At 42.2% G+C, this 61,658-nt stretch overlaps 1 protein-coding gene across 4 annotated transcripts; it reads right to left on the bottom strand.

Moving 5' to 3' along the window:
- Nucleotides 1-16,969: 16,969 nt before the first annotated feature.
- Nucleotides 16,970-54,144, bottom strand: LOC115658031 (phospholipid scramblase family member 5-like). 4 transcript variants are annotated; one of them, XM_030576490.1, is made up of 9 exons: nt 54,067-54,144; nt 43,391-43,547; nt 39,253-39,404; nt 35,855-35,897; nt 34,638-34,858; nt 32,826-32,987; nt 29,836-29,997; nt 28,571-28,653; nt 16,970-17,285 (listed from the first exon to the last, which is right to left on the bottom strand). In XM_030576490.1, exons 2-8 carry the CDS (start codon nt 43,401-43,403, stop codon nt 28,615-28,617), a joined length of 792 nt encoding a protein of 263 aa, XP_030432350.1. In that variant the 5' UTR covers nt 43,404-43,547; nt 54,067-54,144; the 3' UTR covers nt 16,970-17,285; nt 28,571-28,614. The 4 variants fall into 4 exon arrangements, with proteins under 4 accessions (XP_030432350.1, XP_030432349.1, XP_030432351.1 ...); XM_030576489.1 differs by lacking the exon at nt 16,970-17,285 and adding an exon at nt 25,814-25,919; XM_030576491.1 differs by lacking the exons at nt 16,970-17,285; nt 29,836-29,997 and adding an exon at nt 25,814-25,919.
- Between the last annotated feature and the right edge of the window lie 7,514 nt (nt 54,145-61,658).

Here is a 61,658-nt window from a genome sequence, read left to right as displayed (position 1 = left end):
CTGAGCTTCAGTTTATCACTTTGCCCCATTTTCTTTCTATGATGTTTAAAATTAATGCAACAGCAGGTAGCTTGAATAATTTGTTAATTGTGCTTATAAATAAACCTTTGATCTTCCACTTTGAGTAGAGAAAGAAGTATGGCCCTTTTTAAACAGACAACTACAATTTCACTGGCACATGATGGATGAGAAGGGCAACAAGTGCTGTATATTCAGAAAATATATTTACCTATTGACCTGGCATTTAGATTAGAAAACTATATAGTGCAGATGGAGAGGAGAGGGCTAGAAGGAGAAGCAGGATGGTCATTACTGCTCATGGTAGCTCTTGGAAAAAAACCCACAACACTAAAATACTTGAAGTAGTTTGTGAATTTCATTAGTGTACCTGATGAATGGAGGAAGGAACAGGCAAAGAAATCTCACTATCAGCAAAACAAAGACAGTATCAGGAAAGTGAACCTGATAATGCTGGCTTCCAGGAATGCTTTCTGGGTATCCACAACCTCTTTTAATTTTATGAGAATCATTTATTGCAAAAATTTAGGCATATAGGCATATTCCCCTTTTATGCTGCAATGCCCCTCAGTAAAAAAAAAAAAAAAAAAAAAAAAAAAAAAAAAAAGGAACACAAACATTTCTGTTTGAAACAAAAAATATTCTGGACGTTAGAAACTCATGACATTTGCAATTAAGAAACCCAACTTTAACTTTGCCCCTTTCCACTCTCTACATATAAGCTGAAGACCACATCAACTACATATAAATAAAATTAAATAATGAAATAAAATCAAAATCAAATGAACTTGTTAGTTTTGAGTTCAAGGGACTGTACTGCAACTCAGAAGACCTGGATTCTATTCTGGCCTTTGCCACAGACTTCCTCTAGTCATTGGGGAAGTCATTCCAAGTCTTATTCAAACTGGTCAGAAGGCAGTGAATTACTCTGTACTGTTTGTACAACATGCAGGACCAAATTGAGTAGGCAGAGAAATGGAAGATTCTCAGGTGTGATTGGAGTCCCTTAGTTTATGTCATAAGACATGGCATGGGAGTGCACTGAGGAGGCTGCCAAGCAGATCTCAATAGGTGACAGATCTCAATAGGTGACAGAATTTGTAACATCTAAAGTTTTAGTTCTTGGGGGACTGGGTGTTACCCGTGTGAACAGAGTCTTATCTGAGGCCTCAAGAAAGCTCCAGGATTTGCCAGTAAAAACCATTGGAATCACTATGAAACTCACTTTTCAAATTTCACTGGTGTTATGAACACCAGCATATTCCATGGGGCTCTTGACAGTTACAGGACCCACCAATGTGCTGCTGCCAATACATAGAACTTTCTGGAAGAGTTCAGGTTTTAAGAGACTCAAAAAGACTTCATATAATTCAGAATTTAGAAACCTTTATTGGAATCACTTGGATATACCCTATTCTCACTCTGCACTGCCCACTACATCCTGAACATTTGATTCTAAGGGCAGAGGGAGGCTTTGAATGCAGCTAGACAAATGGTAGAATATAATTTTTGTTGAAAAGTATTCTGTGCAAGATTGAGGACCTGCCATTTTGCTAATCATTGTACATATGTACATTGTACATATCCAAAGAATTCAAATCCAAATCAAAATTGTCTAAATTAAGATAATCTAAATAGACAAAACAAAGGATGAAGGAAAGGAATTATTTATTCCTTTTATTATTATTTGAGACACTGAGGAACAGAGACATGATCACACTGGAAATCTGCAGGAGAGTGGGAATTGAACCAAGATCTCCTGAGTCGCAGTCCAGCGCACAAGACTAACTTCCAATATTCAGTAAAAGTATCTGGTCTCTGTCACTATAATAATCGAAACACTTATTCATGGTATTTAATTAGTTCTATAATTTATAAAACATTTTTCTCTGGTAACAAGGAATAACTTGATTTGTTTCATTTTATAAAGTTAAGTCACTCACCTAGCCTGCAGACAACAAGTCAATTACCTGGTATAAGTACTTTTTAAAATGCTCTTTTGGGGAAAAATAGCTAGGTGAAGCAGAGGTTTAGTTTTGTTGATTTTACAACGTGACCTACAACTGGATAATAGAAATGTATAGCTTTGAATTCCAAACAAAACACAGAAGGTCTTAGTTTTAAATATACACTGATCTTTAATGCTCCCTTCTCAAACTGCTACTAACCAACCAACAGGAAAAAGGGGGTTGAAAGTAATCACTTAAATTGGAGAAGTAATCACAACTGCGAACCTTACCCATCTTCAATCTTTTTACAAGATATGGAATCATTAAATAACTGCAAGGAACAGGGCCAGCTCCAACTTTTTTGCCACCCCAAGCGGCAAGGAAAAGGAGAGAAAACAATTGAGCTACCACCAAAGTGCCACTGAGGAAGACAGGGAGCAAAGGACCTGCCATCAAATTACTGCAGAAAGTGGACTGACTGAGCTGCTGCTGCTGACCCAGATGTGCCACTCCTTTTGATTGGCCACCCCAGGCACCTGCTTCCTTTGCTGGTGCCTGGAACCAGCCCTGGCAAGGAAAAACAACTAAACAAAAACATCTTTGAATGTTTTCCAGCAACACAGTTTTTGCACAAAGTTAGTTTCAAGTTTTGACTTGAAGAGGAGGAGAGAAGAATTTTACTGTTGCCAATTAGAATCTATTTAAAAAAATGACAGCACTGCAAATAAGTCAGAATAAGCTGCTTACTGGAGAGGAGGGGAGGGGAGGGGAGGAAAAGAAAGGGGAACAATCCAACATAAATAAGGGACATTACAGTTTACAGCATTTAGGATTAACACATATTTGGCACTGTAACATAGTCCTCTGCTTGTCCCTCTTCCTGGGGCCCTCTACTGCCCCAATAAAGCACAGAGAGGCTTCTCTTTCTGCAGCACCCATGGCTTTATTTACACAAGTTCTCCCACCACCACTGATACTATTTACAGAGCTTGCAGGCCTGACAATCTCCTCTCTTACACAGAGTCTGCCTAGAGACTGATCTTCTGCTGGCTGCCTGCCAGCCAGCCTTTATAGCCCTTCAACCCTCAGGACTGCAGGTGCAGCCAGTTCTAAAGGCCAGGCACCAGATTTCTCCCCAGCCCCAATCTGTTTCACCTGATTGGGGCTGGCTGCGCAGGGGCTAAATAGGTACCTTTGCACCAGCACCCTGCTACACACTTCCCCCTCCAGCTGGTGCCAGGCCTGGTCTTCCTCGGCCTTGCTTTCCTTGGCCAGGGGTTTTACTCTGGAGCTGGGCCCCCTGCCCAGCCAAGGGATCTCCAGGTATAATCCCATGGGGCTTTGACACACCCCACCCACAAAAGGTGCATTGGGTAGGGCACCCCACAGGTCCACACTCACCTAGAGGTCCTCACACCAGTCACATGGTTGGGCCGGCCGCTCCAGAGGCTCCCATTCCTTTTCTAGTGGAGGTGATGACTCAGAGCCTGCTGCCTCAAGCTGGCCCCCTGTCTCTGGTCCAGGCCCTCTGTCCCTTTGCTGTTGGGCCTCCCCCTGCTGGGTTTCTTCCACGCTCCCCAGGGTTCCCTCCCCCAGGTGGTCCTGCCTGGGAAGCTCCCTTTGCTTCTCAGTTACTCTCTCAGGCTCCCTATTTTGGCTTGGTTGTCTAGGCTGCTCAGGTTCTCCCCCTGGAGGTTGTGAGGCCTCCCGTTGCACTAGGCCCACCTCCACCAGAGTCTTGCCTCCTCTTCCCAGGGTTCTCTTCCCCCCTTTTTTTGACAGTCCCTTCTCCGTGGTCTCTCCCCCTTTTGGGGAGGGCACCAATCCCACCCCAGGACCACAGGGTAAGCCAACCCCTCTATTACCCCCACCCGCTTACAGGTAAACCGCCCTTGCACTTCAAGGGGTACCTGGGCCACCGGACAATATTCCCTATCCCCATGGATGCGTTCCACCAACATCCTTTCCCCAGGGATAAGCCAATGCAGCTTCACTAAGTGCCACTGTATAAGGGAGCGAGCGGAGGCTGTGTCCATTAGACCCCTCTGGGGTCTTTTCCCAACCCGCACCAGGATAGTGGCCAACTCATGCTTCTTTTTCCGCTCCCTAATCTTAGTCTATCCACAAAATTCAGCTGCCCCACACTCCATCACTGGGCAGTCCCGACTTTTATGTCCACACCACCAGCATATGAGCTGTCCTGGGCCGTTAAGGGTCCCCTTGGGCTCCTCCCATCACCTGTCTACAGGCTTCACCCCAGCATGCTCACGGGGTTTCCTGCCCCCCTCTGTATCTCGTGAGGTTCAGTGCTCCCTCAGTGGGAAGTCAGCCTCTGCATACTCCTCCGTTCTTTGCATGGAGCTTCTATGGTGGCCGGCTGATGTTGCCACACCCAAACCCACACGCTATCCAGGAAGCACTGGATAAACTGTTCCAGGATCACTCGATCCTGTCCCACGGTGTGGGCATCGGGCCTTAACCACCGTGTTGCCCAGTCTGTTAATTTTTGAGCAAAGGCCCAGAGTCACACACCCCCTCCCCACCAGGCTGCCCGAAACTTCTGCTGATATTTCTCACCAAAAGCCCGAGGCAGTCCAAAAGCGCTGCTTTCACGGCATCATAATCCCTGGCTTGGGTGTACCTCAGGGCTATATACATGCAGGGCCAGCGCTACCATTTAGGTGACCTAGGCAATGGCCTAGGGCACTAGAATTTTGGGGGGGGGCGCTATTTTGCTGAGGGGGGCGGGGCACCACACTGGTCCGGTGGACCTACCACAGTCATGCCAGCGGACGGTCCACTGCTGGAAAGGCTCCACTGGAGCTGCCGCAGTCATTTTGGTGGACGGTGCGCTAGTCTAAAGGCTCTGGCGAACCTACCGCAGTCATGCCTGCGGCAGGTCCACCGGAGCCTTTAGATCAGCGGACCGCCCGCCGGCATCATGGAGGCAGCTCCATCGGAGCCTTTCCAGCAGCAGACCATCCGCTGGCATGACTGCGGTAGGTCCACCAGACCCGCGGGGGGCGGCAAAATGGCCGTCCACCTAGAGCATCAGAAACCCTGGTGCCGCTCCTGTATACACGGCCTGTGCCTCCCCAGCAAGATAGGGGGCCAGCCGCAGGGCCCAGGTTGTCTGGTCCCATCCCATGCCTAGGGCTGTCCTCTCAAAGGTACTCAAAAAGGCATAAGGGTCATTGGCTGGGGCCATCTTACAGAGGCTGAGGCCTGGAGCCCAGGTGCCATCTCCCCCACCAGGACTCACCAGCTTTTGCTGGAGCTGCTGCTGCTGCATGGCTGACTGCTCCTTGATGAAGTCCTGTAGGGCCTTCTGCTGCTCTGCCTGCCAAGCGAGTAGAGCCTGCCTCTCCCACCTGGTGGGACTGCTGGAAGGACTGCAGTGCTTTCTGCATTTCAGTCTGTTGCTCGGTGAGCCACTGCAGGGTGCTCTCCATTGCCGGGTCACCAAACTGTGTCTTTGGCATGAGGATCCTGGACAAGCCCCCACTTATAACATGGCCCTCTGCCCGCCCCTCTTCCTGGAGCCCTCTGCTGCCCCAATAAAGCACAGAGAGGCTTCTCTTTCTGCAGCACCCATGACTTTATTTACTCAAGTTCTCCCACCACCAGTGATACTATTTACAGAGCTTGCAGGTCTGGCAATCTCCTCTCCTACACAGAGTCTGCCCTAAGCCTGGAGAATGACCTTCCCCTGGCTGCTGGCCAGCCTTTATAGCCCTTCAACCCTCCGGCCTCAAGTACAACCAGTTCTAAAGGCCAGGCACCAGACTTCTCCCCAGCCCCAATCTATTTCCCCTGACTGGGACAGGCTGAGCAGGGGCTAATTAGGTGCCTTTGCACCAGCACCCTGCTACAGGCCCCAAGACTTGAAAATGTAGCTTGTACAAATCTGGTTTTCTGCTAACTGGCTACTGATGTTACAAATAAATATTCAAAGGGTAACCTATTGTACAGGAGTATTTGAATAAAGTATTTCCTTTCCCTCTTTTGCTTTTTGTGTCTTTTATCTAATATGTACACAACTTATCAGAAACAGGAGAAGTGAGGGGATGAAGAAATAAGCCCCCTAACAGTGTGCAGTTTATGTCAGTATGCAGCAACTCTGGTAGCCAGGCTGACAAAAAATTAAAAATAAACAAATATAGAAATACCAGTCTAAGGTCCATTTAATTAGCACCGCTGGTGTTGCAGATAATCCCTTTGGGTGTGTCAGCTATAACTGGAAGTGTTTAGTATGGTATTGAAAAAAAAATTGTAAAAAAAGACAGATTAGAATGTTCCATGAGTATCAGTATGATTCCATGCAGGCATGAGATATGCTGGTGCAACCCTTTCCCGTCTCCATGGTGCAAATATGTTTTTTCTGTGTACAAAATGACATAAATATACATGGAAAAATTACTAGCAAAGCCACAGTGTCCATCCAATTTCCAAAGGGAAATTGCCCCTCATACATTTTTCTACCATATCAGATATAAAAAATGGTGACAGCCCAAATACATGTACTTATCTGTTGATACTAGTAACCATCTATCCCATGTTTGTCAGGAGTCTACTGAAAAGGTGAACATGCATCCTTAGAGGGGAAAGAGTTACATTCATGTCCTGATACCTCACTGCATCCTTCTCACCCAGAACCTCCTCCCCACATGCACACAGAGAGAGAGAGGGAAAAATACCCTATCAGACTACTCAGGTCTCTATATCCTGATCCAACAGGCCCATTTACCAATCAGTGAGCTATTTAGGGGGCAAATGTCCAAGGTATGTCCATGGTTCCTTCATGCCATCTGCCTCCAAAAAGCCTTTTTGAGCATCTACAAGAAGCTAGTGATGTGGTTCCACAAGGACAATTATCCAGCAAAGATCATCTTCACATGTAGATCCCTTGTATCTAATAGTTCCTCTACAGAGGGCACTGAATGTCTAGATTCTAGTCTGCCTTGCCCCCATCTCCACCTTTCTTTGTCTATAGTGGACAATAGAAGTAGAGAAAGATTTTCAACAGCCCAATAGAAAAGATGAAGTGATAATATTATTTCTTTTCTGCTACACCTAGCATGGGGGGATGGGAATGATATAGAAGGGTCTGCCCTAGGAGACAGGCCCATTTCTTAGTCCCCTTTGCAGATGTTGAAAGACCTGGTAGCTAATATGCAGCACAACCATTCTGCCTGATGCATGCACAGTTTGAGCCAGGTAGACGCCTGGATATAGCTAGGAGCATTTTGGTATAATATATACACTCTAAAGGCTGTTTGTAAGCCTATAGATCTCAATGTCCCATGACCTGATCTCCCTTACTTCTATCATAATATCATTGGGGGTATTTGCATTATTTCAGTGCTGTTAATTACATTAATTATACAGTATACAGGTATTTTGGGGAAAAAACAGCCTTTAACTCTCTACTCTCAGACTTAGAGGCTTGTGAGGTTGGAAGAGGGGGTGTAAATAAGGGATGGATCTACAGTTGCACAAGGGATGGTATATGAAATATTGGCTTTATATATTTGATAACATGCATCAACAGTCATTTACCTTATCATGACTAACAACGTCATATTGTATAAGTCATCAAGGGTCACGTAGAGAACAGGATGTTAAACTTCAAAAAGTTAAAGTTCATGCATTTCACAACAGGTTCAGCAGATAAAAATGTGCTGGGTATATTGAGGACTTCATAAAAAAGAAAACATTATAAAGGCAGAAGAACCACCACCACAGACCTGCAAGAGTTCAGGATTTGAACTCAAAGACTAATACACACAATGATAATAAGGAAAATATGGTACCCATTAGGGGCTTTTCACAGTGAGGGCTGTGAGCATATAGGAGATGTGGAAGCAAGGAAGGGGAAAATATTAGGCATGCATAAGCTTTAGCTGAGAAATGAATGTACATTTGCTTCCTTCTCTTTCCACCCATTGTCATTATGTATTTCCGTGCATGTGGAGGATGAAAGCAATACATGTCATGCTTAAAGGACTCCTCCCTATATACCTTTTCGACTAGGAATCACAGACATGCTTCCTTCACCATCTCTTCTTCCAGAGTGAAAGCTGTTTCACCTTTTGAGTTAGTCTCTGTGAAATTCCCAAACATTACAATAAAACCACAACGGTTGCACTAAAACAAGGTTTATTAAGAATGGAGAGACAGAAACCAAATAAACAATAGGCATAATGGGTCAGTTCCTCAGTACCTCAGTGTGTACTTGGGTGTTTGGAAATTGATCTAGTTATTGTCTAGATCAGGGGTCGGCAATCTTTCAGAAGTGGTGCGCTGAGTCTTCATTTATTCACTCTAAGGCCACGTCCACACTACAGAGTAAAATCAAAATTAATAAAATTGATTTTATAAAACAGGTTTTATAAAATCGATTTTACGCGTCCACACTAGGGCACATTACTTTGGTGGTGTGCGTCCATGGTCCCAGGCTACCATCGATTTCCAGAGCGGTGCACTCTGGGTAGCTCAGTAAAAGAATGGGACCAATAACTTCGATTTCCCTCCACACAAACCGTAAATCGATATAGTAATATCGATTTTAGGGTTACTCCTCTCGTTGAGCAAGAGTACAGAAATCGATTTTAAGACCCTTTAAAATCGATTTTAAGTGCCTTGTAGTGTGGACGGGTACAGCGTTAAATCGATTTAACGCTGTAGTGTGGACCAGGCCTAATTTAAGATTTTGTGTGCTGGTAATACATTTTAATGTTTTTAGAAGGTCTCTTTCTATAAGTCTATAATATATAACTAAACTATTGTTGTATGCAGGGGCGGCTCTAGGCATCAGCAAAACAAGCAACTGCTTGGGGCAGCCCACTTGCAGGGGCGGCAGCTAGCAGGGATCCAGCCTGGGAGCTGAGAACCAACAGGGGGTCCTGGGAGCCGTAGTTCCTTGATTAGCTCCCTGCCTATAGAACTAGCCCTGGGGCAGGGAAAGAACTACATTTCCCAGCATTCCCTTGGCCACTACCAACAGGAAAATGGGGGGAGAGAGTATGGCAGCGGAAACCTCATGCTGCAGCTTGTGCTCACTGCTAGAGCGGGATGGCACTGTGAATGGGGAACAAGTGTGCCCAAGGAGTAGAAGGCTTTGGCCCAGATGTCCCCTTCAGAAGACATCCCCAGACTGGCTTAGGGATACTAGTGTGACCTCATCTTGCAGCCCCCAAAGAAGGAATTGGGTGGACTAAATGGACAGTGCCCCTCTCTAGCTGAAGCCTAGCAAGGGAGGTATGTGGATCATACTAGAATTTAAAACGAAAAGTATGGAAGGGGAGGCTCTATTGGACCTGGGCAGCTTTAGATACAGTACCAGGCACTTAAGAGGATTTCCACTTCTGAGCCATGGAAGCAGAAATTGACTTTTCCTTTCCAGATTTAGCTAATATTCAGAAAGGGAATCTAGCACCTGCCTTCCAGATTTGAACACCTCAAAATTCAGAAGTGCTCAAGCTCAGTTTGGGCAGCTGTTACTTCATGTCTCCAAAATCAAATATACTGATCCACTCTAATTTGCTGTAGAAAAAGTAGATAAAATTGAGCAAGAAATGCTTCCCAGTGGTTTTTAGGGCTGGAATTGCTATTTTCAACAGCCATTGCTTTTTTTTAATTTTTTTTTTAGTTGTTTAAAAGGAAGACAGCGATATTGCATTGGCAAATTCTCCATAGAAACAAAGAGTGGAACAAAAGAATAATAAAGGCACCTTGACTTTTTCTCATTTATGGAGGAGAGTCTTATAATATTCATCCAAGTATCCTCCAATCACACAAGCTGAAAATTGTTGCACTTTACTGCAGTTCTGTAACCATATGGGAACCAATCCTGTCTGTGTTCTATGCACATCCAAAATTTCTGCTGAATGACCCGCCCTGGGAGCAAGTCACCAGTGACCCAGGGCTGGGGCAGAAGGAGGGTGCAGGTGAGGGTGGAGGGGGCAGAGCCCAGGGCTGGAGTGGCGGGGGGGAGGAGGCACTGGTGGAGGGAAAGAGGGATACCCAGAGCTGGTGCAGCACGGGGTGTGTGTGAGCCCATGCCTGGGGTGCCAGAGGGTGCAGGTGCGGGGGGGAGCCCAGGGCTGGGGTGGGGGCAGCCAAATTTTATTTTGCTTGGAGTGGCAAAAAACCTAGAGCTGACCCTGGTTGTATGTAAAGTAAATAAGATTTTAAAAATGTTTAAGAAGCTTCATTTAAAATTAAATTAAAATGCAGAGCCCCCCGGACCAGTGGCCAGGGCCCGGGCAATGTGAGTGCCGCTGAAAATCAACATGCATGCCGCCTTCGGCACATGTGCCATAGGTGCCTACCCCTGGTCTAGATCGATGTAATCAATTTACCTCCATAACATAGATGGAAGTTGCCTGAACTACTTCACCCATGAAACTGGTTCCTTCATACACTTAGCCATAGCCTGAGTTTGTCAGATTTCAGGCCAAAATGAAGATGCAATTACTGTGCCCTTAACTACAAATTTTATTTATTACAGAAGAGAAGGAATGATAGGTCAAAACAGCTATTCCCTATAGGATATTTTTTCGGCCTGCCTAATAGGCAGCTTTATTGTTTATGCATTTGTTTATGTTTGAATTACTATTTAATTGTTGTAATGCCTCAGGGCCTTAGTTATGAACCAGGACCACATTGTGCTTGGCACTGTACAAGTACAGAACAAAAAGATGGTCTCTGCCCTAAGAAGCTTACACTCTAGGGCTACGCTAGAAAGTTTTATCAGTAGCGTTTCTGCTGACATTTAACAGTCAACAATGCAATTTTGTTAGCGCACATGCACATTTGAATACATTTGGCTGGTGCAGCACATCCTCACAGCAAGAGATTGTATCAGCAATGGACACCCTGCATTATGGGTGGGCATAGCAGGGTATCCCACATCACCATCCAGTGCACTATCTTCTAGGATATATTGAAAGTGCATTGTGGGATACTAGCACTCCTTTTGGGGAATTTAGAGAGCCTAGGGTCAGTTTTCCACAATTCTTTCTCTTCCATCCAATGATCATCCCCTTTCACACATTTTTTGTTTTAATTCCCACAGTTCCTGATGCTGGTTTTCAATCTCTCTGTCATCTCACTGACAGAAGCATGGATGTGAAGCAGATCAACAGAGTTCTTGTGTCTGTGTTAGAGACCGGCAGAATTTCTGTATTTGCTGTACTTCACCAACTACCACAGCACCTGGTCCTGCCGCAGTGAAGAAACAGAGGAGGAGAATATGATGCAGACAGTGAATGATGGTTGCCAGCCGGTGCAGGAATTCATTGACTAGCTCCCACAGCGTTTCTGGGCCTGTGAAATGAGCACCAAGTGATGGGGGATCTGTGCATGGAGCTTGCCCCACCCTCTAGCACTGAAACATCAAAATGAGAGGTGCTTTGACAGTGGAGAAACAAGTGACAATTGTACTGTAGAAGCCTACAATTCCAGATTTCTATTATTCAGTGGGCAATTAGTTTGGTGTTGGATAATCTATAGTTCAGATGGTCATCATCCAGGAGTGCAAGGCCATTAAGCCTATCCTGCTGCACTAGATTGTGACTCTGGGGCACTGGCAGGAACTAGTTGATGGATTCAATGAAATGGGTTTTTGTCACTGTGGTGGGGTGACAGGTGGGATGAATATCCCGATCCTGTCCCCTCCCCGTCTTGCTTCTGGTACATAAAATGAACAGGGGTCTTTTCTATGGTTATGCAAACACTGGTGGATCACTGAGGACATTTCACTGATATTAACATAGGTTGAGTGAAGGAAAGTGTAGGATGCTTGCATTTTTAGGAACACAGGACTGCTTGAAAAGCCTCATGCTGGGACATTTTTCCTGACTGATACATTCATATTAGTGAGAATGCAATGCCGATTATGATTCTTCGGGACTCAGCCTATCATTTGCTTCTCTGGCTCATGAAGCCATACACCAGGTATGCAGCAAGGGGAGATTTAACTATCACCTACGCAGGTGCAGGATGACTGTTGAAGGTGCGTTTGGTAGATTGAAATGATGTTGGAGATATGACTAGGTTGGATCTCAGTAAGCCAAACATTTCTACTGTTCTTTCTGCATGTTGTTTTCCCCTTTGCTTTGCGAATATGCAAAACACATTACTGCCAGGGGGGAAGTGGAAAGACTGGCTTCTGTTTATGAACAAACAAACACAAGAACAATAATAAAAGGAAGCTAAGGCACAGTACAGCTGTGGGAGGCCTTGAGAGCCCATCATGACAGTATACAGTAGTCAGTGTACTGCTCTGTGTTAATTTGTGTCACTTCATGATTAAACTGCAGGTGGCATGTTATGAATATATTTTTAATGTATTTTATTAATCTAGTGATGTATCCAGCCTCCCACCCACCCCACCTTAGGGTGAGACATGTATAACTCTGTACTCATGGAAGGTCAGCAGTATAGGTCAAAGCATGGATGTCTCAAGAGTTTACTCCTTCTGAGGTTATTAAAGGTCCTCCAGAAAGGAGGGGGAAAACAAAACAAAACAGCAGTCTCTTCAAGGAGGATCCAGCAGGTTGTAGTCTCATTCAATGCCCTTTGTCCAATCAGTACACAAAACAAATCTTTACTGAGCAGTAATAGCAATAAAAATATTTCTACAGAACATTTAAAGTCAATTAAGAAGGTACAAGGTGTTGACTGTTTATGCATGACTCACAGCTCAGTGTAAGTATCATCAGAACTATTCTCCATATTTTCCATGGGATTGGCAGGGATAGAATGACATGTTCTTCTGGTGATTTGGTGGGGTGAGGGCTGGAGTGTGTATGGGCCAAGCCACAGAAACACAAAATTATCCATGTAGTGCAATGGCTGCCGAGGTGCAATGTTTTGCATCTGTGTTTGCCAGCTCAGGAGCTGTATCATGTTTTGGTGGATTTCCCTATGCATCTTCTGGTCCTTCCATCTCTCCTTCAGCCCTTACTCTCTTGTTTCGTGGGCCCTGGACTCTGAGCTCCTGAGGAGAGCTGAGAAAATATTCTTATCTGTTTCTTCTTTCTCTTGATCAAGGTCAGTCTTTCAGCAGGTGCATATGGGGGGCCTTTCAAGGATACCCAAACTGAGGCCACTGATAAACAATAAGATGGACAGGCATTGTTAGATTTAAAGGGTTAGTGAACAGGAAAAGATAAGTGAAAAAAGTCCCTAAAAATATACCATAAGGATATTCATAAAAGTATGAACTGGGTTAGACTTGCTTCAGGACTTCTTCCTTTTGGACAGTTCAACTGCTCTTAGCATGGTCAATAGATATGGGCAATTTTTCAAAATCTGTAGCCATGAGGAATGGGTAGTGGTTTGCCCTGTGTCCCAGTTAAGTGGAGTGATTAGCAATGTTTCCTGCACTAACTTATTACATCAGTGATGATTCATAAGGGTGGCAAAGGTCCAGAGAACGTAACTGTTCCATGAGGCTGGAGGCCGCCTTTCTCAATATGTGGCAACTTCTTTCATAGTGATAGTACTGCTGGACCTCGTTGGGGAGTGGTGTGGGAAAGTTTCCTATCATGGCGGAAGAAACAAAGCAGCCCTCCTGAGAAATGTTCAGGCAAAAATTAAAGAACATATGCTGACAGACTTTATCAAGATTGTGGCAGATGACAAACGGGAGCATTGTGCCAAAATCAACTCTGAAAGAGAATGAGGCTGCTCACTACTGCCAAGCCTTGCAAGCTAATTCAAAGCGAAGCCCCCTGAGCCAGCAACAGACCATCTCTATCTCTTTCTACCCCTGACTCCAAGCATAGCATGCGAGCTATTTGCTTTGGACTTGGGTTTTCGGACTGAAAAATCAAAGCACTGCATTTTTTTGGTGTTTATATAATACATGTTGATTACATTACAATTTGAGCCATAAAATAATAACGAAGATTGAATGACCACTTACTGGATTGCTTGGAATGATTATTTTAAATTTTCTATATATTTTATCTGAATGCTCACTTTTGTTTTCACTGTGTTTCTTTTTCTGCTTCTAGTGCATCTCTTTATGTTTGCTAGAAATTCACACACAACATTTTTTTCAAAATGGCCAACGGCACCAAACTTTGATGCCAGCGTCATTTTCTCTCTCTCTCTTTTTGATTCCACCATGTGCTGTCTATCTTTGCCCTTTGCAAAGGGGGCTCTCTTTTTTTTTTTAAACCTACACTGGTATTGAATAGTTTCAATGCATTTGTACTCACTTTTTTACCATGTGCTTACCAAACAGGCTCTGCCTTAGTAAATTCCCTTTATACACAATTTTTCTGCCTCCTTCTTGTAACAACAATCCTAACAGGTCATGTTTTCTAGACCTTTAATTGTTTTTGTTGCTCTTATCTGGACTTTCTTCAGTTCGTCCACATCTTTCCTGAAATGTGCCACCCAGAACTGGACACGATACTCTAGTTCAGGTCTAATCAGCGCAAAGGAAAGCGTAAGAATTACTTCTTGTGTCTTGCTTACAACAGTCCTGCTAATACACCCCAGAATAAGGTTGGTTTGTTTTTGCAATACTGTTACACTGTTGACTCATATTTACCTTGTGATCCACTAAAACCCCCAGATCACTTTTTGCACTTCTCCTTTCTAGGCAGTCATTTCCCATTTTGTATATGTGCAACTGATTGTTCCTTCTTAAGTGGAGTACTTTTCATTTAGAGTACTTTGCATCTGAGATGCAGTCTCAAATCATGGTACAAGTACAAACAAATACTTATAATTCTAAATAGCTGCAGTGCTGCTTTTTCTCTTTCTGAAGAAGAGCACCCCAACAATGCTTATGGCCTATGGCATATCTCAGTGCAATACACATCAGATACTCCTGCCCCTTTACATTACTCTGGTGGCATAAAGAAACTGGAAAATCTACTGAAATATCCCCTGGGAAATACCCCTGGTGTAAAGCTGCTAGAATAGCTTCACAGTATCTCCTCCTTCACATCCTTGAGATAGGGGACTAAGGAAGTATGACCAGGATGCTGCTGGGAATGGCTTCTTTGGGGCCACTGCTGGTTAGTGTAAGTGAGAGCACCACCAAGGTATCTTAAACCAGGAGTCATGCAGTTCAATGGCAGAGCTGTAAATATGTGAGGCTTAAACAGGAGCAGCGCCAGGGTTATTGGCGCCCTAGGCGGTGGTCCTTCCGCACTCCCGGTCGTTGGCAGAAATTCTGCGGCAGGGGGGGTCTTTCCACACTCCTGGTCTTTGGGGCACTTCAGCGGCAGGTCCCGGAGCGAGTGAAGGACCCGCTGCACAATTGCCACCAAAGACCCAGAGCGCAGAAGGACCCCTCCGCCGCCGAATTGCTGCCGAGGGCCACAAAATGCCACCCTCCCAAATCCTAAATGGAAGCGTCAGCCTGGCTTAAAGCCACCTCTATCCGTTCCTGTGGCAATCGTAGCTCTGGAGGAATGGAGACTCTGGCCCAACTTCCTTGGGATGTTCCAAATACATGCTACTCTGTACATATGATATGTTCTGTTGCTCTGATTCTGTCATGTGGCCCTTGGGTTTTTGGTATGCCATGTCTATTATTTATTTATTTGTTTCACCCAGCAGCCCAAACTAAGAGTGAGATCCCATTGTGTTGGAAACGGTACAAATTGCCTGTAAAAGATTGTTCATTCTTACTGTCTAATCCATGACGTGATGTGACACATAACAGAGGAAGGGGGGAGGTTCTCTTGCTGAAGACACGCTCTCTGACTGCAGTGATAGAGTTCACATGGGAGCTACGTAACCTCATTTAAATATGGCACATAGAATGTGGTACTTGTAGGTATGCAGCTGACATTGTGACTTTGTTTTTCTGCTTATTGCACCATTATATTTCCAAGGAGTCTGCCTGTCTGCAGGGTCAGCTGCCATTATGTGAGGCAGAGCTGATGCAGCATGTTACAAAGGAGAGACATGCTGTGCTTTCCAATGGAGACTTCACTTTTGTTCTTTCTTGCTTCATTGCTCACTCTTGCAGGTATCTTTTTCTTCACTCAGAAACAGCAACACTTCAAGCCCCCAGAACAATTTTTTTCTCTCTTTTTGACACTATATTTCACGCTGTCTCTATTACATGTTTACCCTCATAATAACTAGTCACTCTTGCAACAAGTCTATCCATGCATTGTATCTTTGAGTTTCAAATGCCTCCATCACTATATTACCTAATCCATGCCTCTGGTTGTCTTCTGTTGCTTAAAGCAGACCTCTAGTAGCATAGCCACTTCAGCATTTTACAATACCGGTCCCAAATGTTATAACATGCACTACAGTTTTGGGAATGTAGAATACTTTTGAGATTTTTTTTTTAAATGCAAGACCCATACCAGCTACTACCAACAGTAATTCCAGTGCTGGTCAAATTGTTTTGCACTAACAGTTTTGTTTTTTTTAAAAAAAGAACTTTTTCACAATTCTTGACCTTTGAATTTTTTTCAGTTTCTCTGTGAAATTGAAGCAAACAATTTAGCTTAGCTGTTGTTTTCAACTTTTCAGTTTTTCTCTCTTTCTGTTTCCCTTAAGCTTTTTTCTTTCAGAATTCTGCTTTTCTTTACTGGTATTTTGTCTAAAATCATATTTTTTTATTTTGAAAATATAAGGAATTTTTTTGAAAAAATTTCAAGAAACTTTTCTGGGGAAAAAATACATAGGGGTCTGTTTTGAACCTCATAAAATGTAGACGATGTACCAATTTTGAAATTTTTCACAAAACTTTTTTTTTTAACGGGATCTAACTATTTCCACGTGTATTCGTGAATAGTCATCTTTGTTTTAGAGCAATACCAGATTTTATGGGTGCCTCTAAAACATGATCTTTGTGCTCTCGAAAGACAAGTGTACTAGTGCAGGGTTCTGTGTATTCATTGGTATGATAATTATTAACTTTTATACTTGTGTAATATAATAATCTATTATGGAAAGCTGATTACAACATCTGACCCTTGTGGGTTAGTTTTTATTTTTCTATACAGCTATGTCTGTTTCACCTCTTGAGTGCCGCTCGTTTTATATGTAGAGCATGAACAGCATTGCACAACACTTGAAAGACATGGGCATTCTATTCCAGAGAGCTATATTGCTGACATTATTTTAGATACTTGTCTATCCAACTAACACAAATGGCCTAATTTAAAGTTAAAGGAAAGACTTCTGTTGACTTCAATGGGCTTTGAATCAGGCTGTAAGGCTTCAATCTTGCATTATATTGCTGGACCACTTTGTGTGGGTCAGCTTGCAGGATCAGAGCCTGGTGGCACTCAGATGTCATGGTGATGGATGCAATAGAAGACCCTGAAAAGAACAAACACATAGTCAAGGAAATGCATGGCTGCATGATACTGTACAGTACTGTGTATAGCAGGATCATTTGAAGGTCTTTGGGACAAATCTAAGTCTTTGCTACATATTATTTCAGAGTAGCACTAACTCACAGAACCGAGATGATAAGATGGCCTATGTATTCTGCACTGCTGCTTAAAATAATCATTAAAAGCCAACCATTAAGAGTCCAAGTACACAACAAAACACAAGTAGTACCTTTTGAGTTGCCATTGAACCCAGAAACCTAGTATTTGAGACAGGGGAACCCCAAAAGCTCTGATTAATTTTGATAGAGAGTCACACTAAAAAAGGTTTTGATTAAATAATTATTTAAATTTAACACCTATGACTCATATGTGGTGTATTTTGCACATGAGTTAAATTTGTGGGTGAAAGCTGTGACTAATAGGCCTGTAATACAAAAAAAACCTCACAAGTTTTATCCCTTTCATGCAAGGAATTACTTGATTTCACCTTCCTATACTTCCCATTCCTCCCCCGTGCCCTGACCTCCACATCTTTTTCATGCAATGGAGTTCAAAAACATTTTTTTTACTGTTGAATGGTCTGCAATACTAAGTGCATCACAAAAATAATCAAATATAGATTCATAGACTCTAGGAGTGGAAGGGACCTCGAGACGTCATCCAGTCCAATCCCCTGCCCTCATGGCAGGACCAAATACTGTCTAGACCATCCCTGATAGACCTGTTCTTAAATAGCCCCAGAGATGGAGATTCCACAACCTCCCTAGGCAGTTTATTCCAGTGTTTAACCACCCTGACAGTTAGGAACTTTTTCCTAATGTCCAACCTAAACCTCCCTTGCTGCAGTTTAAGCCCATTGCTTCTTGTTCTATCCTTAGAGGCAAAGGTGAACAAGTTTTCTCCCACCTCCTTATGACACCCTTTTAGATACCTGAAAACTGCTATCATGTCCCCTCTCAGTCTTCTCTTTTCCAAACTAAACAAACCCAATTCTTTCAGTCTTCCTTCATAGATCATGTTCTCTATGCAATAATTAAATACATAGTGTCAAGTATGTCAGTGCTGTTCACATGCCTTTAGTTTACCTTCATTTTCCATTAAAACTACTTCTTTTAAAAAAATGTAATGGTCCCATAAAGCAAATAAAAACTAATGGAGCAGTATAGCTTAAATGTACTGCCAGTGTTTACATGACATTGTGGCATCCATAAGTAAATTTGTACTGTATATAGGTTCATAATATTCTTCATTCCACTGAGCACATATTTGTGCATGAGCCCTGCAAACTTTAGTTACTAGAAACTGTTGTGCCTCACAGCCACATTTATAGTCAGCTCTCTTAGGATATGTCTACACTATGGGATTATTCTGATTTTTCATAAACCAGTTTTGTAAAACAGATTGTATAAAGTCGAGTGCAGGGGACTGGACTCAATGACCTCTCGAGGTCCCTTCCAGTCCTAGAGTCTATGAGTCTATGAGTGCATGCGGCCACACTAAGCACATTAATTCGGTGGTGTGCGTCCATGTACCGAGGCTAGCGTTGATTTCTGGAGCGTTGCACTGTGGGTAGCTATCCCATAGTTCCCGCAGTCTGCCCCACCCATTGGAATTGTGGGTTGAGATCCCAATGCATGATGGTGCAAAAACAGTGTCGTGGGTGATTCTGGGTATATGTCGTCATTCAATCCTTCCTCTGTGAAAGCAACGGCAGACAATCATTTCGCACCCTTTTTCCCCTGGATTGCCCTGGCAGACGCCATAGCATGGTAACCATGGAGCCTGTTTTGCCTTTTGTCACTGTCACCGTATGTGTACTGGATGCTGCTGACAGAGGCGGTACTGCAGTGCTACACAGCAGCATTAATTTGCCTTTGCAAGGTAGCAGAGACGGTTACCATCCCTATTGCACCGTCTGCCACTGTAAATTGGCAATGAGATAATGGTTATCAATCATCTTATACTGTTTGCAATTGGAAATTGACGATGATGGTTATCAATCATTTTGTACCATCTGCTGCTGTCATGGGTGCTCCTGGCTGGCCTTGCTGAGGTCGGCTGGGGGCGCATGGACAAAAATGGGAATGACTCCGTGGGTCATTCCCTTCTTTATGTTTTGTCTAAAAATAGAGTCAGTCCTGCCCAGAATATTGAGCAAGTCTACTAGAGAGCCAGAGATCATGGCCTCTCCAGGTCAGAGCCCTAGACATCCCGCAGAAATGATGAGCTGCATGCCATTCTAGGGGGTGCCCCTGCAACAACCCCACCAGTTGCTTTCCTCCTCCCCCTACCCTCCTGGGCTACCATTGCAATGTCCCCCCATTTGTGTGATGAAGTAATAAAGAATGCAGGAATAAGAAACTTTTAGCGAGATAAAATGAGGGGGAGGCAGCCTTCAGGTGCTATGATAGTCCAGGCAGGACATTAAAGGGTGGGGGAGAGAGGAGCGCAGCCTCTTGCTGCTTTGATAGTCCAGGGAGTACAGAATCTTTTCTTTAGATACGAAGGGGGAGGGAGGGCTAATGGAGCTCAGGCTCCAGCTGCTATGATGAGGACGGTTACCCAGCATTTTGTACTGTCTGCCAGGAATGACAGGGAGTCATTCTCATTTTTACCCAGGTGCCCCCCGGCCGACCTCACCGAGGCCAGCCAGGAGCACTCACGGGATGATGATGGTTTTCCACCATTTTGTACCATCTGCCATCAGGGAAGGAAGGGGAGGGGATGCTGCTGTTCAGCGCCGCAGCATCGCGTCCACCAGCAGCATGCAGTAGACATACAGTGACGTTGAAAAATGGCAAGAAACGATTTTTTTCCCTTTTCTTTCATGGGGGGGAGGAGGGGTAAATTGACGAGATATACCCTGAACCACCCCGGACAATGTGTTTGACCCTACAGGCATTGGGAGCTCAGCCAAGAATGCAAATGCTTTTCGGAGACTGCGGGGACTGTGGGATAGCTCGAGTCCTCAGTCCCCCCCTCCCTCCCTCCATGAGCGTCCATTTGATTCTTTGGCTTTCCGTTATGCTTGTCACACAGCACTGTGTTGAGTCCGTGCTGTGGCCTCTGTCTATCATAGCCTGGAGATGTTTTCAAATGCTTTGTCATTTCGTCTTCTGTAACGGAGCTCTGATAGAACAGATTTGTCTCCTCATACAGCGATCAGATCCAGTATCTCTTGTATGGTCCATGCTGGAGCTCTTTTTGGATTTGCGACTGCATGACCACCCATGCTGATCAGAGCTCCACACTGGGCAAACAGGAAATGAAATTCAAAAGTTTGTGGGACTTTTCCTGTCTACCTGGCCAGTGCATCTGAGTGCAGATTGCTTTCCAGAGCGGTCACAATGGTGCACTGTGGGATACCGCCCGGAGGCCAATACCATTGATTTGCGGCCACACTAACCCTAATCCGACATGACAATACTGATTTCAGCGCTACTCCTCTCCTCGGGGAGAAGTACAGAAATCGGTTTTAAAAGCCCCTTATATCGATATAAAGGGCCTCGTTGTGTGGATGGGTGCAGGGTTAAATCGGTTTAACGCTGCTAAATTTGGTTTAAACACATAGTGTAGACCAGGCCTTAGTGCTGAGCAGATTTTACTTTCCTTTGAGCAGTCCAGGCAATATCCTGCATGGTACGGATAGAGCCCCTGAAGTGGAGTTTTGAAATATGCTCTCCCTGTATCTGTAACAATGCATTCATGGGCAACCAAGTGCAACTTCAAACTGGACCCTCACCACTACTTTTAAGCACCCCTATTTCCATGCCCTGTCTCTTTTCTTATCAGCACAGTCACCCTGTGGCTCTGCAGTCAATCTCCATCATTAATCTCCACTCTTCCCCTTTCCTTTGAGCCCAAAGAAACACAAAACCCCTCTCCTCTCCTCTCCTCAATAAACACCTCTTCCAATGATCACAATGTAACTCTTCTTGATCACGAGTAAAACGGTCCATGTTGCAATTAAAATATAAGGCTTCACTTTGACTTCAACAGGAGTTAGTCATATCCAGTGGGAGAGAATTGGGCCTCAGGACTTTACTAGGAAAGAAATTATGCTTATGCTGTTTCCTTAAATTATATAATCTAAAGTCAGGTCACATATATACTTTTTGGTTATTTTTATCATGAAATTCGAAATCATTTCTAGATCACAACTACTAATCTCAAAGGCCTTGTCTATACTAACCTTATTTCCAAAAAGCTCCCTACAATTCCTAACACTGGTGGAGCTCTGCTAGGCATAGCAATGACAGGATTGACAGCCAGGGCCGGCTGGGTTTTCGCTGCCCCAAGCGGTGGGGGGAAAAAAAAAACATCGATTGCGATCAGCGGCAGCTCCACCGCACTGCTTTCTTCTTCAGCGGCACTTCGCTGGCAAGTCCTTCCCTCCGAGAGGGACTGAGGGACCCGCCTCCGAATTGCTGCCGAAAAGCCCGACCTGCCACCCCTTCCCCTTGGCCACCCCAAGCACCTGCTTGCTGCACTGGTGCCTCGTGCCAGCCCTGTTGCCAGCATAGATAAGCTCTGACTGGCCCGTGGTGTATTAATCAAGTTCTGAGACCTGATTTGAGCAGGCTTAGATGACACCATAGATAAAATATCAGCAGCTTCTGCACTAGTGGAAATCTTTCAGAAAAAATAATTTAGTGTAGAAAGAGGGAAAAGTTTCAAAGAACCGATTAACTTTGGAGAAGTATCCAGTAACCTCAATGTTTATGCACAGATACACTGGCAATGTAAAACAAATGGCCTTTCATGTAGCATCTTGGCACATTTGGTTCTGGATCAGTGGTTTTCAATCTTTGTTCATTTGTGGACCCTTACAAAATTTTAAATGGAGGTGTGGACCCCTTTGTAAATCTTAGACATAGTCTGTGGACCCCACCAGGGTCCATGAACTACAGGTTGAAAACCACTGTTCTAGATGAAACCCAGGGGGAAAGAAACTTTTCCAGATGTTTCAAAAGGTTCAGTTTGAGTTCTGTCTATAAATGCATGAAGGCTTTATGTCATATGTGCTGGGACGTCAGATATTTTTTCCCATGCTGACTTCTTCATTCTTGTGTACAGCTGACATTTAGAAAGACAGTTATCAAGGCTGCTCGGTACTAAATTTGACCTGATGTTTTTCTTATATCTGTTTGCAAAGTCAGTGTAATTCTTCATATCTGAGGCCTGGTCTACACTACGCTGTTAAACTGATTTTAACAGCATTAAATCGATTTAACGCTGCACTTGTCCACACTACACTGCTCTTTATATCGATTTAAAGGGCTCTTTAAATCGATTTCTGTACTTCTACAAAATGAGAGGAGTAACGCTAAAATTGATATTACTATATCGGATTAGGGTTAGTGTGGATGCAAATCGATGTTATTGGCCTCATTATTTTACAGTAGCTACCCACAGTGCACTGCTCCAGAAATCGACGCTAGCCTCAGACCATGGACGCACACCACCGAATTAATGTGCCTAGTGTGGACGCGCACAATCAACTTTATAATATCTGTTTTATAAAATCGGTTTAAGCTAATTCGAATTTATCTTGTAGTGTAGACGTAGCCTGAGATAGGCATCAAATGACAGTAACAAAATAATAATCATTGTAATCATTCACTTTGGTTTTTTTTCTTTCTTTATATAGAGCTGTGCCATAGAATGACTAGACAGCAAGTGTGAAAAAACAGGACAAGGTGAGGGGGGTAATAGGTGCCTATATAAGAAAAAGCCCCAAAAATCGGGACTGTCCCTATACAATCAGGACATCTGGTCACCCTACTGTGCCAGTGGCTCATGAGCAAATCCTATGATGAAAGAAAGAAATTCAGGAATCAATACTGCAGATGGACTTTCCATTATATTTGCTAATTTAAAAATACAGTGAAACACAGTTTCCAAGTATCATTTGTCAGTACAAGCAAGGAGCAGCAGTCACCTGCAGAATCCATTTGGGAATGTGAGAATAATTGAATGCAACTACAAGTTACATAGCCAGTGTATCTTGTGCAAAACTAAACAGGAACTAAAATAACTCTAGAGTAATTTTAATTTTAAACAAATAAAGATATGGAAGCCAGATACTACTATCAGGAAGAACCTTCCATAATTCTGTCTTGAAAACATAAGCATTCAGTGCATTTACCATTGTTTAAGTCCTGGAAACTAATACATACTGTAAATGAGAGACAAAAAGTTCAGATACATTGATGGATGCACTCTGTTATACATAAAGTGTGTGTGTGAGGGAGAGAAAGAGAGAGAGGGAGAGTATTTATAACTGTTTAACAGTTTAACCAGCTATTATTAGGGCCCTACCAAATTCAGAGTCCATTTTGGTCAATTTCACAGTCATAGGATTTTAAAAATAATAAATTTCATGGTTTCAGATATTTAAATCTGAAACTTCATGGTGTTGGAACCACAGGTCCTGACCCAAAGAGGGGTCATGGGGAAAATCTGCAAGGCTATCATGGGAGGGGGCATGGTATTTTCCCCTTACTTCTGTGCTGCAGCAGGCGGCAGTGCTGCCTTCAGCACTGGGGCAGCCGTAGAGCAGTGGCTGCTGGCCGGGCACCCAGCTATAAAGGCAGTGCCGCTGCCAGCAACAGTGCTGAAGTGAGGGTGGCACAGTATGGTATTGCCATGCTCACATGTGCACTGCTACTCGTGGGTACACACAAGTGAGGGTGGCAATACCATACCATGCCTCCCTCACTTCTCTGCTGCTGCTGGTAGCAGTGCTACTTTCAGAGCAGGGCTCTCAGCCAGCAGCCAAATAGCTTTCTGCAGCTGGGGAAGGTTCCTGGAGGTCAGGGCTGGCTCCAGGCACCAGCGCAGCAAGCTGGTGCATGGGGCAGCCCTTGGAAGGGGGCAGCACATCTGGGTCTTCAGAGGCAATTTGAAGATGAGTCCCTCAGTCCCTCTGGGAGGGAAGGAGCAGCTTCTGAATTGCTGTTGAAGAATGAAGCGGCACGGTAGAGCAGCCACTGAAGTGCCACCGATTGTGGCTTTTTTTTTTCCTCTTCGCCGCTTGGGGTGGCAAAAAAGCTGGAGCCAGCCCTGCTGGAGGTGGGTCTGAATCAGCCCCAGGAGTGGCCCCTGCAGAGGAAGAGGAAGTCCCATTGCTTCCCAACCTGGCCGGGACTAGCAGCTGGCACCCGGCATATGGTAGGAGCCCCCAGCCCTGCCCCTCCACTACACTAGCCAGATTTCATGAGATCCGGTTTTCCAGGGGAGATCAGATTTCATGGGTCCATGATGTGTTTTCATAGCTGTGAATTTATTAGGCCCTAGCTATGATAGCATAATCTACTGTTTGAACTGTTTAAAAAAACAGTTATATTCTCACAGTATGCCACCCTGTGGTATGCTAAGGTTATTTCTCATTACCCATTTTTCCATGACACTCCCCCTGCCCTCAGATTGAGCCTGATCTTCAAACCTTTAATCACGTGAGGAATCTCACATAAGCAGTGTTCATGAAGGCAACAGGACCACTCAATGAGCCAGGACAGTCCACTTGATTAAGATTTTGCAGGATCAGTTGATGAGTTCCTGTTGGTGTAGCTCCCCTTCTCAATCACTTGGTTGCTCAGGGTTCAATTCTGCATGTTGCTGAGCTCTCTGGCCTCGATACACATACGTACACCCCAAACTTTAAGCATGTGAATAACCTCAATTCTGGCATGCTTAAAATTAATCAGATGTTTACGAGCTAAACCTTAGGGCCAGAGTGCTAAGCAGAACTGTGCAATTATGAACAGATTTCTGCAGGAGTGGGAGATGTGGGAGCCAGCACATGAAGCTGGCACTTTTTCTCTTCCCTGCCAGTCAGACCCTCAGGCTAGATCTGAACTGGATACCCTCCACTTATGGAATCAGTACGGATAGTCAGGGGCCATCCTAGGTACTTCCAGGCTTGATCAGAAAAGCTCACCGTATGGCAGCGGTGGCCAACCTGAGCCTGAGAAGGAGCCATAATTTACCAATGAACATTGCCAAAGAGCCACAGTAATACACCAGCAGCCCACCATCAGCTCCCCCACCCCACTCCCAGTGCCTCCCACCTACCAGCAGCCCTGCTGATCAGCATCTCTCACGCCCTCCCTGCACTCCCAATCAGCTGTTTCGTGGTGTGCACGAAACAGCTGATCTGTGGGGGGGACGAATGAAGGCATGGCAGGCTCTGGGGAGGGGGCGGGAAGGGGTGGAGTAGGGGCAGGGCTTGTGGCAGAGCCAGGGGTTAAATAGTGAGCACCGCCTGGCACATTGGAAAGTTGGCGCCTGTAGCTCCAGCCCCGGAGTCGGTGCCTATACAAGGAGCTGCGTATTAACTTCTGAAGAGCCGTGTGTGGCTCCAGAGCCATAGGTTGGCCACCCCTGCCCTATGGTATGCCAAATTTTCCCCAATGGATGTGAGATCAAAGAGCTACAAGTTTCAGTTAGAACTTCCCCAGTTACTGAGAGTTCAGCGGCAACTTGCAAACAGTAAAACAATTCCAACATCTTGTGTCAAAGGTTTAATATCAAACAGCAAACAAAGTAAAACCGTTCTCTTCAAAAGGCTAGAAATCAATTGCAGGTTGAAGCTGTCCCTGGTGAAGATCATGCTCTGTGGAAAATATATATTGAATAATGAAGTGTTGCTGCCACCTACCGAACATACGTAGCACAGTTTTACTATTTGTACAGTGGTTGGTAGTGAAACTAGTCACCTTACTAGTTAGTCTAAGATGTGTTAGCTATTTGCCAGCATTCACTGTCCATTTCATGCAAACAAATCTCAGCCAATGGATGTTTTGTAAACTATTCACTCAGACTGAGAATTCTGTTATTTTTTGTGTGTGATTTGTCACCTATATTACATGGCATTGTTCCTGTTGCCTGAATGGATCACTGAAATATTTAAGCAAGAGTATTATGTATAACAATTGACAAATAGCAAATAATGTTCAATGAATGTTCTTTTTTTTTTTTGCACAAACACTCTTGCTTGCATATAAATATATCCATATCTAAATATAAATATGGGTATGTCAGCAAGGCTGGATATTCCCCAAACAATTATAAAAGCAAAAGCCTGAGAATGTGAATGTTCATGAACAGTAAGTAGTAATGTATATCAACATGTTACAAATGAACAACCATTCAAAATCTGAAAAAGTGATATTGAACACTCTTAGCAGGATGTGACTACCTCCAGCCTTAAGATATATTTCTACATTGCAATTTACGCCTGTATCTGAAGTGCAGCTAGAAAGCTTCTATTGCACAGTAATATCACAGAAAATATCTGAGTCTGCCTGATGCTTTTGTTTATTTCGTTGGTGTTTGGCTTTAGACAAATGCAGGCTTGAATTAAAAAGTTAACTGTATTAGGGTATGATGTGGATAAAAGCAAAGGATCTTTTCCACAACAAGGTGGGAGAGTTGTCAGAGAGAGAGAGAAACTCATAGGTTTCAGAGTGGTAGCCATGCTAGTCTGTATCAGCAAAAACAACAAGGAGTCCTTGTGGCACCTTAGAGACCAACACATTTATTTGGGCATAAGCTTTCGTGGACACAAAAGCTTATGCCCAAATAAATGTGTAAGGCCATGTCTACACTTACAGTTTTGCAGCGCTGGTAGTTACAGCTGTGTTCGTACAGCTGTGTAGGGCCAGCGCTGCAGTGTGGCCACACTGACAGCTACCAGCGCTGCAGTGTGGCCACATTTGCAGCACTTGCAGCGCTGTTGGGAGTGGTGCATTGTGGGCAGCTATCCCAGCATTCAAGTGGCTGCAACGTGCTTTTCAAAAGAGGGGAGTGGGGTGGAATGTGACAGGGAGCGTGGAGGAGACAGACAGAATGGATTTTTGGAGTTGACACTGTTCTCAGCTCCCTGCCTTGCAAGTTCTAAGGACTGGAAGACACACAGTGCCTACCTTCAATCATTTTAAAAGTTCTAACTCCCTTCCCCCACTCCTCTCTCATTCACTAAATGCAAATTATGTACTTCTAAATACCCGTCAGACCAGATAAGCAACTGCTCAACACGGACTTCCTCCTCCCCCTCTGCCATGTGAGAGTGCTGTTTCTCTCTTCAAGCAAACAGCTGTGAACATTCCAAAGTAATTCCCCTGCCTGCCTCCGCTCGCTCAGCAAACAGGAGCTGTGTTTGTTTTTTAAATAAGCAGTTTGGCTGAACTCCGAGCTCTCCCTTTCTTCCGGTTTGTTGTGAACAGGAATTCTGGGATACCTCCTTATACCCCGGAGGTCAATAAAAGCGCTGGTGGGCGTCCACACTTGCTGACCAGCGCTGGAATCCCTACACCTGAGGCTCGACCGGGTGTACAGCTAGCGCTGCAACCAGGGAGTTGTAGCGCTGGCCGTGCTTTGCAAGTGTGGCCACATCCTAAGTTGCAGCGCTGTAACCCCCTCACCAGCGCTGCAACTCTCTAGTGTAGCCATGGCCTTAGTCTCTAAGGTGCCATAAGGACTCCTCATTGTTTTTCCTCTCTGTAATGTGGCCAAGAAACTCAAATATGCTTGCCTGACTTCAGTGAAAACTCTGGATGCTCCAATCTTTTGAAAATAGGTCACTTGTTTATGTGACTAATTAGGGACTTCGAAACAACTTGGACTTCCATTTTTGAAAAATCTTTGTCATAAAATCACGTGATTTATAAACCTTAGCTGTGTTAAATCTCTCTTAAACCCAAACAGGAAGTTCCATCACCTCCACTGTCCCCACACAAACACATATACATCTTAAACTTCCCCATTGGGAAATGCCAGTACATTATTACTGTTATATTCAGCTTGTTACTGTTAATTAATAGTAGATCTGAAAGCTACTTCTGAAATAATGGAAAGTCCCACCTTATTCAGTTAATAACTAGCACCATCACTTGCAAAACTTCAAAAGATTCTCTAAACATAGACTTTTCATCAGTGATGCTGCAAGTAAGTTCTAATCTTTCATGCTTCACATGCAAAAACATCAAAAGAGAAAAAAGAGAATAGCAGTTTCCAAAGCAACATCACTCTGTCTCAAAACTGTATGTTTAGCAATACATGCAATTCAAATGGGGAAATTATTATTTACATAAGAGATGTTTTAATAAATAGTATCATTAACTTTTTTCCTAAAAAAAAAAAATTGTGCAGCAAAATATGTCCAAAGCTCAAGGGATTTGTAGAAGAAAATGAAAAAGAATCAGAAAGTGTCTTATGTAGAAGCCTTGAAAGGAAGAAGATCAATTTATATTCTCTCTTACTTACTGAAACACATTCTGCATATTTTATTGTTTCTGTCATCTTGCTTGTTATAATCCATCCAATGAGTTCTCAAAGAACATTAAATCCTACAAATAAATAAACTGTGAATGTTAAGGAAGATACAAAAAGGCAACAATTAATATCAAAAGCCAGATTTGAAGGCTCTTATTAAATAAAATAAGTATATTAGGCAATGACTGTCTGCCACTGAGCAATGAGTTATGTAGGAGGAAATCTGAAAATCTTAAGTGTCATGAGAATTATATTTCTAAGCTTGTTGCAGCCAAGAACTAGAATAAAATATCAGAATCACTGTTGTGTTTTTTTTCAGAAGTGTAGTTAAAATAGCTTTGCCTGTCTTCCTGTCTCCTCTGATCAGAGGATCCAAACAGTTTTTTGAAATCATTCTGTGGCCATCATTGATGTACCAATGTGTAGCATACTAGATAAAATGCATAGGGAGAAATAAATCAAGCAAGAACAGACAAAGATGCTGATTTGCCATGATTGTTGTGCACCTCAAATCTATGCACAGCCCTCTTTGCCCCTGTTCTTGAAATGTTTTAAGATTCAATGTTGGACAATAGAATCTGTGAAGGAAGAAGAATACGGGCTAGGGAAAATATTATGACCCACTGGGCAGAAATATAGATAATGCTGAATAAAATGAGTAGCTGTGGATAAAGCAAAGGATTCACCTTTTCACAGCCCTATTCTGCTCCTCAAGATACACATAAAACTCTCCTGTGAAATCAATGGGAGTTATTTATATCCTGCAAGGGGCAAATCAGGCCCAGGACCTTGAAACACTAATAAAGAATCAGTGTAATTGCTCTTCTCTCTTAGTTCACAGACAGGGTAACAAGTTCAAATTCAACAGTTTTTCTTATTGCCTCAGATTACCCAGGGTTCTATTAGGTTCTGTGAGAATCTTTTGTGATACAGGACAACACATGAAAATATCATTCAAACTGACAGGATGTTGGATGTGGTGTAACTTTTTGATAAAATGATGCAAATTTTAAAGAATTCCATATCAGTAAATGATAAAAGAAAAACCCATTAAAGTTACAGGTTTCCCAGCTATAATCTTTTAGGTATTGACAATTTTAGGTTGGGTCCCAATCGCGCAACAGGTTCTGAACATACCCAAGGGTCCAGTCATGTGGATCCTGTTGTAGGACTGGGGTCTTACCATAGATTGTGGGTGCTTTGGCTTCACTTTACCTAGCTTGTGATGGCTTTTCCCTCTGGTTTTGTGTACTTACTATGAGGAAACAAGCTCCAATCATTATAGCCTTGATTTTCACGTCAAGATCTACAGGAACCTGGATCCCAAAGTTAGCAGCATTGGTAAAAACATCGTTTACAAACCCAGACCAATATTTGGAAATCTTGCCAATTGTTGACATTTCATTAAGAGTTTTTACCTACACAAGAGAAAAGAGGGATTAAAAATAGCCACACTAACGTATAGCCCCCTCCAATCTCTCCCTCCAAACAATAATTTATTGGATTTGTTATAATCAGTGCTCTGTAACAGACAAGAAAGTATTCCATTCTTAGTGGGCCAAATCTCAGTTGGTGTAAATCAGAATAGTTCATTGATTCCATTGGTGCTTTTCCACCACAAGCTGAGGATTTGGCCTAGAAGGTGAAATGAAATCCACTCCCATGTAGGTAGCCAGAACCATTAATGTCCATGCTTACTAGACTTTATTATTATAATCAAAAGACAAAAATGTTTACTATTTTGAATAGTTTTACAACCTCTGCATTTTACTTTTCTGGGAAATTTTGGGAAGCCTCTTCTCCTTGTCGCAGGGGGAAGGGTTATTCAAAGTATGAGAATATGGGACACACCATCCTATTATTTTTATTGTTACTCCACCTCTCCCATCTTCACCTTGACTTGCTTGTCTCATGCAGTTATGTCTTGTCTTTCAGACTTTAAGCTCTTTGGGGAAGGAACTGTCATCTTCTATGTTGGTACAGTGCCTAACACAAGGGGTCCTAGCCTTTAGAGGCCTCATGATGCGATCACAATATAAAAAAACAGATGAAGAATAAAGCCACCTTTCCTTGACACTTCCTGCCTATGAAATTTCAAGTTGTCACAGAGAGAGGATCCATGTTCTGTCTGAGGTGTTTTAAATGTAATTCCAGAAAAAAATCAGTTTCTGACATGTGAAAAGCAGGCTATGTGGCCAACAGCATCACCATGTATTACATTTGCCCCATTGTCTGAGATTATGATCCCAGAGGACAGAGCGAGGAGCTGGTCAACCATTCCCATCATCTCACCTCCCTCCATTTGTACACTGAATTGTGCAGTTTCTAATTGTGGAAACTGCACATGCAAAGCATTTCACCCTAACGTTTCCCCTGCAGAATGGATACCCTTCTCTACACCTAAGTTACTCTCCCAAAAGCTGTCCCAATGGCTATTCACAATCAGGCTGATTCTATTCCCATTGGTAATCGGGGCAAAATATCCATTAACTTCAATGGGACTGGTTCCATTGTTCCAGTGAATTGACAACTGGCATAGGTCCTCATGTGATTAAACCTGGGACCAAAGCAAAAGAGCACATCTGAACATCCACAAATGTTGGATGTGAATTCAAATTTTGTGGCTTAGGCTCATCTTTCATTTTGTTTGGAGGTAAATTACTTTCTCAGACTTTTCCCATGGTCAGCATTTTTGTCAGTTTGGCATTAAACAATAGCTTTGCAGGGCATGTGCTGAAATTCAGTTTATGGCAGGCATGCTGGAAACACATCTGCAGCATCACACCACAACGAAGACCTGCAGCATTGACAACATCAAAAAAGCAGACAAAATTCAATTTGAAAATATATGTGCAATTGCACAAACAGAGCAGCTGCTGCCACAGCAGCAGATACAGTGGCAGCAGTTAGACACCTTCTTTTCATACCCCTATCCTCAAGCAGGATGTCATAAGATCATTTAATGTAGCCTATTCTCTGTACACAAAGAGTCAGAGGACTCTTGCTTCAGCCATGCTGCTGCTGAGAAGTATTGTGTCACTTGTGATGATGAAACAATGGAAAGAAAAGGGACAGCGGCAGCAGCTACAATAGATTCCGCAATAATAGCTTAGATGCATAAGACACTGACGCAGTTGCCTCTGACCAATGGAGTTACTTGCTCTGACATAGAATACTGAGACCTGGAATACTGAGAAATGAGATGGATTCCCTTCTATCTCTTAGCTTCCCCTAGCCACTGACTTCGGATTGCCACTAATCAGTACCCTCATGTTTGTCATCACTTATATGCTCTGGGGCATCATGCTTATCTTTATCCATGTGAAATGACACACCAGAAAAATACTTTTTTAGAGATTTGGGATCAGCAGCAACACTGAAGCTGACTGGAAATCAGGGAAAAGAAATTGTGAAGATATACACAATTCTCCCCTTTCACAAGGAAATTTCACGTTGACAAAAAAATTATTGATTAGCTGTAAATAGTAGTAGCATCATGTCTCTGGACCAATGCCCCCCTAACTTCTGGCTCAGAGAAAAGTGTCCCTGATTGTTTGGTCATCACAGTTATTGGTAAGTTAAACCTACATTTGTGGGCAGAATCTCACTGAAGTCTTTTGGTGTGGCTGTTTAGGAGGTAGCCAGTGTAGAAGGTTGCTATGATCCCTTAATCTTGCTAAAACAGAGAGAAAGTGAGAAATCCAAAGCACTGTGATTGTCATGGCAAATTTTGTGCATATTTTGCTCTCCCAAACCCCTCAAATCTACTGCTTCTAAGACTTAACTGTCCTTTTGTAGAAGCAGCAGTTAAGTGGCTTTTCAATGGCAATACTACTCTTAGAATAGGTCTAAGGGTATTGAAGTCAGTGGAAAGCATCCCACTGAATTTAGTGGACTTTGGATCAGAACTTCACTGAAGGAGACTGAGATGTGATCCTGGCTCTATTCAAGTAGATGGCAACACTCTCATTGATTTCATGGGGTCCAGGATTTCACCCAGGAGAATGTTTTTTCCAGCATCTATTGTCACTCCTATCCAGGAAATGCATGTGGTAGACTCAACTTCCAGCCTAAGATCTGAGGTTAGAAATATGAACTTTGATTTGTCACTCCGTGTACTGTTGACATCTGGTTCCTACATTACAGTAGTTTTTTTTTTTTTACGTTTAAAACCTTCATTGAATGTGTCAGTCAAAAGATTATATTACTTTTAAACAATGGGCATTCTCTAGTGTATGAAACATACCTCAAAGTCTACATCTCCAAAACAGCTGCACGTTGCATAGGGGCCAATTATTTTCAATACATCTTCTTTGCTCTCATTCAGTATAGTGAATTTAGGCAGCAGAGGGTCCCAGTTCTGGACAACGTAGCCGACTATTGTACCAGGAGGGGACTGAACTTCTAACTATTAGACAAAAGTGGCATACAATAATGTGTAAATTTACAAGATTAATTGCCCTATTTTTAAATGCAAAATTTTAAACCATAAACATGGTATGAAAAGACTTCATAGGATAGTTTTAAATACATTGAACAATATTAACTTAATAACTGCTGCTAAAGAATAAAGTTTTGTATAACATGAAAAACCATATGTATACTGAAGCTAATGTATTTACAGTAATTAGTTAATATACCCAGGCCTATTTATATAGAGATGTTGATACTTCTGTACATCGATCTGCATCTCTAGTGTAAATCAAAATGCACCACTGAGAAAGTACATGGGCAAGTATATAAAGCATAAAATGATTAAATCAACATGTTGGACTAGAATATTTACCTTTCATAGCCAATGCATCTCAGAGTCAGATGCTTTATAGTAATTAGTGGTGCAATACAGAAAGAAAGTATCTGTGTTCTTATTCAAATGGAACACGCTCTTAACACAAGATTGTGGATCCTGTGAAACTGTATAGGAGTGGTATTAAGACTTTCTGTGGCAGAATCCAGGGCGCTGCAATCTAAGTTAGACTGACGCACATTAATTGAGGACCTATCTTTCCATGTACTTTACTGTCACACTATGTGATTTGCACTGTAAAGTTACTGTTAGTCTGTGACAAGTAAAATTATATTTATTGTGCTAATTGTTCCTATAGGATTGTGTTAAAAATGCACAAAAACAAGTTATTCAAACTATACACACACACACACACACACACACACATATCTCATAGGATTTATCAGGACTAATATGGACATTTTTGTACTAAACATAGCAAATAGCAAGTAAACCGCCACCAAAAAGGGGTGAAATCTTGACCTCATTTGAAGTTAGGTATTGCCCTTGATTTCCCCAAGTTTAATTTCTCATAAATATCAAAATGAGTGTTATGTAATCTGTAAGAAACGATAGTACTTTTACTATTCAGCTTGAAATTATGATACAATGTCTTGCATCAAACTGAAGAGTGGAAACTGAAACATACTACAAAAACACATACACTTCAAACAAAGCATGGCTCATGTGCACCAGTCATTGTATAAATTATTGCCCCAATCCTGCACTGAGGACTGACCTCTACATGGGCTTCATTGTAGCATTGGGGCTTATCTGAGCAGTGTTGAGTGCATGTTCTCTAATCATTTTGTGGGTCTGGACTTGCAGAGTCTAATCAGATCACTCAAACCCTCTATGTTAACATGGCAAAAACCCTATGGAACTTGCCATTCTGCTAGTCTGCATCATACCCGTAATCTGAATGAAGGCAAAAGTCAGACCTTCCTTGCCTGCCATAGGCTACCTGTAATTAATGGTCTTATTCATCATTAAGGAAGTATGTTCCTTGCCAGTTACTTGTCTTGACAATTACTATTTTTATGGATTTTTTTTTTTAAAAAGAGGAACTCTGGTCTAGCAGCCAGAGCCCAGCCTTCTGGTCTCTATGTCTCACCAGATGAAGGTGGACAAAACACAGTCCTTTCTGTGCATTTTACCCATCTGGAAAGTGGGTATACTGCCAAACTGAGAGCGGTCTCATGAGGCTTAATGAAAGTTGGTAAATAATTTGAGATACATAAATGAAAGATGCTGTTGTTATTATTCACTGACCTCTTGCATGTAGCAAGGGAACCAGCAGCTGTTACATCTCAAGGGTCTATTCACTGTGATCACCTCTCGACCGGTGTTATCGGTAATCCTTATCGTGAAAGATCGTATAGGTGAACAGAAGTTACGATCAAAGCAACCATTTTCTTCCATTGCAAAGTAAACTCTTTGTCCCAAATGGTTTTTTATCTCATATTTGCTGCAGGTCTCTGTACCAAGTATGACTAATAAAGCAAAATAGTTAGCAAGTTATTTAGTATAATACATTAGAATTAAAGGTGGCCCAAAAACACCTGATCCAAGTTCACATTCCAACCTCTGTCTCTAATGTATATTGTAAGCTCTTTGGAACAGGGACCATTTCAAAATTCCTTTAAAGTAATGAAACTATGCAATTATGCAACACTAATCAGACATTGGATTGAATCTGAACACCATGGAATCTGGAAAAATTCAGATCTATATTTTAAACCAAATTAGAGACTGTTCAGATCAGACTTTGGTTTGACTCACTATAGAATTATGAAGTTCAGATCTGGATCCAGACTTGATATCCAGAGTTCTGGTTTGGACTCATCACTAACTTAAATAGGTGAAAAGTAATTACATGATCCAGTTCAGTTTTGCTCAGTGGCAAAACTCCTATTCTTGTCATTGAGGCAGGATCAGGCCCTATGCCAATCTGCAGTGAAAAAAAATATCAAGAAACATGACATTTCATTTGCAGCAGTTAATGTTTCTAGAGTGCTTTGCAATATGAAAGTACTATATACATGCAAAGTATCGTGCATTATTGTATCACTTACAGATATCTTCTGTTTCTTTAACTCATCTGATTAGAGAGCATTACATTATTTGGTAGCATGTGAATAATTGCTAAAGAGAACAACATCTTCCCAATCCCGGAAACACTTATAAATATAAGTAGCTTTAGGCATGTGAGCAATCCCACTGAACTCATTGATGAAGAAACTTCTATGGCTGGAGTAGAGACTCATTGACTTTTTCCTCTCCTTTTATTGTGGTAGAACTGCCATAAACAAAATGAACTTTCAGCATTAAACCTATCAGTGCATGGAGGACCTGATCAAATACCCATTAAGGTCAATGGGTGTGTTTTCATTGACTTCAATGGGAAAAGGTCAGGGCATAATTTATGTTACATTTACAAAGGTATCTACATGCTGGCATTGTAAAGATGAAACTCATAGACATGGTACCTTCAAGAAGCTCCACCTGCTGGTGAATGATTATCTGGTCCAGCTGTTAAAAAAATGAAAATAAATGAAAGTACATGGTGGCACTCTTATAATTTTAAAGAGATTTGGAGTTGCCACAGTAATCACTCTCATATACCTGTCAAGGATACCATATGTTCCAGCAGACCTACATTTCCTTGCTCCTAGGCCAGCAGGGGCTGAGTACATTGGGGAGCATCCTGTGTCACTGTAGTCATCTTCTTGTTAATTCAGAGGAGTCTCAACCTGCTCAATAGGGAGCTGGTTCTACTCCATGCCAGCTGGAGGAATATGATATAAGCTGTGATGGTTATGTATTGTATGCATCCATTTGAAAGCAGTGACCCAAATGAGTTCCACTGGGGTCATGATGAGGCCAGCTGTAACTGAGGGAAATGTACAAAGGATGCAAAACCTGATTCTCTCTCCCACTCTGTCTCCTTTGTGCTGTTCTGATTATGCAAAGGTGTCTGGCCCTTTTTCCCCTGTTGAAGATTCACCTGATATGAGTGAGTCATCAGAAGGCACAGACAAGGACTTGTTGGGGACAGGGAGGAGGCATGGCCAGTGCACACTGTGCTTAAAGTTATGCTGTAAAAAACCTGGAGATTCAGAAATGGTGGACATTACATGGCATTCTAGGATGCCAAAATGAGCCAAAAAAAAAAAAAAGACTTCTCTATAAAGCCAACTTGTTGACCAAGGAGAAATGATCATATGATTGACAGATTAGAAACCCAATGATAAACAGTGAATATTTGCCATGTATTTCTGAATCTCCTCCCCAGAGCTGCTGTAATGGTTTATTATTGTCTCTCAGGTATTCTCTCTGTTTTAAGAAGGGGGTGCTAGTGCTGTAAAACTGACTGGCTATCACTTCAATGTCATTTTGACTGTAGGTCACCATACTAACAATTTAGCCTTTGGTCATTTCTTTCCCTTAAATATCTGATGGCCATCAAACATTTGGTACAAGATTTTCTCATTACTCATGGTTGAAGAAAAAAAAACATGGGATGACCACATGGGATCATAGTGCCACAGCCCCCCACTATATATCACTTCTATATTTGGCAAACCTTGTGTAATACATATTCAGAACAAGTTGCAGCCATTTAGTTTGAGTCACTCTTGCAGCTCATCCAGTTTGCAAACAGAAGCTAGTGAGATAGCCTCCATAGCCTGACACTTATCTCTGAAGTACATATGCAAATAAATGATTTCTGAATAAGGCCTTTCAACTTACAAACATTTTCTTAAGCACTTATGCTACTTGCAGCTTAAACTTCAGTAGGCATAACAAGAACCTCTTGCATCTGAAGGGAGTTTAGTATAGAGCTTTAGTACAGGTTGCCAAACATCTTGAACATTGCAGAAATGTCCCAATGTGTGAACATTGGTTTTGTACTCCAATTTGATCTTTCACAAGACAAAACATATTGAGTGATGTTAAGCTGGTAAAGCCTAGAGCTATTTTAATTTATAAATTAATTTATTATCAAATAAAAATATATCTAAGTTTGGAGAGGGCAGTAAGAATAGCAACATATCATGCTTTTTTGTTTTATTGGATTCTGTAAGAATTCTCACATTGCATCTCAAAGTATTTTACACCCTAAGATTTATAAAGGTCTATGCAACTCGCTTGACCTTAGTCCTTTTAGCAGGTTAATTATCTTTTTTATTGTTGTTGTTGTTAACGGAGGCGGTTTTGGCTGTATAACCTAAATATATCTCCGCTATAAAGGTACTGGCCCAACTTTGAAGGTATAAATGTTTGCAAGACACATTCTTTTCCTACACTTTCTTCTCTTTTGGGTACTGTCCTGTATATCTCCATAGGCTGTGAGCTCCTGGGGCAGCACAGCTGCAGAGCCCGGCCTGACCCGGTGCTCTGTGCTGTGTGGTGGCCCAGTTCCAGCTGCGTGGCGCGGCCGTAGCACCGCCAGCCACCAGCATGGTAAGGGGGCAGGGAGCAGGGGGGGTTGGATAGAGGGCAGGGGAGTTTGGGGTTGTGGTCAGGGGGCAGGGATGTGGATGGTGGTTGGGGGGGGGAACAGGGAGTTGAATGGGGGCAGGGGTCCCGAGGGACAGTCAGAAAGGGAAGGGTGGATGGGGGGCAGGGGGCAGTCAGGGGCAGGGGCTCCGGGGGCAGTCAGGAGAGAAGGGGTGGTTGGATGGGGCAGGGATCCCAGGCCACGACCCCCTCCCTTAACTGGCTCTCCATACAATTTACAAAACCCAATGCAGCTCTCAGGCCAAAAAGTTTGCCTGCCCCTGCTCTAAAATAAAGAACAGATTCTGAATGGGGTGAAAAACAATTGCTATTCCCTTTAGGTGCCCGATTTCATTAGCAATCTAATACTGACAGTGTTTTCAATAACAAATAGATACTACACGGTAATTTAGGCTGCAAATGTAAAATACATTTTTCCTAATGCGGATAGAAATAGTCTCATGTATTTATTTCAATTAAAGCCTTTATGGATTGAAACATTCCTTAGCTCTGTTACAATGTTGGAAGCCAAACTCAACATCTGTCTAGTGCATGAGACTCAGAGCTGCACATTCTAAATGATCAGACTAGTTTCACTGTCAGAACAGGGCCTGGTTCTTTCCTCCTCCCACATGCTACTGAGTGGGAATAACTGTGGAGTAAAGTATTACACAGTTTGAATAATGGCAAAAGCAGGCCTTAAGTGAAGTGCAAACAGTACTCAAACAGCATATGTGGCAAGGTGATCAGACTTTAAAATGCTTTCATTCCGAATAGTCTCAAGTGTTCCTGGGAACACAGCTGAGAATGTTTTTTGTCAAATAGACTCTTTCGTTTGAAGTGGCCTCATGGCTATGATGTTTAAAAGATAAAAAACAATTCACAATCATTGAAGCCTATTATGCCAATTATTTTACAAACCACAATTTGCTAGAGACAAGGATGGTTTTGGACACAGTCTGTATAAGTAGCTATCTAAGATGCCATATACAGGGATATTTATGGCTCTGGGAAAAGTACAACTATGGGCAGAAATCATCTGGCTAAAAGACCTTCGTGCTCCTCAAAATGTGGGCTCCATTTTAGAGCCTTGTTTTTCTCTCTATGAAGTCAATGGGAATTTTGGTAATGATTTCCATGGGAGTAGGACCGGGCTCTTAATGAGCTGGAGGGAGATTGGGGAAAAGAAAAGAGAGGTAAGGCATGACAAGGAGAGGGGAAAGAGACCCGCTTTATTGAGTCATTGAGGAATGAAAGTGAAGGCAGAAGTAACCATCCTGCTCTTCCTGCAAGTCTAAATTAATTTCAAAGTTTTGTTTCATTTCAACACAAACATAAGCTATTGAGGAAACAAAATGTTATTAAAGTTGAGAGACAACAGGACCTGGCTCAGGTATTCCAGACCAGGAGGCAAGCTGTGAGGAGGTTGTACATGTTTCCAGGCTTCTGTAGGTTCAATAGGTTTACTTTGGCTAGGAAGGTCTGGAGAACCCGGAAGATAATCCTGAAATATTTTGTTAATTTGTCCTTGAGGATCTGCAAGAAGGAAAAAAAGACAATTAAGATTTAGATTATATAATTAGAATATGATATTGTTTCCTAGCTCACTTAACTGTTTACTTTTGTATCATTTTTATGTAGCTGTATCTATCAATGAGTGTCAGAATTTTGCAGGAATGGGATTTCTATCAACTTTGTGGTAGAATGTGGATGCTGATACACAGAGACACAAAGAGAGCAAGACCATGTACATGTACCCTATATTATGCTGGGAGCTGAGTGATACCTCACTGGTGGGGCAATAGCTGCCCCTCATTCTGGGTAAATATAACACACACCACAAGACTGATCAGAAACCTGAGTTATGTGGGCAGAAGAGTTTCACCAAGGGCTGAATGCAAAGGAAGGGGGATAGCTACTGTTTGAGAGAGCTGTGTGACACAGAGAAGGAGCAGAAGCACCATAGCTAAAGAAGGCAGCATCAGAGACAGTCTGAGAAGTGCTTGTCATGTGACCCTGTGAGAAAGATATGAGAGAGCACTTTTGGGTAGAGTCCTGGTCGGAAAGGGGCTTGGAACTTTGAGCAGAGAAACTGTCTTCCGATCTTTGATTCCTGTGTGCAGGGAATCTGGACTTCATAGTCATTTTTTCTGTAAACAAATGGGATTGCATCAAAGAAATACCTATCATTAATTTCTCCTCCTAATGGAAACAACCCCACAAGACTGCTTGTGTCAAATGGGGTAACAGTTTATATACTGAGAGTGCCTGTGCAGTATTCTCTTCAATGTTTATGGTTTTATTAGTGCATGATAGTTTCTTTCAGATTAAGCCTCTCTAGAAAGTAAATGACTTGTCTGGGATCTGTGGTTCCCAAAGCTGGCTTTTTTAAAAGGATATCAGTGGCTGTATTCTTGTTACAATGGTTGGGCATGATTCTCCACACTGACAAAATGGTTTTAACCAATGTAATTCCATTGATTTAAATGGTGTTACACCAGAGTGAAATTAGAGTATTAGAAGATGAGGCTTTATCAGTCTGTGTACTTAGGGATTGATCCTGAAAATACACACTATTACTATATACTGTTACTCACACCTTCTTGTCAACTGTTTGAAATGGGCCATCCTGATTATCACTACAAAAGTTTTTTTCTCCTGCTGGTAATAGCCCACCTTAATCAATTAGTCTCAGAGTTGATATGGCAACACTCATTTTTTCATGTTCTCTGTGTGTGTGTGTGTATGTGTATCTTCCTACTGTATTTTCCATTGCATGCATCTGATGAAGTGGGCTTTAGCCCATGTAGAAGGGCCGACTCACCCCTGCAGCACCTCCTGCTGGTCGTCCTCAGGAATTTGCTTAATTTCCAGCCTGGAGTGCCCTCTGCAGGCCAGTGATCTGACTGTCCTCTGGCCCCAAGCCCCTCCCTGGACCCCAGTGCCCTTTTACATGGGGTTCTGCTCCCTGGTAGTAACCCCTCAGTCTTAGGGTCTCCCCTGCCTGGGGAATCCTCACCCACTATCCTCACCTCGCCAGTCATTGTCTAGCCCCACGCCCTGGGGCAGACTGCAGTATCTGGCAACGTTGGGTTTGGACCTGCTGCTGCCTTGGCCTACCCCTGGGCTGCCTTCTGCAACCCCCAGTACCTGCTAGCCCAATGCTAGGCCACAGCCTGGGGCTTTCCAGGCTGGAGCGCCCCAGCTCCTCAGCCTTTCCCCAGCCCTGCTTCACTTAGGAACCTTGTGTCTAACTCCCTGTAGCCAGGCCCTTCTCACTCTACAGCTAGAGAGAGACTAACTGGCTTCTGGCTTCCCTGGCCTTCTTATAAGGCCCTGTTGCTCAGTTTGAGGCATGTCCCCAGCTGCAGCCACTTCCCCCAATCAGCCCAGCCTAAAGGCTGCTTTCTCCAGCCACAGCCTCTTCCCAGGCTATTTTTAACCCCTTCCGGGCAGGAGCAGGGGACCACCCAGCTACACCCACGAAAGCTTATGCTCAAATAAATTTGTTAGTCTCTAAGGTGCCACAAGTACTCCTCGTTCTTTTTATTAGACACACAGTGTTTGTTACCTTGGGTAGTCCCATTTAAGGTAATGAGACTACTTATACTTGAAATGGCTGTACGATTGGGCCCTATCTTACATCGCCAAACGCCACCAAAGTCAATAAGTGTGCATGTATATAACAGAAAGAAAAATCTATCTTATGAGCCCAATTTGGATCTCACACTGGTTTTACCACTGATTTCAGTGAGCTAAATTAGTTATACTGGCATAAATGAAAGCAATGCTAGGCCTATTGTGTTTAAATAACACAGCATTTTATTAAACTGAGCCTCCACACTTAGATACTGTGAGTGTCCCCAAACAAATCGTTTCTATCAAGTGTGCTACAATACTTATGCAGAACGGGGTTTTAGCACCAGAAGGAGCTGTGGCTTTAAAGTTTTCCTTTGCTGTTATGGGTTTAAATGAGATCCTTCAGCATTATTTGAACATAGTGTAGCTGATTCATCGTTTAATCATATTTTGATCTTAATTTATCTTTGCAGCTACTGCTTTCTTTCAAAGTCTGAGACCACAGGACAAAGAAGGAAGCCTTTTGAATTTCTATCTGGCTTTTAAAAATGTATAACTGGGTTATGAATATTTTATAGGTGCTTCTGCATCATTTCACCTCACAGGCTACTGTTGTTGCTCTAACTCTTGTTACATGAAATGCCATGAAGTCTTATTGGCCAAGTGCTAGTGTCATTCTTGAATAGTAATAAGAAATAAAATGACAAACTGCAGTTTTGTCCATCACATTTAAGTTATCAAAAAATCAAACAGCATATACATTAAATATTGATGGAAATCTAAAATACTTTGAAGCTTTGTCTATTTTTGTGCTTATTTTGTGAAGGTATTTTTCTATTTCACTTATGGTAAGTGAACATTTAAGATAAACAAACAGATTGGACAGTATAATCATAATTTGTAGAATTACTGGCCACTGTCTAGAAGTGTATTATCATGTTTCTTTACTGTGGAAACTCTAGGCTAGAAGGCTACATTATTCAGCTGTTTCTGCTAACTACTGTACATTAAAAATATACATTACAAATTCCCCATTATAACTTCAATAGAAATATGCAAGTCTTCACACTCCAAAAGAAGAATATTTCAAAGCATGCAGCAATAATGCTATAAAAACTACTTGGTACCCAAGAACATCCTTAGTGTTAAGTAGCATTGCATTTACAAAGTTCTAGCAAAAAGATAGCCAAAAACTGACAATCCTATATAGCAAATTGTTGGAACTCTGCTAGACTCCCAAATTCTGCTCCCACTGCACCTGTACAACTCCATGGGGTATCTTCAGTGGAGTTGTATTGACATAAAGGAGATCTGAATCTTGGCTGTTTCTGTTCAGTAATATCATTTGATAGTATGTGCAAATGAACTTAGAAGGATTTTATGATTGACTGACTGCAATTTTCACTTGCAGTTCTGAGGAGTCAACTGTCTCCAGCTACAGACAATACATGTCAAGAATGAACCCAAATATAGCTAATCTGACTAAATGCAATTAATCTTCAAAGATTTCCTTTGTTATTTGGTAGCAGGACTGTGACACATCTTGAAAATGAGCATCACCTGCTAACACACTATTTTCAAAGTAGACTATGGAAGAAGTGTGTGCAAAATATATTAACCTTGGATCAGTGCATACCCTTTCCACATATTCAATGCCAACTATACAAGCACTGGTACACACAGAAATATGAACAAACACCTCACAGGTTACATGCAAATGCTACTTTTTATTTCATATATTTTATTCAATTAACATTTTATTATCAATTTTACTCTCCTTAGGAGCATCTCATATTCTGAAAAACAAAAAAGGTGAAACAACCATGCTTTGGATGATGTGGCTTTACTCTGAACCCCTCTCATTTAATAAAATTGCTGGAAATTTAAAAGACTGCAGTTTTCTGTAAACATCATATAAAAATACAGGCTATATATGCATTTACCTTGAGAGGCCATGAAGCTGCCTGAGTCACTTCTTCAAAGGAAGCCAGGTTAAAAGAAAAGGCTTTTCTTGTTGCAGCAAGGGGGGTGGAGGAGAAGAAGCACAGCATGCACAAAACTTCAGAGGGTCTGTCTACTTCATGTCAGCTTACAAAAGAACTGGAAGGAAATGTTATCACCTTTCTTATGTTCCAGGACTATGCATTTTATGTGGATGGACAACAGGGGGAGATGGTGCTAGCAAACAAGAAAAATATTACTCATTTTAAAGTCATTTTGAATCAATGACAACAAGAAAGGGGCATCACCAGTACAAAGAAGTAAACTTTAAGGGCCCACTGGTTAATTTAAACACATGGATAAGACCTAAGATTCTCCTTTACACTGTACTGTGTCTGTTTAGGTATTTGTATTCTAAGACTAGACAAATTCTGTCTTTGTAATTCTGTCTTTATGTTTCCATTTTCCCAGGACATCTACTAAGGATAAAAGAGCTGGTGGTTTCCTCACAATGAAAGTTTCTACAGTTCAGAGAAGGAAGACCTACATAAGATTTTTCATTTTATTTATTTTTCCTTGTAGCATCAACTTCCTCTAACCAAGGAGGCTGGCTTTTCTACGAAATGAGATCGAGAACAGGAAAGCACCTGCTCTCTGTGCATGGATCTAGGATCTGTTGTACACAGTGCATTGTTCAAACTACACTTATGCAGTTAAAAAAATGGAAAATTTTGCTCCAGATGAAGCCTACTTTAAGTCCAAATGTCATGCTAGTAATTACCTGCATTGCACTGACAGAGAAAGGGAGAGAGGGAGACACAGTAACCTTGACTTGCCAGCTCATATTTCTACCTCAAGTGACCAAGTCACCATGTAGATCATACCCATGTGATCTGTAGATAGACATGATTCATGACTGCTGAAATGGTGGAGACTATAAATAGTGTCAGAAGACAAAGTATTTGGGGCCAAATTCTGCTCTCATATACACTCGTTCAAATCCAACTGATTTGAGAGGGTTTGCTCAGGTGTAAATAAGCAGAATTTGGTCCACTGTTTACAATTCAGGCAAGTTTCTGAGAAGCCTCTTTTAAAAAATTAATAAGCTCAAGCTGATTTTTACTGACAGGAGTTCTAATCAGAGTACTACACACAAAGACTCCAATCCTGCACTGTAATGTCTTGGAGCGTACTCACCCAGTGGGGGAATCTCAGATAGCACAGAGTTATTGTAGGGGCTCCTATGACACCCCCTCCACCCTCCCTCCAACTATGGTGGGAAGTAGGGGAGAATACGGTGTGGCTAGGCATCCCTGCACCCCAGAAATTCTGGGTTGCCGATACTGACAAGGCTATATAAATTCTGCCTTGAAAATGGCTCAAAGCCGTGCACACCCAGAATCAGGGATTGGGAGGAGACAAACATTGCTTAAGGACACATTGTGACTTCCCTCCTTTTCCCCCTCCCACCCAAGTTGGTCTGGTGCAGAAAGTAGAGGCCCAAGAATCTGACCCAAGGAGTAAACACAAATAAAACTTAGGAAACAATCTGAAGTAAACAAGGACGGGCAACTCCTGATGGAAAGTGGTGACCTTAATAAACTTGGAAGCTAAAGGTGAAATTTTCAAAGGCACTTCAGAGAGTTGGCTGCCCAACTCCCACTGACACTTTTAAAAATGGTTACAAAGGGTTAATTCACACCCAGACACCACAATAAAAATCACTTTTGCCTGTATGCAAAACCAGCTTTATTTCATCAACCAAATATACATAGAGCTATTTGGATTTTTTTTCTACAAAAGCTTTTGGAAACTCATCTAGTAAAGAAAGAAAAGATTTCCTTAAACTCCCCCCTCCCACCTCAAATGAAAAAACAAAAACCTTGACTCTAAAGCAAGAGGAAAGAAATATCATGGACAGTTGTTTCAAGCAGCTAAAATGCATTTAAGAAAAGGTAAAAATACATGATGTTTTTGGATTAAAATTTTAACAAAACAGTCTCTATTAAAATGTAATCTACAATGTGGTCAAAGGGAAAGCTGACTAGGAACTGAAGGAGCAGCTGGACCTACAATGAAGAAATATGAGATGCCAGAACAGCTCACTTTCCAGCCACAGCAGTACCGAACCCAGGTACAGCATGCCTGTAATGTGCTCAGGAATCTCACCGTAATTTATCTCCTTGGATGTATGAGTGAGTGATGATGCTCTCCAATGGCTGGCTCACAGAGTGGATATGAAACTGTTAGCACTACTAGCTAAAGGAACTTTTCAGCTTGAGACCAATGTTTTAAGAGCTTGAGGATCAGCTCTCCATATGTGCTTTCTATAGTGATTATTTCTGTCTGCAACACATGGACATTAGAGACAAGGTAGGTGATGTAATATCTTTTATTGGACCAACTTCTGTTGGTGAGAGAGATAAGTTTTTGAGCTACAGAGAGCTCTTCTTCAGATCTGGGAAAGGAATTCTGAATGTCCCAGTTAAATGCAAGGTGGAACACTTGTTTGGCATAAATATTTAGCACATATTCTAAGCTGTGTGTGATTTGAAAGTTTCTCTCTCTCACAAACAGAAGTTGGTCCAATAAAAGATACTACCTTGCCTGGTTTGTCCCTCTAATATCCTGGGACAGACTTGGCTACAACATACAACGCATGGACTTGTCACAGTGAAACTTTGTAGTGTGCACAAATAGTCCAACTGGGCCAATTTTAGCCCCTGCCCAATCATCCATATGCCCTTGTGGCAGTGTATAAGGTGCTGTTCAGGAGCTCTGAGGGTCTATGAGAGAATTACTAGGTGCAGGAGCAGTCTGGAGCCAATGTAAGTTTCCTAGATTCTCTCCACCACCTCCTCCTCTGCCAAGCCTTGGAGGAGACATGCTGAGAGGAAGCTGGGGGCAGAAGACTAGGGGACATGCTTGTAGTTCTCTGCAAGATTCTTTGGAGATTCTGGGCTGCTCTGAAGCCCACAGGCAGAGCTGGGAAGGCTGTCATTAGTTGGAGCTCCCCAGGAGTTCCTCTTACTTGTGCTGGAGGCTGTTTCAGCACCTGAGGCAGCCCAGAATCCAACCAGCTCAAAGGTGGTGTAAAGTCACCTTTGCCTGTCTTCCCCACTCCTACTGGTACTACAAGTTTTGTGCAGGTGCAGCACAGAATCCAACTCATTAACTCCAGGTGCAATGATTTTACTCCTGTGTTTATAGGAACAGGCCTCTGGATCAGTATGTATTTATTTCTCTTTCAATCATTTCGTATGAGGATTAGCTAAAGTAGTGCCCTCCTCAGTGTTTACTTATGGAACCTTTATCTGTTCTACAGTAATTCCTCTGCCAGAAGTGGAGGCAAGAAATAAGTATAGACAGAGTCAGGAAATAATGGCCTTGACTTGCATTAAAAATGGTTCATTTGCATGCATACAATCTACAGACGCCAGAAGGGAGGAGTCATTTTCATTACTGTTATTTCTAAAGTACTGTTGGTGTGGATGGTGCTTTGAGAGTCATAAAATAATATGTCCTTGCCACAAAGAGCTTGCAATCTACACTTCTGCTTCTGGTGTAATTTCTAAATACTTACCTCTTAGCATTTTCTAAAAGTTCTAAAACTGGGTACTTTGTTGGTTTAAAGCAGATCTTATTTGTTTGCTCTTTTCTTTCACAGATTTACCCATTTTTCTATGCTCACCCTTTGTCCTGTTTTGTTTCCCGTTGTTTTATTCTGCTGCCATCTTTCTAGTAAGTTTGGCTACTTGTTTTCTGTATTCACATAGTTTTTTTTTGTTTACATAGTTCCTTTCATTCCAAAGAATGTTAATTTTTTTTTCCAGACGCTAGGTGGGATTTTCAAAAGCACTCAGGCATTGGTCTGAATCTGCTCCTACTGAAGGGAATAAGATTTTCACCATTAACTTCAGTAGCAGCAAACTGAAGGCAATGCTAAGTGCTTTTGAAACCACTCCACATATATAGCAGCTGTTTTACCCCGCCATGAAATGCAGTCATTTCTGGGTAGAATGAGACTTGGTCAGATTAGTTAATTGTTTAGAACTGTCACTCCCTTTTCCTTTTAAAATGGAAAATAATGTAAAATTGAAATCCAGGCTGGAAGCTAAGCAGATTTTAAAGTATTTAATTTTTCACTTTTTAACCTTTGATTGTTTTGTATTCATTTTAATGGAGGAAGGTGTCAGAGTCACATATCTATTCTTTCTACATCATCATTTTTCTGTTCCCCATCCACATGCCTCAGTGACACATATTTTTGGCTGGAGCATGGGAAAAGAATGATTATAATGCTGTTAAATGGTTTGAACAGCAAAGGGCATTATGGCTACAAAGAAATCTCCCCATAGGAGTCTACTTATAGTTTGAGTATTTCTACTAAATTTCACCCAGTTTTCTTTCTCGAAGGGCACTGATTATCTGTACTCTAACCAAAAACTGGGTTGCCAATATTTAAAAAGGGCTCTAGATCCTGGCAATTACAGACCGGTAAGTCTAACATCAGTAACGGGCAAATTAGTTGAAACAATAGTAAAGAATAAAATTGTCAGATACATAGAAGAACATAAATTGTTGGGCAAAAGTCAACATGGTTTCTGTAAAGGGAAATCATGTCCTATTAATCTATTAGAGTTCTTTGAAGGGTCAACAAACATGTGGACAAGGAGAACCCAGTGGACGTAGTGTACCTAGATTTCCAGAAAGCCTTTGACAAAGTCCTTCACCAAAGGCTCTTACGTAAATTAAGTTGTCATGGGATAAGAGGGAAGATCCTTTCATGGATTCACAACTGGTTAAAAGACAGGGAACAAAGGGTAGGGGAATAAATGGTAATTTTTCAGATAAATTTATGGAGGTTAAGTCCATTAATGGCTATTAGCCAGGACAGGGAAGAAATGGTGTCCCTAGCCTCTGTTTGTCAGAGGGTGGTGATGGATGACAAGAGAGCGATCACTTAATCATTGCCTTTTAGGTTAACTCCCTCTGGGGCACCTGGTATTGGCCATTGTCAGCAGACAGGATGCTGGGCTGGATGGACCCTTGGTCTGACCAGGTGTGGCCATTCTTATGTTCTTAACTCACTGAACAACTACCTCCAACATGCAATGGCAAAGTCTTCTACTAAGTACTTGTCACACTCTTCACCTACAGCTATACAGTGCACATGTGATGGCTGCCTTGTTGGCTGACACACCAGGGATTCAGCCAGGGACCTTCAGAGCTAAAGGCATGAATTGCTACAACTTGAGCTAGAATTCCAAGGCTTTTTAACTGAGGCTTGTACCTGACTCATGTCCTCTGAGAATCAGCCACAGAAGGGAACCCGTACTTCATTCACCAATAGACTACATGTGAACATCCACAGGTTCTGCAATGGAAGCCTATGGTGGAATTCTGGTAGATTCATATTCTCTAATACAGGGGGATGTTGTTTATAGGAAGGTAAAATCTAAATACTGATCTGTTTCAGTGTATCTATCTCACTGTCCTAACTGTAATTTCACTTACAGTGAAACTTTGCTTAGAGTGAATGTCTGAAAAAAATGTTTCTTTTGAAAAGGCAGGCCCTGTTATCAGTGGGATGTGAAGGTTTGAAGTTGCAGGCCAGAAGCAGCTTTGTGGAGCTAGGACTTCTTTGTTGTTGTTTTCAAAGAAGGAAGAATGTTTTGGGATCATACATTTAACAAGCACTTAGAGCAGTCACTTTCTGTGCTCCACCTTACACTGCTCCCCTCCTAGGGAATAAAATAATGATAAAACCATGACAAATATACACAGCTTGTATAGATCGGATCAGCTGATACACAGGCTTTGTCTGAAAAATTATGATCTCTGAACATGATCCCACACTCCTGATGTAAGCACAATTCTCATTAACCACACAGGGAGTTTACCTGACTAGCAAATGCATAACTCAGTAAATTGTAGACAGCTATATCAAAACTCCCTTGCTCAGAAACACCAATATAGTCCGCAGTATCATTTAGAATCACAGTCATGTCTTCTTAGAACATTCCTGCCCGGAATTACTCATGTTCAAAATATAACTGTGTTAATATGTTAAAATCTGTAGAAAAGATTTTTTAAATTATTAATTCTATAAGAAATTATATTGTGTTTGTTTAATGTGACATCCTGCCCTGCTCTAATCCCTAAGAAGATGTCAATAACAAATCAAACCTAATTTTAAAAAATCCACAGTAATACAACACTAAAACTTGATCTATAAAAAGCTTATGTGAACCTATAAGAAACTAGCTGATCTCCTTAAGTGTTGGCTCTTATAGAGTGCTGTGATGAGTTGAGGAACAAAGGGATTATGGAAGCTGGAAAGAAGCATAGAATCATAGAACTGGAAGATACTTCTAGAAGTTATCTAGTCCAGTCCCCTGCACTCAAGGCAGGACTAAGTATTATTGAGATCATCCCTGACAGGAATTTGTCCAACCTGCTCTTAAAAATCCCCAATGATGGAGATTCCACAACCTCCCTAGCCAATTTATTCCAGTGCTTAACTTCTCTGACAGTTAGGAATTTTTCCTAATGTCCAACCTAAACTGCCTTTGCTGCAATTTAAGCCCATTGCTTTTTGTCCTATCCTCAGAGGTTAAGAAGAACAATTTTTCTCCATCCTCCTTGTAACAACCTTTTATGTACTTGAAAACATGTCCCCTCTCAGTCTTCTCTTCTCCGGACTAAATAAACCCAATTTTTTCAATCTTCCCTCATAAGTCATGCTTTCTAGATCTTTTATCATTTTTGTTACTCTTCTCTGGCTTTTCTCCAATTTGTCCACATCTTTCCTGAAATGTGGCACCCAGAACTAGACCACAATACTCCAGTTGAGGCCTAATCAGCATGGAGTAGAGTGGAAGAATTACTTCTCGTGTCTTGCTTACAATACTCCTGCTAATAAATCCCAGAATTATGTTTGCTTTTTTTGCAACAGTGTTACATTGTTGACTCATAGCTTGTGATCCACTATGACTCCCAGATCTCTTTCCGCAGTACTCCTTCTTAGGCAGTCATTTCCCCTTTTGTATTTGTGCAACTGATTGTTCCTTCCTAAGTGAAATACTTTGCATTTGTCCTTATTGAATTTCATCCTATTTACTTCAGACCATCTCTCCAGTTTGTCCAGATCATTTTGAATTTTAATCCTATCCTGCAAAACACTTGCAAACCCACCCAACCTTGTATTGTCTGCAAACTTTATAAGTGTACTATGTATGCCATTATCTAAATCATTGATGAAGATATTGAACAGAACTGATCCCTCCAGGACCCCACTCATTATGCCCTTCCAGCCTGATTGTGAACCGCTGATAACTACTCTCTGGGAACAATTTTCCAACTTTATGCACCCACCTTATAGTAGCTCCATCTAGGTTGTATCTCCCTAGTTTGTTTATGAGAAGGTCATGCGAGAAAGTATCAAAAGCCTTACTAAAGTCAAGATATACCACATCTACCGCTTCCTCCTATTTAAAAGGCTTGTTTCCCTGTCAAAGAAAGCATCCCAAAAGCACAAGTTTTTCCAATTGAGATAAAGGAACAACGCCTTTAGATGTGAGAAAAGTAGTGAACTATTACCATTGCTGAGGCCAGCCACTTGTGGGAGACATGATCACACTGACTAACCCCATGTACTATTACACAGCACACACAGTATTGCTTGAAGAAATCTTCTTTGGCAGTAATGAGCCTACCATTAGACATCTTACATGAAATAAGAAAACATCACAGACTCTTTTATAGCTAAGTGAATGAGGAAAAAAATCAGCTATATCAAATGGAGGACAAGAGGTTTAGGTGATCTAGTGCATACAAAACCAGGATATGTATGCAACGTATTTTGTACACTGATAATGATGGATGAACTTCAAAAGGTTTGCAATTCAGTTGCTAAGGCCAGGTTCCACAAGAGTGGAAGGGCTCAATGGGCCCTGTCAGAAAGGCTGAGTACTATTACAGTCCTCACACACGTTCATTAGAGACAAGTCACCCATCCATAATGCATTTGCTTAATTGTCCAATTTGGTTTCAAAGGGGTAGAGTTTTTCCTAATCCAATCTGCTAATCAGTGTATGACCTGAAGCATGAGGACCAACAACCTTTATCATTTTTATCCTGGTTAGCAGAAGCTCGCTTTGAATGGGTGGATGGGGGAGAAGACAGAGGTGCACAGTGAAATCCAAACATGCTAAGCACCATATTAAGTGTGGGGAGTGAGGAGTCAGGGGAAGCGGGAGGAAGTTGCGGTGAGTGCTCTGCTTGGGAAGTGGGGGGAGTCAGGGTAATGGGGGATATTGTGGTGTCAGGGATAGGAAGGGGAATCAGGATGGATGCTTTGCATAGGGTGACTTGGCCCAATCACCTCTAGCTCTCTAGCCTGACCCAAGGTACCTCAGTGGCCGCTCCAGCCCCTCTAGATCCTGCTCTTGCTTCTGCTCCCAGCAGCCATGGAGCCCTGCCTGAACCATCTGAAACAACTTGCTTAAAAATGCCACCCAAGGGTGGAAACATAAAGCAGCCCCCATAACATTACCATTGGCCCCTCACCAGTTCTGCTGACCCAGTGGCTAGTGTAACTGCAGAGAGCTACTCATCTAGCCTGCTAATCTCAATATTATTTAAAATTCAGAGAAAGAAATGTTAGAGGAACAAAACAAAAACTTTGACTTTTCTGCTCCCATCTCTCCTCCCACAACCTAATGTACCTACAAACCACAAAGTAAGGGATCAATCCTGTGATGTCTTGAGTGCCCTTAGTTACCATTCAAGTCAACAGGAGCTGAAGAAGCTCAATGCCTTGAAGACCTGTACCCTAAGGGCTAGACAGTGGCTTTGTGTCTGCCTTGTGCTTAGCTGCCCTGATCTAGCAGCAGAGTAGGGACTAGACTGTAATTGTGAGAGTCAAAGTCTGTTTTTTGGGTCTCTCACTTTGTTCTGTGGAGGGGAAGGGGAGTAATATGCACCATCTCATACCTGCTGCAGGGTATTTGTCCCTCTGTGCTGGATACAGGGGGAAGAGTCAAAACTCCAGGCTTTCCCCACCTCTGATTGCCCACTGACTGACTACATGCATGAGCGTGGAAGGTAGCAGCCCCACAGAAGCTAATCTCCCCTTTACCCTGTGATCTGTAATAAGAGTACCTGATGTAAGGGAGTATGGTGTTGCCCCTGTATTCCCCTGCACAGGCCCATACAGTGGCTCACACATGACATGTTGTGATGTGCGAGCCAAAGGGCCATTGAAAACATTAGGTTATTTCAAGTAAGTGCTGTGAAACACAACCGAATCCTCACCAAGCAGATTATAATTAGGCTTGCAAGGATTAGATTTTTATTGGTAAATGTCAATTTCATTGGTACATACACAAACCAACAAAAATATTTCTATCAATAATAATCAAAATTTACAGCTAGGTGAAGAAAGAAAAAGACTATCTTCAAGCTTCTGAGAGTTAGATTTAAGGCTATATACTTTGTATGTTTTGACAAGATGTTGACAATTTTGGTTTTAACTGTTTTAAAGCTTTAACTTATTGAATCTCAATGCCTACTGTCGTTAAATAATTATTGTTTGACGCTCCCATTGTCTGACTCCCCATAATTTCCTACCACTATGAACATTTAAATCAATACAAATGTTAAAAAATGCTTAAAATAAAAATCAATATTATTCATCAAAATTATAAACAAATAAAAATTGAATTCTGCCAACCGTAATTCTAATAAGTACTCTGACAGCAGAGGAGAGCAGCAGTACCCTGGATAACATGCAGCTAGAGGAGGATTATAAAATAAGCCTCAGTGCCATTTTATGTTCTATTTTCTTAACATACAAGTCCGGTTATTACCATCACCATCCTTAGGAGCATCTCTTGTTCATAGGAACCTATGTAATTTCTCTCCCTTTCCAGGGATAGGGAAAGCCGATGAGCATTGAAGTTAAGACTCAGGGCTTGTCTACATCAGAAAGTTGCAGCGCTGGTGAGGGAGTTACAGCGCTGCAACTTAGGAGGTGTACACATCTGCAGGGCACCACTAGTGCTGCAACTCCCTGTTTGCAGCGCTGGCCGTACTCCCGTTTTGTCTCGGGTGTAGAGGATCCAGCGCTGGTGATCCAGCGCTGGTAATCAAGTATAGACACTTACCAGCGCTTTTTTTGACCTCCGTGGAATAAGCAGGTATCCCAGAATACCTGAGGAAGCCTCTGGTAATCAAGCTGGTCTCCTTCCCCGGCTTGCTCTCGCGTTCCCCGAACCCCGAGCAAGTAGGTCTCCTTCCCTGAGGTTTGCTGGGTGGTTCCGGGAACGCGAGAGCAAACCGCGGCGAAGCTGGTCTCCTTTCCCGGTTTGCTCTCGCGTTCCCCGAACCCTCCTTGAAGCCGCCCAACAGCGCTGCAGTGTGGCCACATCTAACACCACTTGCAGCGCTGGTTGCTGTAAGTGTGGCCACTCTGCAGCGCTGGCCCTATACAGCTGTATTAATACAGCTGTAACAACCAGCGCTGCAAAATTTTAGATGTAGACATGGCCTCAGACTGTGGCTGTGTAATAACAAGCTTCATTTTCAAGTTCCAGATTTTCACCCTTTCTGTCGTGCTTTTCTGAACTGGAAAAATCAATTGCTTAAATCTGTAAGCATCTCAGATGGGTCTCACCTGGTTTCTGAGGGGTCTAGTTTCTGCGTGGGTCTACAGCAACTCCATCCCACTGAACATGCCTGCAGTTATGCTGGCATACTGCAACAAGCACACTAGCATCTGCAGCACCAGTGAAGCAGCTCTCTTCAATAAATTGACTGCCCTGGCAGCATACCCATTCCACACTGCACTGTGCAGCAGTTTTCAGTAGTTCATCCTTTGGCCATGATGCCTGTAGTTTAGCATTGCAGTTCTCTGAAGCTAAATGCTGTGCATTTGTTTAAATAAAAATGAAGAAAACCTTTAAAGTAACAATTAACTGTTCAGTAACTAATCCACTGTTTATTTTGGCATTTAATTGAATTAGGAAGGAGTAGGTCAGGATAATTTAACCTTAAAATGCTCATGACAGAAGAGACCGGGAAATCCTGTAAAATCCCATAGTTAGTAATGATATTTGTATATTGAAAATTTATTGGATCTTTTAGGGTTTATCTTCAGAAATGATTGTATAGGTTAGAGTCTGAAAATACATTGGATGGGGGAGCAAGCTCCCAAACTAACACAGGAATCAATTGGGTCAAAACCTAAAATGGCTTCTGCATTCCCCTACTGCAGAAACATCATATTTCTGTTGCACCAGAGGGGACAATAGAGGAGGTTCTTTACACTGCAACACTAAGTGGGAAAAAGGAGATTATGGCGCAGGTATGGAAAATCTATATGGCTCACAACAATGTAGGTAGCTTTGTCTTCTATTTTCCCCCATTTCCTGGAATAGCCAATCACAGTCCCCATATACAGGATTGAAGGCCATGAAGAACCTCATGGCACTGAGAATTCTCTCACTCAGCACCATTGCACCTCAGCACATTTTTCTTCAGAACCTAGCCCTTTACTTGCTTTTCAGGATTTGGTTCAAAGGGCAGAGAAGGAGAGGAATGTTTGGCTGATGAGAGGAAATTGTTTTATCCACTAATTGCCAAAACTCTTTCATGCACCGCTTCCTTCCTTAACAAAAATATCCCTGTGCCTCTCACGCTCTACAGCTTACAAATACAGTGCTAGAGGTTATTCTAATGTAACTTCTGGGCTGACTGGGACCAGGAAGAACCAGAAATCTTTCAAGAAAGCCTGTTCTTGTAAAATGTTCAGGCCAGTTTAGTCCACTAAAGATCTCTGAATACTTCAGATAACCACCTTATAAGCAATCAGACTTCTCAGAATTTATCTGAGCCAAGGGAAAACAATAAGCATCTGCTTTTCAGAGGTATTCAGTATCCACAAGTCTAGCTGAGCTCTAGGTGCTCTGCACCTCTGAAAATAAGGCCCAAGATTCTGTCAGGGGTTTGTCCAGCATTAATATAAAATTATTATACCAGTATTTCAGTGCAGTGAAAAAATAATGGGGAAAACATACTACATTAATGTACAATGACTCTCTAAAAGGATATATTGAACTCCACACCATGATCTCCGGTTCACTTAACAAATCAAATCAAGATTTTGTAGACCTTCCAATATAACAATCTAGTCCTGAAAGCCAAACTGTTTCCTTTTTTTGCTTTCTACATTCTTACAGGTCATTGACTCCTGAAGACCATCACAACAGTAATGGTCAATTTCTCCGTCACTGTTTCAGTAACATATTTTGTTTTTTACGGGACAGGGTTGTTAGCCCTGTGCCTAACCCCCAATCTGGAGGACCAGGGTGTCTGTTTTGTCTGCCCCTCCCCCAAAGACAAATCTGGCACGGTTGAACCTACCAGGAGCAAAAAGACTCCGCCAACATAGACTCTGGGGATTGTTAGAACATGCAAGCTGTCCCACCATGACAAGGCACGGACACCAGAGGAACTGTCTTAATTCCATACAACCTACCTCAGAAAAATCCTCTGTATCTCTTGGCCCAGAACAATCTCAAACCAAGATTTATTGACACAGTGCAGCCAAGAGGATCTGAGCACCATCGTTGCCAGGAGGCATTGGATATGGATTGGTCATGTGCTTCAGGTGGAAACTGATTCCATCACCAGAGCAGCAATAAGATGGACACCTGAAGGCAAGCGAAAACGCCGCCACCTGAAAACAACATGGTGAAGAGCTGTGAAAGCTGAGCTGAAAAACCTGAGGCACAGCTGGGGAAGCATTGAAAGACTTCCCAGAAACAGACAGGAGTGGAGGAGCTTTGTCACTGCCCTAAATGCCAGAGGCATAAAAGGAACATGATGATGATGATGATGATGATGACATGATTACAGCCATAAAAGTTCTGGTACCAGAATGAAGGTGGCTTTCTTGGTGAGGAGGCACAGAACAAAATATGACTCTTTTCTGAAGCCTGCTCTGTCCCTGAAAATCCTTTTACTTAGGTTAGTTCAACTGTGGTTCCTCCTCTAGTTAGAGAGAAGATTAATATTTAGGCAGACTCTATACCCCACTAAATTGGAATATATCTCTGTTCTTTTTTGTGTCTGTCTGAAGATGAAATTAGTGTTCATGTAAGTTGTCTTAACAACAGCCCTGGGCACTGAGTCTTTATCAAGGCAATAGGAAAACATGGACAGGTACTGACAGTGTATGTTTCCCCCACATTACCCTAGCAATATCCCATCCTCAGAGGATAGTTCAATCTTCAAATGCACTCTGTCTTTGGCCTCTGGCCAGACGGCTCACAAGAAGGCCAGTGGTTGTGATAGTTGTGGTATGGTCACCCATTTCCTTGGAGGAAATGAACAGAGAACAACAACTTATTTCAATCAGCTATTAGAGTTAAAGTTTGCAAATTAATCTCTACTGGTGTGGATCACAACTCATCGGCCTTCCAAAACCCGGTAAAGACCCAAACCAGGCATCAAGTTACTGCCTGATATTGCTGCATTCTGTGTGTCTCAAGGTTCTAGAGTGCCTAATTTTACAGTGAATAACACCAGAGGTGAAGAACATCTTGAATGTTGAGGAAGCAGGCTTTCAACAAGGTCGAAGCACATGTGACCAAGTACTTGTGCTAACTCCATTAATCAAAAACAGTTTTCAGAGAAACCTGAAAAAGGTGCTATTTTCCTTAACCTCACTGGAGCGTATGATACACTGTGGCACCACAGGTCTACTTTTTAAAATATCAAGAGTCTTTCCACCGTGGATTACTGATGTCATCTAACTGCTACTCTGAGACCTGATGGTTCAGGGTGCATGTGGGTGAGAAAACAAGTGCTTGGAAAAAACATATGAATGAGTTACCCCAGGGGTCTGTTCTAGCCCCAACCTTGTTCAATTTATAAATCAGTGACCTTCCACCAACCCAGTCACAAAAGTTCCTCTATGCAGACTACATCTGCTGCACGCTACAGGTTCTGATTTTCTCTGAGCTGGAGAAAACCCTGAGTGATGATGCTGCAAATCTGGTCAACTATGGCAAGACATGGAGCCTTCAGCTTAGCACCAACAAGATAATCTCTAACACATTCCACCTCCACAATGCCAACACAAAGAGGGAATTAAACATCATAATGAATGGTCAGAGGCTGAAGCATGAAGCATACCTTGTTTACTTAGACATGACCCTCAACCGAACACTGACTTACAAAAGCCACCTGAACAAGATAGAAGCAAACGTAAAGACATGTAACAACCCTCTCAGCAAACTGGCAGGTTCTTCATTGGGGAGCAGATGCCCTTGCCATCTCATACTTAATAGCAATACTTAATGCGTCAGTATGAAGTCGATCAGTACACACCAAACTTGTTGACATGCAACTCAACTCAACAATGTGCATCATCACAGGAACTCTCTGATTGACTCATTTTCCATGGCTTCCCGTTCTGATCCCATGTTGCTCCCCCCTTACATCAGGAGGGAGATTGCAGCTGGCAAGTTTCTTGAGAAGATACGTGCCAATCCTAGCTGCCCTTGTTCAATGACCTTTTTAATCCACCAACTATATGTCTTTCATCAAGACACCCATTGTGGTCAAGGCTGCCATGCCAGGATGTGACAGCAGGAAGGCTGTCCATTTTCTCTGGTGGGAAGACTGGTACTTCATATCAACCACCAATCAATTCCTCATCACAGACCCTGCTGCTCGTATGCCCAGCTTCAACCTGCCACATCATCGTGGGACCTTCTAACCATTTCAGGACTAGGGAAGGCCTATGTGCAGCCAGCCAGCACCACTGGTGTCTTCGAGACAATCCAAGCTGCAGCTGTGGCACAGATCAAACAATAATACATATTGGCGAGGAGTATCCGCTAACGAAATTCAGCAGTGGGCTCCGAAAGCTCCACTTGGCCACTAAGAATGCTATTGTTTGGCTTGGTGAATATGCAAACTTAAATAAATTAATTAATTAAATACTGGACTAGTGACCTAGAGGTGGAAAGCACTGTATCCATTTTGAGTCCACTGAGCCATCTAGTGCTTTATGTAGGTCAGATCTACATTAAAATTATACTGTTATACTGATCCATTTTTATGCCTTGAAGTAATGAGCCATTCCACATTTTTTATTGGAAATTAATATTAAATCAAACATTTATTCACTTTTTGGGGTGTGGTAGGGGAGCTTAAAACATCCAGAAGATTTAATGGCAAAATGGTAACTCTATTAGGATATCAAAATTAATTTCAGTTCCCCTGAGGTATCTTATTTTAATTAACAAATCCTTGATCCTGCTCTATTCATTAGTATACTTAAGAAATAATAAGTTTCAGATGAGCTTAATTCTAATAAAGCATTTCATCCCCTAATAATAAGTAATAATAATTAATAACAATAAAAGGAATTAAGGGTTTTAATCCATTTTTTCCCTACATTTAATAGCAATGTTTAGAAATTGTATCCAATGGTGTAGCACAACTATTCTTCTTTTTTTTTTTAAACTTTAAGATGTTTCATTTTTGGTGCTTAATGCATTTGAAACAATTTTCTTATTGAATGGATTACTGTGTTATCCTGCAATAATGATTTATGCTTAGTATCAGTTCATTTTGTTCTTTAGATTATTTTTCTACTACACCATCAATAACAAAAAGGAATAATACATGGACTTTTAAAAATCCTTCCCAACTGCTGGTTTTCCAACAAATCTACTCGGCTGTTATTTATTAACATTCCATAGGACTGAATGGAACGTTAAGTGTGACACTGGTACATTGAGCAGCACAGCAGCTGTGTTGTGGTGGACTACACTTGGAACATTCAGTGGTCATCAAGTGACTCTCCTTTCCCTGGCCAAATCTCATATTTATGTGAATGTTTATATATGCATGGTAGCCCGTTAGTCCTCTTCAAAATAGCTCCAACCTAGCTGACTCATTCTTTTTAACTTGGCTATTTAAACCTTTCACTCTATTCTCCGCTCTCTGTGGGGAGTAAAAGCAAGCACACAGTCAGTGGTGGGCACATCAGACCCAACATGAATTTGGGGCTCTTGCAGAACTAGGGAGAAAAGCGTGTGAAAGGATTAATAGGAGCAACTCCACTGCATGGAATTAAGGCCATTAGATAGAATTAGACATAATGCTCAAGAATCCTGGGGTCCCAGTGTTTGCCTGTTTCTCTCTAGGCTCAGGGCTGCTGCAATTTTAGAAAGTTTTTGATTTCCAAAAGCATGGTAGACTTCTGAGTTTCGATTGCTGTAAAGCATTTCCCAGCATCCCCAGTATTTGAAGTCACAGCAGAAAAAAAATTAACAGCAGTCCCCCAAAGTTCTAAGGTTTCAGCTGAGCAAAGGAACTGGATGGAAAATCTTACTTGGCATACATGAAAGCACACCAATGCTCAGAATTTCAGAACTACAGGACCATTTTCTTACAAACACAGCTTGTTCCTTAGATTTCAGAAAGCTCCCTCAAATAGACTTGAACAAGACATTGCTGCGTTATGCATACACAAAATTTCTGATGGGGATAAATGAGATAGCTATATTTACTTGCACATGTTCCTCAAAAACAAAACCAAGAAACCACAGCCCACTGAATTCTTCAAGAGTTTACCAAGAACTCCTCAAACACAAAACTAAAAAAGACTCATCTTTGCTCAAGTATAGAAAATGTCATAGTTAAAGGAAATAGCCAGAGACAGTTATGAGCAACTGAAAAATGAGGTTTGAAATGGAAGTTGCATTTGAACTTTATCTATAGCTGTCACCACAACTGTCACTATTAATACAGCCCCTTTCGTCTTTTAAGCTATGCAGGATTCAGAGAAGGGAAAAGCTTCCCAGTGCACCACAGTATGTGTAAAGTCAGTGAAATGATGGCAAAGTGAAACACTGCTATTCTTTCTCCAAGTGCCCTAATGGTAATGAAGTACCACATACCAAGTGCGTGCCATGTGCAGTGCTGGAAAAGACATTGTAGTCACAAGAGAAGAAGACATAGCCAGAGGAATCAGCATTGCAACATACTATTTTCCTCTCCTCCTCTCTATCAGGCATTTTTGAAATGGTGTTAGAAGAGCTTACCAAAGGCAGCTTTATATGTCACAGGTGACAATGTACAGACAAGGAACTTGGCCTGAAGACTCTTATTGCTCCCATCCTCAAGAAAATGCTGGACAAGTGAGGGATCTGATGCATACCCTGCTTGTTCTGAGCAGGGCCTCATAGCCTGTTGGTTAGATCTGCTGAATGTTTGCCAGTGATCATGGCATGTGGGGAGGGAAGGACATTCTCATTATTTTATGTTAATGTGTAATGTGCCGTACCATTAAAAGATGGTCCTGCTAATTCACTGTGTCTCTTCGCTCTTGAGTTTATTCTAGAGACTGTGTTTCTTCACCACAGACACTCACTGGAATTCTACATTGCCTGGTAGAGTGTTGCCTTTCTTTCATGCAAAAGATGACTGATATTCCTTAAGGTGATGAGAACTCCATGCTCCTGTAATCATGGACAGTCTCTATCTGCAAAATTGTTTTCAGCCCTCAGCCATATTTACTTTACTTTTGTCACAGTTGTCAACATCCCTATGCTGCGACTTGGAACATGGGCAGTACTCATAGCAGTCTACATCTCCAGAGGGCAGTTTGAGTGTAGTTTTCTCAGATGCTATAGGACACTTAAAATGCACTTCTTCTTTGGAGTGCATTTTTAGCACACCTTTGTCTCCTGCACATTAGAGGGGAAGAAGGGCTTTTGTCAGCAAAGCTTTAATAGCAAAGTCCTCTGGTAATCTCTGCTATTACCAAGAATTCATTGCTTTTGCTAAATGCTGTACAGTGCATTTGCTAGTTTACTTTGAAGTACTATCATAAATAACAGAATGTAAATTACAATTGCCACCACAAATAAAGACAGTCCTTTTAGTGGGGCATCACTCTCACTTTTTAATGATGTTTATTTACGTACTCACCGCAGACCTGACTCTGTGAGATGCTGAGCCCCTCCCAGAAAGCAGTGAGCATCCTCTATGCCTACTGCGTAGTTTTTAGTGGCTCCATTATATAACAGTGTTGATGTAATAGGAATTGAGGGTTCTCAGCTTCTCGCAGGATCGGGCTCTCATTGCAAAATTCAAGAATCTGCAGTGGGTCTCACCATCATTAGTGCAAATTACCAAGGTTTTGCTATAGTAAAGATTGGCACAGCTGAGAACCATTCCTTCTCT

The sequence above is a fragment of the Gopherus evgoodei genome, chromosome 9 (assembly GCF_007399415.2).
Source record: "Gopherus evgoodei ecotype Sinaloan lineage chromosome 9, rGopEvg1_v1.p, whole genome shotgun sequence".
In the NCBI taxonomy this organism is placed as follows: Eukaryota; Metazoa; Chordata; order Testudines; family Testudinidae; genus Gopherus; species Gopherus evgoodei.
The sequence above is the reverse complement of the archived record's forward strand: the minus strand, read 5'-3'. Positions and strand labels throughout refer to the sequence as shown.

What these genes read in the sequence shown, in the direction of transcription:
- LOC115658031 (XM_030576488.1), bottom strand. An exon ending in GCAGGTGGAGCTTCTTGAAG is followed by an intron (nt 34,859 to 35,854) that starts GTACCATGTCTA and finishes TTGCTTTATTAG; the next exon opens with TCATACTTGGTACAGAGACC. An exon ending in TCCCTTGCTACATGCAAGAG is followed by an intron (nt 32,988 to 34,637) that starts GTCAGTGAATAA and finishes TTTGTCTAATAG; the next exon opens with TTAGAAGTTCAGTCCCCTCC.